Genomic DNA, 62,138 nt, shown 5'->3' on the forward strand with positions numbered 1-62,138 from the left:
TTCCAGTGTGGGGTATTAAAACTGCCAAATGCAAGAGATTGTAGAGTACTGTAGGTGAATACACCAGCTCAAATGCTCCATCTAGGCTGTCAATGGTACTGCAACTACAGTTGAAGAAACCATTGTTGAACAATTGTTTTCACTCTTGTTTCCAAATCAAAGTGATTTCTGTTTGTATCGGGTATTGTGCAACTACATAAAACAAGTTATTGGTATAACAGGAAAAACTGTGATGGCAAAGTTTTAACTAAAAAGTAAGGATCATAGAAAAAACTAAAAAACTACAGGCTGTTGCTGTTATTTTCCTATGAGCATTCTTTGTTATTATTGCTTTCCTATAAATTGTTAAAGTGCATTTCACACGGATTGTTATTGGTCACCCCCATTGGATATTGATTTTGTACTGCATGTGGTTATTGGTGATTTAATGTTTTACCAAATCTGAAAAAAAGGTCTATACATAAAATAAGACATTATTTAATATGGCAGAAATCGTACTAAAAAGTGATTTCTTTCTTGTCTTCATACAGTAAATGTAAGTATATGTACAGTGAAAAAAAGGTTCCCTTGCGATATACTGTGTGGAGTACAATGCAGAGGTGACCTCATATTAATCCCACATGCTTGTCTGTATCCCTGATTTGAGTCTTTCTTCCCTGCTATACCAGTGCGTTTCACCAGTACAGGGTATCTACCCCCGATGCTTGCAGTAATAAAAGTCTCTTTCCACAAGAATACAGGCCTCCCCTTTACAATTCTCTCTGTCAGCCCCAACATCAATGTTGTCACCCTTTATAGGACAAAACAGCATATTTTATTTGGTGATACTTTACAATAAATGGCTATGGATTAGAGGTGTAACTATACACAAGAAATATCAATGCCATTTGATGTGTTAACTTGATGTGATCTTATTCAATTTAGTCAACATTGCAGAAACTATTTTTGATTTAATTTGTTGTCATGTTATTATTATTTTTTTTTATGTTTTTTTTTTGTTTTGTTTTTTTTACAAATTCTTCAATGTATTCTATTAATTATTACTTTTTTTTTTAAAACCTGGTCGTTAAATATTAACTAATGAGCCCAGCCTCTGTCTGCTTGCATTGTGTAAAATACTGTGTTTACCAACTGCCCTTTCCCTTCCAACCCACGTGACTATACAAGACAGGATTGGGAAAGAACCTGTGAGAACGAGAGAGAGAGAGAGCAAGCAAATGAGAAAGGGATTCCATTGAATATTACACTTTTTGTGCTTATGATATTTTAAAAGTACAGCCTTCTGAATGTATATTTAAGGCAACTTTATACAATTTTACTTCAGCCTAATATTAGTATGTAGTCCTATCATATCTTAATCAATTTGTAGTCTTTTACTTCAGATGAGTGTTCACTGTATGCTGTTGTGTCCCTCTCCTTACCTTCTCCCCTGTCCTGCATGCTCACTGCGTGCTTCTGATGTTTCATGTACTTCTATGTATTCCCTGCTGTGTTCAAATACATATATACAGTATATAATTACCAGTAATGTATTTTGAAGCCTAATTAAGTAAATGACCAGTTCCTATGAGGGTAGGAAATCACCAGACCTTCAGTGTTCTGGCTGAATGATTTAATATAGCAAGCTAATATTCACCCGGTTACGTATGTATTAGATTGTATTATTATAGGTAGATGCACACATACTGTACATAAATACGTGCTTATATAGTCATTATGTACATATACACACATTATAAAAGCATTAATGGAAATATCACATGTAGATAACATAATGTTGCTTACGAGGCATGAGTTTCTGATGTACTTATAAACTAAGGTTCGGACTGTTAATAAAGATTATCTTCCTAGTTTTTTTTTTGTTTATGCCTTCTGAAGAATGCACTTAGTCTGGTGGAATTCCATGGGACTGGGAACTTATTTAGTCAGGCTCTATCTATAAATATATTAGTAAATAACTGCATATTTTGTGAATGAATTAAGAACTGAAGTCAAATTTGAATAAAAAATAGCACCTGTCTTAACCTTGTGCGTTCTTTCTTTTGTGAAGCTTTGGGAAGTTTCCATGATTTAGCATTGGTAGGGCTTGGGTTCCCATCACTATTAGATTGGTAGCTAAGCCACCCTTCCCCCGTTGAACCAGACTTACTGCAAGGTGGTGGATGAGGAGGAGGAGGAGGAGGTTGATTGACCAAAGTGACAAGAGTAAAGGGAAAAAAAGGGAGTAGAAGATGCTCTAATTGAGGGATCAGAACCTACATCAGCCTTAGCTTCTTATGCTTTTTTAGATTTCAGAGTATCTATCCTGCACTTCTATAAGTATTTATACAGCTCCTGGACATATTTTGTTAACGTTGATTGTTTAACAGTGCGTAGCTTTTTTGCAATTTTTTGTGATCCAAAGTGTCAGATGGGGCTGGTTTCTCTATAAAGACACTGCCGATCTAGCCTATGCTACTTATATCTAGGGCAGACAGAAGAGCAAACAAGTAATGAAGTAATTGCAAAGAATCAATCATAATGACTGCAAACATCTTAAACAAATAGGGGGACTTAAAAAAAAAAAAGAAAATGACAATTAAATGAAGGTACTTCCCCTTTAAAAGTAATTGTATCTAACATAAACCTTCTGTTTTGCACTTTATTATTTATTAGTTAGTCATTTAGCAGACACTTTTATCCAAAGCGACTTACAGAGACTAGTTGGTTAACTATGCATTACAACTGCTGATGCAGAGTCACTTACAATAGGACCTCGGTTTTATGTCTCATTAACTAAATAGGTCTTGTGTAGTTTAGAAAGAAACACATTATAGCACATATGTATTTTAATTAAAAAAATAATTTTATCTGGTACTACTTTAGGTTAAGAAAGATCTCAGTTTCTATGCTTTGTTCTCAGCTTATCTGCACTTCTTAAGAGTCATTTCACCTCAGCAATGTCTTCTGGGTCAAAGCATTGATGGTTAAAAAAATAAATAAAAAAAACAAAAAAAATGACAGTGGGGAGTAATGCCTGAAGGTTAAAATGTTAGCTTATTATCATAACCCTGGTTCCCTGAAATAGAAAATTAACCATTATCAAATGGGTATTTACCTCTTAAAGACCCAAAACCTGAATAAGATATATCAAAGCTGCTCAACAAGCCTGTGACTCAGTCATGGCCCACCCCCGAGAACATAAAAACACTATGGTCACCGACCTCGACTTTATTTTTCCATCAAGCCTGCTGCAATCATGGATGCAGTGACCTTGAAGGTTAATGGTTACGATTCTACACTGAACAAAAATATAAACGCAACATGCAACAATTTCAAAGATTTTACTGAGTTACAGTTCATATAAGGAAATCAGATAGTTGAAATAAATTCATTAGGCCCTAATCTATGGATTTCACATGACTGGGAATACAGATATGCATCTGTTGGTCACAGATAGCTTAAAAAAAAAAAAAAAAAAGGTAGGGGCGTGGATCAGAAAACCAGTCAGTATCTGGTGTGACCACCATTTGCCTCATGCAGCGCGACACATCTCCTTCACATAGAGTTGATCAGGCTGTTGATTGTGGCCTGTGGAATGTTGTCCCATTCCTCTTCAATGGCTGTGTGAAGTTGCTGGATATTGGAACACGCTGTTGTACACATCAATCCAGAGCATCCCAAACATGCTCAATGGGTGACATGTCTGGTGAGTATGCAGTCCATGGAAGAACTGGGACATTTCCAGCTTACAGGAATTGTGTACAGATCCTTGCGACATGGGGCTGTGCATTATCATGCTGAACATGAGGTGATGGCGGCGGATGAATGGCATGACAATGGGTCTCAGGATCTCATCACAGTATCTCTGTGCATTCAAACTGCCATCGATAAAATGCAATTGTGTTCGTTGTCCGTAGCTTATGCCTGCCCATACCATAACCCCACCGCCACCATGGGGCACTCTGTTCACAACGTTGACATCAGCAAACCGCTCGACCACACGACGCCATACACACTGTCTGCCATCTGCCCGGTACAGTTGAAACCGGGATTCATCCGTGAAGAGCACACTTCTCCAGCGTACCAGTGGCCATCAAAGGTGCGCATTTGCCCACTGAAGTCGGTTACGATGCCGAACTGCAGTCAGATCAAGACCCTGGTGAGGACGACAAGCACGCAGATGAGCTTCCCTGAGACGGTTTCTGAATAGTTTGTGCAGAAATTCTTCCGTTGTGCAAACCCACAGTTTCATCAGTGTCTGATTGGCTGGTCTCAGATGATACTGCAGGTGAAGAAGCCGGATGTGGAGGTCCTGGGCTGGCGTGGTTACACGTAATCTGTGGTTGTGAGGCTGGTTGGATGTACTGCCAAATTCTCTAAATGGTAGAGAAATGAACATTCAATTCTCTGGCAACAGCTCTGGTGGACATTCCTGCAGTCAGCATGCCAATTGCATGTATCTGAAAAAATAAGCAACATGAGTCCCAATCACAAAGCTTTTAATTCAGGAGTTACTCAAATGTTTGTTTTTATTTTTTGACAAAAAAAAATATTTATAATAATATATAACACTGTTCACCACACATTTCTGGGGTGTTGGTTGAATTTTTTCAACAGTTAATGTAAAAATAAATGTAAACATGCAACACATCATAGATTTTCTCTCTATGGAAAATGAGTGAAAATCTACAATGTGTTGCCAAGTAAGAGCTTTGAAACATCGGGGTAATTACATGAAATCTGTAAATCTTAGAATAGTATCTGGTGTTGAGGGCTAGCTCTGATTCAAATGGTTGTGCACAAACTACATGTGAGAATTTCCATGAATGTATCTGATATGTTTTCAATAAATAATAAGAAAGGATTGTTGAGGAAATTAACAGCACCGTGAGTGAAAAGCATGGAAGAGCTAAGAAATCTCCAAATGGTAAAAAAATAAAATAAAATAACATTACTTGTCTACACTTTATAGAAAGTTTTTGTCACATGCGCACTTTCCAAATCAGACCATGATTCTTTCTGTGGTTTTCTGAATTGAAGTACAGTTCATATGAAATGCATTCAGACCACTGGAACTCATTGCACTATTTCCAAGCTTTATGCTCTGGACGCGCCACTGTGTTAAAGTCATTGTAGCGAACACAAGAATTCCATACATCCTACCACTTCCATACATTAAATTGTTTGGTTTTAAGAGAGGCATCTAGTTTTTATATATATATATATATATATATATATATATATATATATATATATATATATATATATATATATAGACACACACACACACACACAGGCTCCCTTGAGAAAGATATGTACAACATATCAAAACATTGGGCAGCTGGCTCTTTGAGCTAATATATATATATATATATATATATATATATATATATATATATATATATATATATATATATATATATATATAGTACACTTAGTTTAAGAAATCTGTTTGCAAGTCATGCTTTCAGATAGTGTTGCACTTGCTTAGTCATTTCACCTTCAATGGTTTCTTTTCTGTCATTATCAAATCAGCTGCTAATCTATTCACTCACATGCTTTCAGCGAGTAAAATGCTTCGACCCCAAAGACACTGTCAGTGCAAAATGGTAATTATTTTGATAGCTACAATTACTTTAACATAAGTGTCAAACTTTTGCTGCCAATTTAGTAAGACCTTCATTTAAAACATATGTACTGTTGTGCACAGCATCTCAGGAGTTTGACTGAATATTGCCATTGAACAGGAAAATCCCCCTATGGGACTAATATAGCTTCAAATCTCACGAGCAACAACAATTCTCAGTTTCTTGTAATCTCCTTTTAAATCTCACAACCTTGTTACAATCCTCCAATAGAAATGTAGGAATTTGCTGCAGTAGTTGGGGTTGGTTTAAAGTATTCAGAACGAATCATTGCAAGATACAAGTCAGGAAGGTGGGACATTGCCAAACTGCACTGGGAATTATTATTTTGTGTGTGTATGTGTGTGTGTATGTATTTTACTTATTTTTTTCATGGGGAAAGGTGTCAAGTCAATATGTATTGAGTAATCATTTCCAACGTATGTATCGGGGCTGTTTTATCAGTTCTTATTAGTTAAAATCGAAAATCAGAAGCCCTACCTCTAATATACACTGAGGATGGATTAAAATCCATTTTATACATGAGGGGACCTTTCATGCCCTCAGCACCCCTTGAACACAGTAATACATTTTAATCTTATCATCGGTTTAAGTACATACACACACGATTGCTCACATGAACATTTTGAGATTTTATTTCACATACCAAAACAAAATCCTGGGACTCCCTTGCAATGCTGGCTCAGAATATGCATCTCTATACAATACTAGTTACATTATAATGAGAAGGCGATCAATATGCAGCGTTTTATGCAGTGTTAACATTTTAAATAATCATTCCTGTTTTGGGGAGAAGTCACAGCTTGATTTTTTATAGCATGTTATTGTACCAAGGAATCTATGTGGATTGCATCAACCCTTTATTTTAATCACAATGAATAATCACAAATAAGTGGATTACAGTGCTATAAAATGCTCCAAAAAATCAAGCGGTGGCATATCCCAAAGATGACCCCCCCCTCCCCAAAAAAAAAAGGTCAATTATTTCTGCACTTTTCCATGCTTATACAACGCACTTACTGTAGTTTACTCTGGTATGACATGTTGTATTTTTATATACTTTACCACACCTCTTTATAATGCTTTTACAAGGTTGGAGGTGAGCAGCTGACAGAGATGTTTTAGGAGCTCTGTGTTGCAATGTACAGATCTTTTGTTTGCTTATTACTAGTGATAAAAACATGTCAATGAACTGGGTGAAACAAAAACTTGGACAACAACCCAGAGGATCATGTAATCTTTGTCAGTCACTTAATTTACTGTAAGCTTCGCTCCCAACAACCGGCAACAGAAGTAAATGATAGATGATCCTTCATGAATGAATGTCAAACAGTCTAAAGTGCAGAATAGAATCCACCATCTTTATTTGTTTAATAAAAATCAGAGTAGCGAGGAAAACTTGAAACAACTGCACTAAATAATTAAACTCCTAAGCAGGAGAACATTGTTAATAAATAACAGCAATATATTTAAATCTATCCTTTCTAATATTTCAACTACTGCAAGAGATGTTCAGTATCAACAACAGCAGAGTTCAAATGAGCTACTTGTACAATAATAACATAATCTATTTTTAAATAGCGCCTTTCATAGTGGACCACGATCACAAAGCACTTTACAGAGGTAGGCTGTGAACTGTATATTACATGCAGAGTCACTTACAATAGGACAGACAAGATCTTAAAACACACAGTCATTGCGAGTCAGGCAATACATAATAAATGCATCAGCTGCAGCTCCTGTCTGCTTTTGGCCCCTTTCTCGGTTCACGATGATTTCTGGATTTCACCGCTCATTAAAGGGGAGCATGGTTGCCGTACGATATGATGAACCAAAGAAGCCAGTACAGTACTTTCTTGCTTTAGGTATATCAAATTGTACCCCAGATCAACATGGATAGTGGTTACTTAATGAAAGACATTTGTGGAAATTGTGGGGAATGAGATTTAAAGCCTGATATTCGCAGCAACTGGTCATGTTAATGTCAAAACATTTAACTCATGTAACTTCACAGTAAAAAAAAAAATTGACAATCTGGGAATTAAATGTCACCCAAACTCATCAGACCACTGAGAAACATTCCCACTTATTTTCACACAGTCTCTGTGAGCATTATAATGTTATCTTATCCCTAGTCAAAAGAAAAAATGCAAAGTGCAAATGTGTAATGGAGTTCATCTGAAAGGAGGGCACTGTCCAAAACAGTAGAACAAACCACATTGTTAAAATTTCTTATAGGCATGCATGGGCCCGTGTGTGTATCTGCGTGACTGTAAATTAAGTCTGAAAACGTGCATGTGCTGGAGTCAAAAAGAAAGCAAAAGAGTTGTTCATCTACAAGGCTGTGTTGCGTCAGGCAGTATAAGACAGCCGGAGCTCCTGGTTCCTTGCAGGTTTCATCGGTGATGGATGGGTCCTGTATTAAAAACTGAAATTAAGCCAGTTCGATGCAGGAGGTCAAACTAGGTTTTGTTACTGGGGCTGGGTAACTGTTTATGGAGGACAGAAATCTGCGAAGTACGGGTGCTGCAAGGCGTCCTCTGCTGAGATCCGCTGGACTGGGTTACACTTCAGTAGATTCTGCAAAACAGATAGTTGAGTAATAAGAACAAAAGAACATACAACCGAGAAGAGGTCACTTGGACCATGCTCGTCCAGTTCCTGCAGCTGATTGATCCCAAAACACAACTACAGAGCCAACAAGACTCAACATCAACAATGTGGCTTCATAACCCATCCCACACCCTCACCACTCTGCTACCACTCTGAGCTGTTTGTTGCAAATTACTTTTCAATAAATTCGAGCCCTGTGAAATTATTTTTATTTTTTATAATTTTTCATTTTATTTTTCACAAATGTAGTTTTATTTCATTTTATCTATTAAAAATGTTGTTTTATTACAGATACACCTTAAATAACTCAAATAGATGTACATAAAATAAAAACAAAGTATACATCATGTTTTAACTATATACATTTTTGTATTTAATAATTTCTCATTAGCTGCGGTAATGGTAACGTACGTGAAGTACCCCACTCTTTAAAAGAACTGCCTATTTACAGTAAATACTGACAATGCCATCTATAAAAATACGGTAAGATAAAATTAAAAAAATCTACATATTTATACTGCTCTACTATTGTGGGGCTGTCTTAATAATTGCACATACAGCAATCTACCCATTAAAAAAAACAATAGGAATTGTATTTCAATCCCATTGCACTGAAGCAAGGCTCCAGTAAAGAACAAGCTTGGGGTTTCTCAGTATTTAAACACTAAGCAAAGCAGATTCATTCATTCAAATCCATTCAAAACCAAAACAGCATCTGCTCCAATGCAAAGTTTACATCACTTGAAATAAAACAAAGAATTACCGTACTAATACAAAACACAAGCAAACAAGCCACATTTTCCCCAAAAGGAATACACAGCTAATACTGAATGACGGTATCTTTCGACTCTCATTCCTGCCGACAGTTGCAAAACCTGCACATCATTATTTTGTCACCGTCAGCTGCACACATCCCCTCATGTTCAAATTGGTTGGAGCGTTGTTTAATTGTTACGCACGGTTTAGGCATTTTAGAAACAAATGTCTCTTCTCTTCCATCACAATTTGAATTCCCAAACGACTCGTTCCAAATTATCCATCTGCGCAAATGCAAGTCAGAGCTTCCGTTTCCCTTCAGACCGTGTCTATGGTAACGGCTGAGCTTTGACAACTACAACTGCAAGTATTTCTTTAAAGTATTTTTTGTAAAACCTCCCAATTTAAAAATGTCATTCTATGTTTGCGTTATAATGATTTTTCATTTTATTTTGTTTTATATGTTGCATTTCGTATTTGCGAAAAAACACGTGGCTCTACTAATAATGTTGCAGTCAGAGCTGTTCAAACAGAACATTTTCAAATATACAGCACTGCACATTTTACATTTATGGTCCCCCCTTCATCAACCCCACAGCAATAAAAGAAAACACAAGAAAACATAAAACACCTTCACCATCCCACCCCAACCCCCAGGGCAAAGGTATCATTATAGCTATCTCTTAAATATGCCAGTAGGGAGTCCTGAACTTGAACTGGTTGGAGTGGTACAAGAAAATAAGAACCTTGTAATCTAACATATACAGCTTGGAAGTTCTGTTTGTAGTTTCTGTACCCTGTGTACCCTGACTAAAAAGGGATTCCACACCTCTTCAAACACCTGCATTCTGTTTTGTATATCAGTCTTTCATAGGATGCTGTCTCAGCTATGGTATTGTAACACTCCTCATATGGGATTAGGGTTTGAGCTTTCCAGTGACACAGAATAACTCTTTTAGCTGTTGCAACTGCCAGCATAATCATGTCTCAGAACCGCTTGTAATATTCACTAGGCAGACTGTCTTCCCCCAGCGCCTTCTCTGTTGACATTGATTTTATTGCCTTGTACTCTCTCCTTCTGTTATTTTTTTGTTAAAAAAAGTCTCTTTGTTATACATTAAGTTTTGATAATTCAATCTATTTGTTGTATTATTTAAATGTATGTTTTGTTGTTTACATTTATTTATTTTTGTTGTTTAAATTTATTTATTTTTGTTAATTATTTTACAGCATGGGTGGGGTTAAAATTCCCCATCCATGCTAAACTCGTGGAGAATGTGACCGTCTTCAGATTGATTAATTTATTGCTAATTTGGAGACAATCACATGTATAAAAACCTGCAGCTCTAGCTGAACGAGAGATATGAGTCATGAGATAAAGAAAGTAAGAATAAAAACAATTGCTACTCCTGCTGGCTATAAACCAGCACGTTACTTATTTTGTTTGTTTGTTTTAGCCACTGTGCCTTTTCGTTTATGAAGTGTTTTGTTTAAACATTTTATTTAATAAATAAATACAAGCGCACTAGCGATTCACCCCCACAGTCACCACCAAGCCTATCTGTGACAAGTGCACATTCTGCTTTTTTTTATTAGAAATTGAATCAATCTCAAATTTAGCTTTTGTCATTTTATGAAGTTTTTCTGCAGAAGGATTGCTTCCATAAGCTGTCTCTAATTCCTTGATTACTCTTTCAAGTTTGCTTACCTTTTCTAAATCTTTTATTTTATTCGTGGATTTCATTTTAATCAATTCACCTCATATATGCTTTAAAAGCTTCCCATACCACTGAGCTGTACTGTGTTGAACATTAAATAATTCAATTTCCTTCTGAAGTATGGCTGTTTGAGCCAAGACCTGTAATATACTAGTATTTAATTGCCATTTCTGTGATTTTTCTGGCTTTCTCCCCACATTCATAATAAGAACCACATTTGCATGGGCAGCTATTACAATAACTCCTGTATCACATTTATTGACACCAATAACTAGAGTTTTGGAGGTTAAAAAATAGGCAATTGTAGATGACTTTGCGCACTGAGGAATAGAATGTATAAACCCTTTCCATGGGATGTATTAATCGCCACTTATAAAATGGCTTGGCTAAATTAAGTGCTGTGATTGGCTTAACAAGATCACATGACCATGCGGTAAGCACTGTCTTACCACAAAGCTATGACATCATAGCCCAACTTACTAAACTGATATTCTAATATTACTACACCTTAACAGTAACACTTATCTAGACAGTGTTTCTGCAGGTTAAAATGTCAACATACAACTGAAACAAATTTAAATCACGCAACAAACTATTTTTCTCCTTTGTCACTAAGAATTACAGAAAAAATAGCAAATATATTGTAGAATTTAGTCAGAGAACAGAACAAAGAAAACTCTAAGGCAAGCAGGAGCAGAAACACTTCAAAAAGCCATCCGAGAAATCAAGCAAGTCTCACTCAGCATGTAACATATATTAAATCTCAACATCTCAACACTACCCTCCAATTTCAGAAACATATTTAAAACAAAATTAAAATCTCTGCTGCTCTCAGCTGTCATAACCGTTGGCTTTTAAATAAGGTCGGGTTCAGCATAGAATTCTCTTGTGCTCGCCGCAGACGGGAAGGACTGCGGCACTGCGCGAACTGACACGGAAGTCGTTTAGTCCACATATCATCTAATGCTGGTTTACAATCTAGGGAAATTATGCCGGTTACCAGCTATCGATGTGAAAACAGCCTCTGAAATTATTGGTCAGCTTCTCTTGAAGACTGCAAAACCTGAGTTTGCAGGAAATCAGTCTGCTTTCAATTCCCAAATGCCATTTTATCTCGAAAATGTTATTAGAAATGGGAATGTTCAGTGTAATGTTTATGGCAAATAAAGTACAAAATATATGTATTATGGGACTCATTATATTTTTATTCAGTGGAAGGATACATAATACATTTCAAATTTTTTCCTTAAAAAAAGCTAGTTTGTGTAATTTAAAAAGAAAATAATAATAAATTGCTATTTTAAAAACAAAATACCCCACTTTTCTTACTGCACCTCTTGCTGCCTCATGCCCCCCAACGCACCCAGGGCGTGCACTAAGAATCAGGCTGAGCTCTCTGCTTAGTTCTGTTAGAGCTTTACAGTTACTGGGTTTCTTAGAATTCCCTGGTGTTGACTTATTGAGAAACAAATCCTGGGTCTGGTTACAATTTCCCCCTATAACTATAGGCATGTCTCCCAACTCCAAAATAAGTTTATCTACATTTGGATTGCTACATTTAATGACTTTGCAAAAAGTATTGATACTCCATGTTTGTTAAGACTCTCATGTATTCTGATAGGAGGACCCCATCGGCTGTCTGAGCCTGTGTACATCTTGTTTCAACAAATGTGTTTCCTATAAAAATGTAATTTCTGCTTTTTTATGTTCAAGGTAGTTTTTTTCCTGTTAAAATATGTATTAAGACTGTTAACATTTCATGTTACTATTTTAATGTTATTATCTAACCTTTGTTAAGCAGGTATTCCATCTTAAATGTAATAGGTTGTATCTAGGAAGTTCCCCACACTGGTATCTCTCACTCATTGCTGTTGCATAAAGTATTAGACCTTGTTTGTGTTTCCAATTCAAAATGATATGCTGCAGTTGTTGCCCCACATCTATATAAATGTATACCATTATTCTCCAACCATTCCAAACATCGCCCTTTACCTAACCCATATACCACATCGCTTGTCATGTTATGTTTGAGTGTACTTTTGAATAACATTTTCTATGGCCACCACTTTGTCTTTGATACCTGACATGCAGTCCTCCGCCATTACCATTCTTGAACACAGGTCAGTAATTTTATTTTACAGTTTCTACGCTAGTTTTTAAGACAGTGATGTCTTCAGCCACATCATAGCCTGCAAAGAAGCCTGCACCTTCTTTAATTCTTTAACTATTGCCGAGTCTGTCTCCGCTCTGCTTTCTGTCAAGAAGTCGGCCATGTTTTCCCTTTCCTCCTTGTTGCTGGAGAAGGAGCTGAATATTTCATGCTTTCTGGAATCTGTGTGCTAGTTGGAGTTTTCTGCATTTGCTAAAACACTTAACTATGTTGGGTTTGAAAGTTTTATGCTGTAAATGCTCAGATTACATTGAATTGTTCATGGGTTACAGCTTTCCCAACTCACGTCTGTTCACATCATGTGACTGCTTCAGCGCTGTGTGATTTAAATTCTACAGGATGGTCCATACGTATTCAAGGATTGATTTATTTACTTGTTTATTTATTTTAATGACACCAACCTGTAGCAGATCCCGTCCTGTCGCACTCAGTTTCGGAACAACATTCACCAGTGAGGTTGTTGCTGGATACATGGGGTAGGGCTGCAAAAAATGCACTTGGTGAGTAAAAGCCCTTCATCAACAAGGCAACACCCAGCTACTGCATGGACAGATGCAGGCAATTACAAAAGTAGACATAGCCCTTTACAAAAACAGGAGGCAATTGAAAAAGATTAACAATTGCCTTCCCAAAAAATCATGATTTCATTTATCTATCTATCTTCAAGGTTTCCCCTTTTTAATTTCTTTAGACTAATGTTCACTGGAAGACAGACTGAAACCACCACTCATTTCACTTTTAACATGACCCAACAACCAAAAGCCAAATCTACACCTATCCCTCTCATCTACTTTGTATTGCACTGTATCTTGAGGTGTTATAATTACTGCACTTTTGTGATCATTAGAATAGTGTCCTACCTAAATAAATATCTATAAACTTGGACAAACACAGAGGATCGTACAATCCTCAGAGCTACCGTTTACCTTGTAGTCTGGAAGTTTGGTCATGGTGGGCCACTGCTCCTCAGTTGGTGTCCCCAACAATGTAGCAGCATTAAGGAAACAGTAATGTGTTTGCCATTAACGCTTTCTTTTCTGGCGCAGAGTACTGTACAAAGCGACAAAACCCATTTATTATACTGTCTTGCACCAGCAGGTGGCGGTCTTAGAAATATTCTTACATTGCCCTAATTTAGAGATGGGTATATTAAACTGTATTAATCCCCAAATACTGGAATGTATTGTGTCAATGGCTGCTATGTACTTTTAGTATGTGGTGTGCTGGCAAAAAGGCATTGCTTATTTATTATAACTGCACTTCACTGTTTAAGGATATCTGAAAATCCTCTTCAACTGATCGTCCACATCATTTCCTGGAAACAACGGCCTTCCAGCATTAGCTAACTCTGAAAACACAAAGAGGAGAAAAATACAGAACCATTTCTTATATGTTGAAACATCAGTCTGCCTGTGTATCTTATAGGACATTGAATAAAGACTGCGCACATCCTTTTTAGTAACTCAAATATGTAATTGTTTCCTGTGTAATATCACGAATAGGGATTGTGATTATTTCTCAAACTATATTTATACAGGGTTCACATAGTGTAGATTACCTGCAAATATACACCCTGCTGACCACATATCAATCGAGGTGGAATACAGCTTGGCACCAAACAGCACATCTGGAGGCCTGTACCATAACGTGACAACCTAGAAAAGTGGCAACCACAGATTAAAATCATACATGCTGGGTTTATGGTTTCACAAAGTATATAAAACACCATAATGAATACAGAACATCGAGGCTTAACGTTAAATTATTAAGCTTCTTTATATTACTACTATATTATATCTGGTGGTATAATTGTAAATCACGGGTTTAACTTCAAAGCAATAACAAAATTAACAGAAAGCCATTTCCCACACAGGCACCTTATCATTTTCCACAATGTAACTCTTTTGATCCTTCATTAAAAACAGTGGCAGTCCCTATAGATCAGGAAAGCAGAACAAACCATAATGTCAGATTTTCACAGTCCGAGAACAAGCCCTCAGACCTCTTTCTATTATATTGCAATGGTGCTCAGTCGTTATTTCTGTGTATATATGAGCTGCCCTGGTGACATGAAAATAATTTAAGGAGCATATACATAAAAATGTGGGTGCTTTAACACACCTCAGCTGAGTAACATCGGACAGGTATTCCAAACGCACGAGCCAATCCAAAATCAGCTAGTTTGAGCTCGCCATTCTGAAAAAGACACAAACCAGTTTCAGTTTGATAAAACAAACAGCGTTAAATTAGCTAGAGCTGTTTATGTTTTTATAGTGTACTGTACAATAAAAGTCAATGAAAAACGATGGTCATGGACCAGATTAACCCCATCCCTGCCAAACTTTCCTACACACACTATTTACAAAAGCACTGCTATGAATCCATGTATTTTCCTTTATTATTCTATATTGTACATTTTCTCATTGTATTTCTTCTAAAACTATAAATTAATTTGTTTTTTATATATATATATATATATATATATATATATATATATATATATATATATATATACACACACACACACATCTTACCCTGTTAATAAGAAGATTCTGAGGCTTGAGGTCTCTATGCAGCACATTCCGGCTATGACAAAAAGCCAAACCTTTTAGCAACTGGTACATGAAGGACTAAAGGAAATACAGAAATGTTATTTTAAGTATTTTGTCTTCAACCTCTGCTGCAAGAATCTTTCAACTTATTTACTTGAATGTATTCATAACATTTGTTCACATCATAAGACCAGAATTTTGTTTGCCACAACAAAATGGTACAACTGATAAGCTTACTGCAAGATACTCCATAAGTTATAATTGATAACAGTAATAAGTACTTCAATAAAAAAAAATAAAACACACAACATGAAACAATTATCTAGTTGAATTTGTGGACTTCCTGTATACTCTTCCAGACCTACGCAGGGCTAAATTCACCTACTCTTGTAAAGTTACTGTACAGGTCCATGAAGAAAATGCATGGTAGCATTTAGTAACTACTTTATTATAAACAGGGGTTTTGTTTTACGGTTTCTATTAATTTAATTTTTCAGTGCTTATTTTTAGCTATTTGAGTTTTATAAAATTGTTTTGTTTCGGGTCTTTTGCTTCTATATACTGTATGATGACTACTGATTTCTGTTACTTTCGATTTCTTTCTGTCATAACATGTATAGTAACTTGACAGTACTTTCACACTTCAATTGTACTTTCTTTCCTTTACTGTCTTCCACAATGCAAACCTTATGGTCACAAGCACATTCTTCTGGGTTTTTTTGGTATGTTTAGGCATTTTATTTTTTTACTTTCGCCACAACTTGCAATTCTGTTTTAAATTCCACAAGCGTGTAAATATTCCCTATCTGAAACATAGTCAAATCTCGCAAGCAAGAACAATTCTCACATTCTTGTAATCTCGTTTTAAATCTCGCAACCGTGTTACAATCCTCCAACAGAAATGTAGGAATTTTCTGCCACTCAGTAGGTGGGGCAGGTTTAAAGTATTCACAACGAATCAATGTGAATTACAAGTCAACTACACTGTGAAATGTATTATTTTCTTGTAGAGTAGGTTATTTTATTCTTTTTTTTTTCACAGGGAAAGGGGTCAAGTCAACATGAATTGAGTAATCATTTCCAGTGTTTGTTGGATATACACCGTTTTCATTTTTTTTTTTTTATGTTAAAATAAAAAACCAGAAGCCCAAATTATAACGTTGCATACTGCATTATAAATAACATAAAAACATAAAAGGCCATGTGTACCCTTAACAGACTAGTAACTAGTAGTAAAGTAGTTACTAGCTAACTAGTAGTAAACCATGCATAAACACACTTCAGCACACCAATATAAAAACATGATTACATGGAAACCACTTTACGCCACCCTGTGGCCATGTCTGCACATTCAAACAAATAATTTGGTGAAAACATTTCCCAACAAGACATTTCCAAGCTCACCTTTACTATTTCAGGGTCTAGGTCCCCATTGCAGCTATCAAAATATTTCTTCAAATCCTGTAAAAGGTGGAGACAATTGCAGCTGTGATAAACAAGAGTACATTCAAATAACTCAAAAATTTACACTGGTGGAAATGTTATATATTTTGTAACACAGCCTCCCGGCTCAGGTTCGTTTTCCCCTTTAAAGTCAGCACACCCACAGACAGAACGATATATTTTTTAAAGCACTTGCATGGACTTTTATTCTTTACAGAAATAAAAATAAACAAACAAAAACCTAACTCCCACATGGAGTGCCAAACTAAACTTTTTTTAAATCCATAAACTATAAAAACGGACGGCTAAGCCGTTTACCGGTTGCCAAAACACTATTTCTCACAGTTTTACAAATTCAATAATACAAAGGTTCACACCCTTTCCTTTGACCACACAGGTCTTTGGTCCATACACACAGACCTCAGCTTCACACAGACAGCCTCAAACAAACCTTTTGGCTTGTTCAAATAGGTGCTTGCTAATCACAGGCAGGTGTCTCATTAAAATTAGTCAGGTAAACATCATCCTGGCTCACTCTCATGGCCTTCTGGGGAATATAGTCCGGTAGGATCCTCCAACATCCACTTAACAATGGTCAAATTTCCCAGCCCACCTCCCCCCATGGGATGAAAAATCACCAGTGGCAGGAACAGTAGAGGTGGTCCTCAGTATGTATGTACATATGTAACACTTAACATTTATCTTATAAAAATGGTGACTTAAACAATATTTATGATATCTGCAATTTTTTCCTTAATTCAATTATTCGTATTACATACTGTTGATATGTGTGGCCACGACATAAAAGGGTTGGTAAATCGCCTTCTCACGATAAAAAGCAGCACAAATTTGCAAGCAAACATGTCCCACAGCCGTACCTTATGTTCATGAGACTTAAGCAGTGATGATCCCATTTGTGACGTAACCTCTCGCAACTTTCTACTATAACTAAAGGTTGTACAAAGCAATTCTTTATTAACAACAGAGATGTGATGGAAGTAGCCCTTGCAAGCTTCCTTGTCCAAATAGGAAAAAATAAGCATACAGTATGAGGGGTTTAGAGGCTTCAATTTTTTTTTTGTTTAATGCAACACCATGTATTCAATGTTTCAAATTATTGCCATTTGACTTGCCAAGATATGTCAGATACACAGCAGTGCCATGAAGACCAGCAGCATCCACCTAGTGGACACACTTCAAATGTCAAAAATTTTGAACGGGGCTTACCTGATCACAGTATTCAAACACTAAGGTTAACTTCTTTTCACTGTGGAGTACATCATGCAATCTAGACAGGGAAAATGTTAGGTTTGTGTCACTATAAAATCAGAAAGACAGTTTGATCATACCAAAGGCAGCTTCTTTTAGGTACAAACATCTCTGCTTAGTTTATTACTAACGGTTTAGACTCTATAAACGATAGACAAACACTGAGCTGCTGAGTGATGCTATATACACTTTTAGAAAATCAAAAAACAAAATACAGCTTTAATCATACAACTCCAACAGAACACAGGTTTTATTAAATAAACAAATACAACACATAAACTGAACAAACAAATAAATACATACATGAATAAATAAACACCTACCTAACTATATTTTTATGTTTTAGTTCTTTCAAAAGACAGATTTCTCGCAGTGCAGAGCTTGGTACTCCCTAGAAAACAAGAAAGTCTTGATTACCTCTCTTTCAGAGAACTGAATACACACTGTACCAGACTAAATGATTGTTTAGGTTCAATAAACTGCATTGTGCCTGCTGCTTCAGAAGTCATTGTGTGATTCCTGAAAGAATATCAGACAACCCTTTTAACTGAACAATTCTTAAAATGAGTCATAATGCTATAATCTCACTTGCTGTAACTGTGTTCATTTCATTTTTCCTTTTGCTCATAGCTTGAACTTCATATTACATGACCTTTGAACTAGGATTTCTACCTTCATTTAAGAGATATTTTGAACACAGTTTCATACAGGGAAGGCTGAAAGGACAACAAAACCAAAAACTTGGTAAATAAGGTAAAAGTAAATGTCAATGGACAGCATTTTATAATGTATCCAGCCAACAACATTGTGCAAAACATCCGTCAGGGTTCGGCTATCCTGTTTCAACCTGGTATTGTATAAATTAAGTACAGATGATCCAAATAAGATAACACAACAATCCTTTAATGTAAATTCCATTTTCAATATGGATATCCCTTTATTGAAACACACCTATAGTAATATATATGTGCAGTAGTGTTAGGATAAGAGATGCATCTCCAGCCACACATTTCTCAAATTATAAGGTACACCTAAACCGGCCTGGTAAGGCAAACACCTTTATATGCTCAGTAGGTACGTACAGTATGTATTTAGGTAAGCATGAGAGTACCCACTGACAGATTAGCAGACATAAACTGCCTAATACAACAAATATTCAGTACAGCTTATGGTGACGCAATTAAAATAATCCACAATTTGTATGCAAAACCATTTATCCGATCATGCCTCCATTACAAACATTTATCTACTTCAGTTTCTTTTTTATCATGTACGGTACCTCATAAATCATTTAGTTATGAATGAACTAAAATTCTACAGTAACGTTTGGTGTGTAAACCATTTATCCAACAAGTAAATCTTTAGACAGGTCTGTGTAGATTGCTCGGTTTACCCTGTTTCATTGAATTTAGAATATCACATCAGCTTCAGTGGTCTAGTCTAAACCACATAAGTACCATACAGCACTCTATGTAAGAACATCAAAAGACAACAGTAGCTGATACCTCATCGTCATCGTCTAGACGTACTCTTTTGAGGGCTACAATTTCATGGGTTTCTCTGTTTTTGGCTTTGAAGACTGTTCCGTAGGTACCTGTTGACAGAAAGTCAAACAGCTGGTTAACTAAAGGCTAAACAATCAGAAATATATTATGTTACAGTAAAATGAAGAAAAAAGAAACACCAGGGCACCAGCAGCATATCCTCCTAATTTAAACTTGTGGAAATATGGAGACCCATATGATTTTTGCTATTCAAAATGAAGGCTTACTTATTTATTATGAATCTTTAAATGTTTAACTTATTAATATTTGTTAAAGTGGAAACAACTATTCAAGAACACATCTCAGTATGGTAACATTGGTAGCGCTTTACATACCAACACACTTCAGCCCCTTAACTTGAGAATACTCTAGTGTTGTGAGCAGGCCCGTCGAGAGAAATTTGGGTCCTCGGTACATGATTCACGTTGGCTGGGGGCCAATACCATAATACACACCCACCCCCCCACCGTCGCCATCGCCCAGTGGTTATATTGATTATATTAAAATAACATCACAATTCAAATAAAAAACTGAACGTATGCTTGAATGCTTATGTTAAAGTTAATTGACTTGTAATAAGTGCAACACTACAAATATTATATAATTTTTACTAATATGTATTTGGAGGTTATGGAGACACAAGAGCTCAGTTGCTACTTTTTTTCCTCCTCGATTTTGTGTAAATAAAATTAGACATAACAAAATAGTTTATGCATATTTAACTGAAGTCTATATATTTAATATTATTTATTCTAAGATTAAAAAAATAATAATTATAAAACGAGTCAAATATGAAATGTTGACCTGTTTGACATCTTGCCGTTTACTTAATACTTATTTAAATGTTATTATTATTATAATTTATATAGCTTTGATTAATGTGTGGTTGTTTATCCCTACTTATGCTCTACAACATTTAAAAAACTAAACCGCTATGGTACTTTCAGAATTGTTTGGTACACTGGGCCCCCACTGTCTCTGCTGCTTCTGATACACTGGCTGCAGAGGCAGAGCAGCAAGTCCGCGGCGCTGAGACAAACTTGAATGCATCTCACTTATTCCCACCCTATACATCAGAAGCCATTCATGACAGGTTAACAATTCAAATAGCATTAACCAAGCATCAGCTTTTTGAGCGATTGACAGGTGGTTATAGCTTCGAAATACAGCCTTTTTTCATGTTCTGTTTGACAGATTTCCTGTCAATCAGGTCTATAGAAATTTTGCAATTATTATTTTACTCACCAAACTATCATGTACATTTTATTAAAAATGTTCATGTAATTTTTTTTGAGCTTCAGGCCCAAGGAGAGCTGTCCCCACTTTCCCCTTGCTGGTCATGTGCCCTGGACCATTCTTACTTAAATCTCTCTAAGAATGGTTTACTGGTTTTGGAATCATTTTTATTTATTTTTTATGATCATTTTTATTAAATGCAATAAAAATCGTATTCATTTATGTGATTTAAAGCAATACAATGTTTGCTGTCGGTTTGGTTATGGATCTCTTCCTTCAATTCAAGGACAAAATTGGAACTATTCCATGAGGCAAATAAAGAAACAGGGGGTTAACCCATGTTCTGGGAAAGTCTGGCTTTGAAAAGAGACACCAGTCTTTAACAGTGAAATGCAAACCCATCTGGGATGCTGCACATGATACGTGTAACAGGTGGAGGCTGGGGTGCTGTCTCACCAAACCTCTAGTAACATTTCAAACAAGTGACATGACATGCGTGCAGTAAATTGTGTATAATATTGTGGCCTAATAATATTCTAGTTTGGTTGACTGGTTATGAACTTACAGAATGAAACAGCCAATATATACTGATGCACAATGAAAACGCAACAGTCTAAATCTTAAATCGATAGCTCATTGGGCACACACATAATGTTACTTACATTTTAAATAAATAGTGAGAAGATAGTTTTGTTGATTGTTAAGACTGTTAAAATTGCCAAAATGAGCTGACTAAGAATCTGTATAACTAGCCATTCGAAAGAGACATGATTTAAATTAACACAAGAATAGCAAAAGATACGACCATGCCCCACAGATCATCTGGTTACGATCGGCATGATTGAAGGCAGCTTGTCTGAGAAAAGTTGCCCGGAGAATGAGATGTTCTGCTTCAACAATCAGCAGACTAGTCCAGAGAAACCAGGAAACAGGCTCTGTGAGGGACAGGCCACGTCCTGGAATGCAGAGGGTCACCACACTGGCCCAGGGCCGTCACATCTGGCTGATCCATCTGCGTAATTGTTTTCAGACTGCAGTGGCTACAGCACAAGAAATTCCAGGAAGAAATAACCCGCGCATCAGCAGAATGACTGTAGCTTGCGTCTGCATGAAAATGATTTGCATGCTCGGAGGCTGTTCAGGGGTAACATGTTGACAGCTGAGAGACGAAACCGCCATCCAGAGAACATCTGAGGTGGTGGCAGAGAGAGTAGTAGAGTGTTTTATTCCCGATGAATGCTGTTTTGCCTTTGACAGACCTGACGGAAGACAACGTGTGTGGGAACCTCGTGGTGAGCGTTATGCTGACTGTTGCATTGTTCAAGCCAACCAGTGGGGCAGTGGAAGTGTGATGATGTAGGGAGGAATCTCCTTTAACACAAGAACGCCTTTGGTGCAGATTGAGGGCAACCTTACTGCTCAGCGATACATTGACGAAGTTCTTGAGGCAACAGTCTTTCCATTCCTGCAAGCCAATCCGGAAGTGTCGATTTTCCAGCAGGACAATGCAAGACCACACAGTGCTAGGATTACAATTGCACGACTTCTAGAAAACAATGTCAAGGTCTTGCCATGGCCAGTTTTTTCTCCTCACTTGTGTCCAACAGAACATTGGTGGGACCAAATCTCCAGTGCCATCCACAGCAGACAACCACGACCAGCCAACCTTCGCCATCTGGCTGCAGCTGCATAGGAAGTGGCAGAACATCCCACAGAAGTCCTGCGTCAACACAGCCAGGATTGTGTTAATGCTCTGGGAGGTCATACACGATACTAACTTTGTAATGTTTTCATTTTGACAGTGTGTCACGTTTCATACTGAAAACTTATCATGATTCTTTGATTTGTATTTTTGTTCACATTTTCTGTGATTTTGTTTGACATCCATTTTTAAAATATTTGATTAAATCCATCGGATTCGAGTGTTGCGTTTCTTTTGTGCATCCGTATATATACAAACATTATACATCACCCCCCCCATTATATATAATTCTTAATAGAAAACAATGCACTGGAAAACTATACAAAACACACTGTATACATACTGTATGTTACTGGTCTGTACATACAATGGATGTCTCATTCTTATGATTTCCTTTAAAAAGAATTTTCACAAATGACAGTGACAGCGTTGGTGTGTGTACATCAGAAACATTTATCATAAGATAATTTAGGTGAATTTAAATACAGTGGTGAGTAGTTTGTTTTTTTTGTTTCTAAATGATTAATGCTTTAGCATTTCACAAAAATGGTACATTAATATGACTGACAAGCCCAAGATGGTTATGTCGTTTGGATTATAACAGTAATTTAGTTTAAAAAAAAAAAAAAACAGTTTTTAAGCCTTGACACATACAGACAACAACATGGTATTGATAGCCTACAACAATTTGAACAGAAATTAAGATAGATAACATAAGCATAACAGTGTGGATCAAATAAACTACCACATTTATCATGAACTGTATCCTTAACAATCGACGAAAAGGTACCTCTTGTCAATACAGCGACAAACGTAACCCAGCCTTTGTTTTCCCATACAGAGATCACTGAGACATACTGATTTATTACCGCATGAAGACATGCACAAATAAATAACACCTGGAAGAGTTAAGCTATTTTAAATGACAGTTTTAACTCGAGGAAACTCAGATTTAGTTTTTTCTTAAAAGGCACACACAAAAACTGCACGCTCATGCAAAGCGTAGAATATAGGCTAATTCAATTCGAACCGCTGATCACACAAATACATACAAAAAATAAAGTGCATACTCAATAACACTTCATGCAAGTGAACGATAGAGAACAGTCACAGTTAAACCCATTCGTGGCGTCGTGGTATTTACTAACATCCGTACTGCCACATAATATAACAACCAATTAATTAATTCACATAAATAAATAAGCTTCATAGCACCATGCTCCGCCCAACAGACGAGCCTACAGAGTTTGCAAGCCGGAACACGCAGTAACTCGAGAACCGAGGCTACATGGGAAGGGTAGGCCGCGGCAGCATAAAGTGGAAATATAGGTAAACCAGAGAATGAAATAAATCCAATGTTGTGATACAGTTAGGACAGACATAAAAAAAGGTAACCAGTCAAATAATTTATTGCATTTACCTTCACCGATCTTCTCCAGTTTCTCATATTTCTGCATTTTTTTTTTTTATTGAAAATAATATATTTACCTAAGGTTTTCTCTCTGGATTAATTTTAAGAGAGGTTCTGCAACAAATTCTGAACACCACTGTATCACAGATTGAGACATCTAATGGCAGAAAAACGAACTGCAGTATGTCACCACCCTCGGGTAAATCTCACTTCATCTTTAGTGTATGAATGATGATGTGATGGGAATATAGGTAGATGCTACTACCAATAGGATTTTACAAGCACTAAGGTATCCAATTTTGCTGCTGCCAGAAGCTGCAAAAATCTAACTATGAATTAAACTACCCATTTCCATTTCTGTAAACTTAAGTCTAATAAATATAAATATGTATCTTTCTTCTGTGCTGGTGTTAATATTGGCAGCAGAGTCTTTGGAGTTTATTACTGGCAGTAGAATTTGTACTGGTCCACTGCTGTCCTATAAAGGTGAATATATTTATATTAAATTTGAAGCTTCTATTAACCGTTTTAAACAGTGTCACTAAGATTTGCTCTTTTATAGTTGATGGCAAATAGACACGTAGAGTGGTAAGAAGACTTCAGGGAGACATGTTGTACCTGCAACTGAAAGTACCTTTTGGTTCTGAAAGCTTGGTATCTGAGGAAACAGAGTGCAGTACTGTCAAGAATATACCGCTTTCTTTTATTGTAAAATTGAACATGATTGTGGGACACAGCAATCCTAAGTTTTTTTTTTTTTTTTATCACTTTGGAGTGAAACATTCTTAGCTGCACGATTAACTCACATTATTTCCAATTCACACTACCTAACAATGTGTTATCATCAAAAAACATTTGAGTTAAAATGTAATGTGGATAGGTCTTTGGTATATTTACATATTCAGGTTATACTTATTAAGGGGCCTGATTGCTCAAATTCTGGCACCTGTTCATTTCAATTACAAACCTGAACAAGGGGAGCAGTGAAACTTAGGACTGGGTGCATGACTAGCATGAGTTTCAAATACTGAACATCCAGCGCACAAACACCATAGTGTTTTAGGATTGCTTGCTGTGTGGCACATTATCAGGCATTGGCAACAGGGATTTGTAAAAGATAACTCATATCAGGCAAATGTGTTAAATATAACCATTTTAATGTTATATTTAAAGTATTTTAATATAGACAACTTCTAATAAAACACACCCAAGTGTTCCAAAATTAATTGCATGAGATATACAGTACTTATCAACATCTGCAATAGATAGAACTGCCACTGATACAACTGTTTTAAATGACTGTTAAATACGTCGAATATAAACCAGTTAATGGAGCTGAATTCTCCCAGAACTCAAGTTTAGGATTTCCGAGTTATCCCAGTTATCACGTGAGATGGGCAGGAAATACTACTGATTTTTCAGTAAGGCAGGGAGGGAGTTACATTTCTCGGACTGAAAACTGAAGTTCAGATTTCAAAAGTGAATAGAAGCTAAAGAAGCTACGTGACCTTTGCACAGTCTGTGAGGCCACAAGGAATTACATCAGCTCTCCGGCTGACAGCTGCTCACCAGCTACTAAGTACCCGCTTGCAAAGATAGTGCCCATGACAATGCCTGAAGAAAAAGAAACAGGACAGAATAGAAGCTGTTAGCTTTTGAGGTTTTTTTGAAGCATGAGAATTGACCAACAATAATATTTATTTTTATATAGCACCTTTCATAGTGGACCACCATCACAAAGTGCTTTGCAAGATACAAGACTACAGTGTGTGAACTATGCATCAGTTGCAGAGTCACTTACAACACTGTCTCACCTGAAAGATGGAGCACAAGGAGGTTAAGTGACTTGCTCAGGGTCACATAATGAGTGAGTGGCTGAACTGGGGATCTCCTGGTTACAAGGTGGTTTCTTTAACCACTGGACCACACAACCTCCAATGTTGCTTATAAAAGGAACAACTATAGGTGCTGGTTAGCACCAGGGATCCCCAGTACAGGCATTGTGTGACACGAGCCAACAGACCTGTCTCAAACTGGCACAATAGTATGAGATTGTTTCTCCCTCCCCTTTTCATGCTTTGGTGAGGGATCAAGCAAATGAATGCACACCTTGACACTGGCGCACCACTCCTCTCTCTCTCTGTTTTGATCTGCATTAAGCTGGTTGCAGGTAACCCAGGTGCCAGAGTCCAATTTTAATGTTGGATTTAATGTCATAATAATGCCATACTGACTGTTGCATTCTAACACAACAAAATTCACCCAGGGAGCATGCCACCTCCTACCCTATCTCGCCAAATGGCTGCTGGGTTGGTGCAGATCCCAGGTGGCCCATGCAGCCAGTCAGGGCGGCCTAATGTATCTTTGATGTTAAAAATCATTCAATAAACATGTTCTACTTCAAAATTGTTGTCCTGGTCTGTTTGAATATATAGTTGTTTATGTCAAGTTTAGTGCAAGGTTTGACTGCCCCTGTAAAATGGCACTACCGACCCCTAGAGCTTCATTTATATTGCTGAACTTTTCAATAACAATCAGCCTTCTCTGCCAGTGTACAGACTAGAAATAAAAAGGCGTAGATGTGTGCTTCGTTTCTTTGACAAAACAAGAAAATCTTTTTTTTCAGCATTTGGATATAGTCTGTGGCTGATAAAAGACAAGCATTATATTGTGCAATGTAGTAGTGTTCTGTATACTATTCTCACATGCTAAGATGAGTGTAAATAAGGCCCTTTTGGCACATGGCATAATGTTTTGTCTGTTAGGACAGGAAAAGATGTCAGAAAAAAGAAAAAATCTGTATTATTTATGTCTTCAAAACGTATGCTGTTTCTCCTTACCAATGTAAAGGCAGCTTGCCTTGCCAAGTTTGCTACAGAAAAGAGAACTGTAGACAGACATAACAATATTATTTTCTATAAAAGGTATATTTCTAACCATCAATTTACAAAAATAAAAAAAATAGTTAAGTCAGATATAGGTTATACTTTAATTATATCAAATAAATCAAGTTTGGTATAATTTGTTCAGCATGTAGGAGTAGATTTTCAACAAAACATGGGGAAAAGCTGACCTGGCATTTTGCTAAATAATAATACAGTGGAATCTCTGTGCTACGACTATCAAGGAAACAGATTTTTTTTTCAAACTTACAGCCATAGCTGCTAAGAGGGAGAGCAGTTGAGGTTTGACAAACTTCCAAAACTGTCCAATTGAACTCAGGCTCGTACTTCTTTTTTTCCGTTCAGCAAAGAAGGCTGACTGTTACTGAAGTCCACCTGACATTGACCCACATTGCCAAAGAGCTTGACTGCAACAGTGACTAGAGCTGGGCCAATCACAAACACCAGTCCCTGATGAGTCCTGGAAAATCTTGGTTTCTGCCTGGTTCCAGATCCACAAAATGGAACCAGAGTTGTTGGGACATCCTGCTAGGTTAACAGTGTTTGAAATGTGGGTCCAGTTAGCTACATATTTGAAATTAAAAAGGAATGGAAATGGTCAAAACTGTGGGAAAATTTATATGATTTATATATATATATATATATATATATACACACACACACACACACACACACAGTACCAGTCAAAAGTTTGAGTACACCTGTGTGTGTGTGTGTGTGTGTATATATATATATATATATATATATATATATATATATATATATATATAGCATGTTACCTAATTAACCTTTTGTCACCAATTATTGTTAACAGGTGAGGGTCCATGATTACTGTAAATATAGGTAGCATAGGCACAAGCTTGTCATTCCTGAATGTAAGGGAGCAGAAAATGTCAACATACGCTCAGTTAAGCAAAGAAAAAAGACAGTCTGTAATTACTTTAAGAAATGAAGGTCAATCTTTAAGACAAATCGCAAGAACTTTGCAAGTGTCTGTAACTTCTGTGGCCAAGACCATCAAACGATTTGAAGAAACTGGCACTCATGAGGACCAAACAAGGTCAGGCAGGCCAAAGGTGACCTCAGAATCAGAGAACAAGTTCATTCAAGTCACAAGTCTGCGAAACTGGGGATTACCTGCCCCTGAAATACAAGCTCAGCTAAATGCTATTAGAAGTACAGATGTTTCAACATCAACTGTTCAGAGGAGATTGCTTAAAGTTGGCCTAACTGGAAGAATTGCTGCAAAGAAACCATTGTTAAGAGTGCAGAATAAGAGGAAGAGACTTGCCTGGGCCAAAAAACACAGAAACTGGACGTTTGAGGTGTGGAAGTCGGTCTTATGGACCGAAGGGTCAAAATTTGAAATATTTGCATCCAACCGCCGAGTATTTGTAAGACGCAGAGAGGGTGAGCGCATGAGTTCTGCATGTGTGGTTCCCACTGTCAAGCATGGAGGAGGCAGTGTCATGGTCTTGGGTTGCTTTTCTGGTGACAGAGTTGGTGATCTTTACCAAGGCCATGGCAAGCTCAACCAGCATGGGTATCATAGCATACTTCAGAGGCATGCCATTCCATCAGGATTACGGCTAGTTGGGCAGTCCTTCATTCTTCAGCAAGATAATGACCCGAAACACACCTCAAAGTTGTGCAAGAACTATCTGGTGAAGAAGGAAAGAGAAGGACAACTCAATCTAATGACCTGGCCTGCCCAGTCTCCAGACCTCAATCCCATAGAACTTGTATGGGACAAACTGGACAGAATAGTCAACACAAAGCTATCCACAAGTGCCCTACATCTCTGGGAATTGCTGCAGAAGAGCTGGGACGACATGTCAGGTGATTTCCTGCTGAAACTTGTTAACAGAATGCCTCGTGTTTGTGAGGCTGTTATTAAGGCAAAGGGTGGCTATTTTGAGGAATCCAATATTTAGAGACAATTTTCAATTTTCTTGAACATTGCTTTGATACTCCTTATGTTTTGTTTTGTATATTGTAACATGTGTTTTCATTTTCAAGTATTTACAGAAACGTATACGATGTAAAACATTGTCAATTATGAAAAAAAAAAAACCTAGTTTCCAGCAAGTGTACTCAAACTTTTGACTGGTACTGTGTGTGTGTGTGTGTGTGTGTGTGTGTGTGTGTGTATATATATATATATATATATATATATATATATATATATATATATAAGCTAGCATACCATGAATGGACACCCATTCCCTAAACAGGTCTCAAATATGTATTTTTAAAAGAAATCTATGTTTTATCACACATGTGTTTTCATTTTAAAGTTTGTTATTTAGAACTACAGTAGGTTTCCGAAAGATCTGATTCCAGGCCTTGCCTTCAGATAGTCTTGCACTTTAATGGAAATTTCACAGGAGGGTGAAATTGTCCCCATTCCTTCAAGGTGTCTTTCCTTTTTCTAACCAACCAGAAGCTTACCCTAATGACAAGTAAATTGCTTGACCCTGAAGACACTGTGAGGTGAAAATTACATAAGTGCATGTATAACATATTTTGTGTGAAAAAAGGCTGAGAAAACAGAGACTTCCTAACCTAAAGTAGTAACAGATAGCACAGCTGAGAAATATGCCAACAAGAGCAGGGACACCTTAGTGGTATGTAGGGACGGAAACTTGGAATGCAAGAAGATTTACATAAAGCACAATTCAGAAAGATGAGCTTCTATTGTATGTATACTTTGTTTGTACTGATAGATATGTAATCTGTGTTGTACATAACTACTTATAAAATATAAAAATACTTAAAACTTGTTTCCCTTCCCTCTGTAAATTTAAAATATTTAAAAAAAGTTAAGCATTGAAAAATGTGGTTGTGATTTTAATTCGGGGGGGCTTTATTACGAAATAAGATTATACAAGTTTAAAAACAATGTAAAATATGCTGTATTCAATAATTACTCAGTAGTTCTGTTGTCATCTTAACGATAAATAAACAATATATATTAGTTCATTTCGATGTTATTGCCACCTCGACACTGGAAAAACATGCAAACTACGTCTTGAATTTGCTTTTGTATAATTATTTATATGTATTTCTTCAAATACAAAATGCAATCTAGAAATATATTTCTAAACTTAAACAAGGTGATTATTAACAATTCTTGTCTTGTCTAGAAGCGAAGTGGGAGTGTAAGTTTTTTCAATCAACAATTTTCATTCAACGACAATCGCAGGTAATAAAAACTCAAACTCCCAGAATGCACTATTATCCTACCTGTTGCAATTCCAATAACCTCGAGTTTTATTATATCAAGAATATATTGCATGCAAAATGCACAATATTCTAGCTTTTAAGTGACTGCTTAACTACTAATAAAACACATTTAAATTAATTAATTCGTTTACATTGTAAATAAAATACAAAACTTATCTGTCTCATAAAACTATTCCAAACAGCAAAGACGTGGCCATTTTGTTTTTGACTCACAATCCCAATTTCCGGAGATGGATTATTATTGTAATTAATATTTTAATTCCAATTTTATTATTGATATAATAACATTTTAAAATGTTCATAGTAAAATTTAAAATTAGTTTTGCTTAGAATTCACCATAAACACATTATTTGACAACAACCTATATTGTGGAGGTCTATAGTAAACTATACTATATATATATAATATATATATATATATATATAGATATCTTATAATAGATATAATATATATATATATTATATATATATATATAATATATATTATAAAAAGAACCACTAAAAAAAAAATCTTTAAAAATATAAGATGCAGACAAAGTCGGTTCAAAGTTAGTCTGGTGACGTTTTGTGACGTCGGTCAGTGTGTTGTTGACACTTGTGTTGCTGCAGAAAGTGATAGACGGTAATCTAGCAGCTGTGTGTGTAAAGATAAAATAGTAGAGCCCCACTCATCGCAAGGATTGCACTTTAGTATATCCATCGGGTAATAACACTTCACAACACATTCTGTACGAATGGAATGAGAAAGAAATAAAACAAGACCGATAAACACGGGAGGACAAATCTGGAGAAGAGGTAATAACCAACGCTTGCTATATTAATTATTATGTTTATCTACAGTGCAGCAAGACATGTAGGTGTATTTACATTATTGAGACAAAGTATGTTTACCACAGCTGTTTCACAACTGTACTATCAATATAACATCTTAAATGCATTAGACTGACAGAAGATAACCCGTGATTACAAACCAGATCAATTTTTACAGTACTACAGGTACTGCTGGCATCATTTATTTTGATCATGTATTATGAAAAAAAAAAAAAAAAAAAAAAAAAAAATCGCTATACATACCTAAACTACAACAGATCCTAAACTAGGACAGCAAAGAGAAAAAGCGTGTGGTGTACAGACACTAGGCTTTCTTTGTGAAATTGTGGAAAGAAACGGGTACAACATAGACAGCAACGGAAAAATGAAATGACAATCGACAGGGAAAAGAAGCAACAGTGGGACTCTAATAATAATAATAATAATAATAATAATAATAATAATAATAATAATAATAATAATAATAACACATTTATTCGTTTTTTTAATCTAATATTACAATGCGAGCAATATTAAGACACGATGGGATGATAAAGGAAAGATAGTTAGTGTTAGTACGGAGCTGAGTGAAAAGAGTGAATTCTTGGTAAAAACAAAAGCAGCCGGCACATTGCGTACTGCAAACACAAAGAGGGCAAGATACACTGTCAGCGAGTATTCACGTGACAAAATTAACACGTTAACCCACCATAGGACAAGGGATCGTAACTAATTAACCCGAGTCGTATGAGGACGTGTTTTTCTGTGCTTCTTTACATGATGTTCTTAAAATAATACCCTATATGGTTCTACAGTACTGCAAGTTCAATGTTTTAATTACTGTGACAAATGTGCTTATCCTATATGCTCATACTAAGGCATGGAAGCCAAATAATAACATGATACTTTATAAACATAGTGTTCAATGTTGCATCACACATTTCGGAACGTACAAACATCTCCTGACTGGTCGGTAACCACATCTGCTGGATTTAGTGTCAGAGTCATTCTGACACCAGAACCCCACAATATGTAACAAATGACATGATGTTGCCTGTGTCAATGGGCTAAGGTGCCGCCTTCTTTAGCCCCAAACACCACACAGTGAGTAGGTTAGACTTATAAGCGGTTGCACCTGGATCAGCTCCATCATTCTGGTTTAGAGTCATTGAAAACTCTGTTAGCAATTCTGTGTTTAACATGGCTGTAGATTTGCTATAATAAATGTACTAATACAGTGGGATCCATGTGACTACCAAGGGAATGGAACAAAATGGTCTTAACAGTAGAAATGTGGTCCTAATGAGAGAGAATTGATAGCGTATTGTTAATGAACCCACTTAAATGACCTTGTTTCAGTTCTGCTACAGTGGCATTCAGAAAATGATTGTGGATTACTGTGTTCTAACAATGAACCCGCTTGCTTGTGACTTGGATTTTAGTTGTTTATGTTGTCATTTGTTTATTATAAACCTGTTTCTGCTGTGCAACTGCTTCCCTGGAGCAGGTCTGAAAGCTAGGTCTCAGGGGATACAGTAGGAAAAACATAGTCATTGCATCAGAGAAGATACTCCTCAAACATTTAGGCAGTACACTCTTAATTGAGAAAAGCAAGTGGCTGAACAAGACCCCAAAGCCACCATCAAAGTGTACTATGTTTATTTGCACTCCTGAATAGCCGTGGAGTGTTCTTGTTATACCATAGGTTTGTATTTTTTACTTGTTTGGTTTCAAATTAATTTTCCATAACATTTTTGCTGTTGACAGTTGAGACTTATTGTTTGAGGTGTAGTAATATGCTGTGATGTCACAGTGAAGCGCCTCACTGAATTATTCGCAGTTATTGAAGATCTTGAGTTACTTAGCCACATGTATGGTGTAAAAATGAAGTGTGCACCCATCTGCATTGCACACCAAACCTGTTTCTTTATCCAGAGTCAACATACAATGAATATTATCCTGATTCATGAGATTTGGGACAGACTATTTACCAAATTTCACCCTCGCTATCAGGAACAGAACTTGGAACCCATGTACTGTATAGTACTGTACTCCAAAACGACTTACTCCGATTGGATAGAAGAGTCCTTGAAGACAAATTGCAAGACAAACTCTCCAACTGTACATTACACTTGTCGCTAGATCTATTTATACTAAACATTTAGCTTTAAGGTACGTTATTAAAAAAATATATTGCCCTATGGCAGGGGTGGGAAACTCAAGTAGTCAGGTAGCATGTTTCACCTTGAAAAAATCTCACAATAGGCAAAAGTTCAATATATTGTAAAATTATATTTATTGCCTCTGCCTTAGACCTAAATAATAATAATAATAATAATAATAATAATAATAATAATAATACTAATACTAATAATAATACATTATATTCCATAAGCATACCAAGTTGCTCTTTAAGATTATGGCCAGTGCTGAAGAATTTTGGAGTGCGTGTCTCAGAAGCTCACATTAATCATTGGCACAAGGTTCCTGCTATATTACTGTTTAATGAATCAAGATATTAAAATGGTGCTGCTGAAATTTGTATCAATATACGGTACTGACCTCTGTGACTAAATTATTTAGTGTGTCGGACTAGACTGAGCCTAAAACTGTAGTCGTTCTAGACCTCTCATTTCCATATTTCTACAGTAAGTCTGTGTAATGTTTGTACTATCCACAATGGAGATGGTTGTAGGAGAACTTTTTTTCTGTACTGTTTTTAGATATCGGCACACAAATGTGATAATAAAGAATCAATACAGAATGGCATGTTAAAAAAAAAAGAAAAAAAAAAAAAACACTAGGTAGGGAACACATGAAGCAACAACATAGACAGCTTGTATTTGGTGCCCATTTATGAAATACTGAGTCTGGTACTTTCAGGTGAAAGAATGCATGAGTGTATGTTAGTATAACTGTATTCTGTTCACTGACTAGAAGACACCCTATCAATAGTTTTTACTTTTTATAGAAAATACACTGAACAAAAATTTATAGTGTTGGTCCCATGTTTCATGAGCTGAAATAAAAGATCCCAGAAATTTTCCATAGGCACAAAAAGTTTATTTCTCTCAAATTTTGTGCACAAATTTGTTTACGTCCCTGTATGTGAGCATTTCTCCTTTGGAAAGATAATCCATCCCCCTGACAGGTGTGGCATATCAAGAAGCTGATTAAACAGCATTATCATTACACAGGTGCACCTTGCGCTGATTTTGTCACACAACACAATGCGTCAGATGTCTCAAGGTTTGAGGGAGCATGCAATTGGCATTCTGACTGCAGGAATGTCCACCAGAGCTGTTGCCAAAGAATTGAATGTTCATTTCTCTACCATAAGCCGCCTCCAACGTCATTTTAGATAATTTGGCAGTACGTCCAACCTGCCTCCCGACCGCAGACCACGTGTAACCACGCCAGCCGAGGACCTCCACATCCGGCTTCTTCACCTGCGGGATCATCTGAGATCGCCACTCAGACACTGGTGAAACTGTGGGTTTGCACAACCGAAGAATTTCTACGCACAAGCTGTCAGAAACCATCTCAGGGAAGCTCATCTGCGTGCTCGTCGTCCTCACCATTGTCTTGACCTGACTGCAGTTCGGCGTCGTAACCGATTTCTGTGGGCAAATGCTCACCTTCGATGGCCACTGGTACGCTGGAGAAGTGTGCTCTTCACGGATGAATCCCGGTTTCAACTGTACTGGGCAGATGACAGACAGCGTGTATGGCATCATGTGGTCGAGCAGTTTGCTGATGTCAATGTTGTGAACAGAGTGCCCCATGGTGGCGGTTGTGTTATGGTATGGGCAGGCATAAGCTACGGTCAACAAACACAATTGCATTTTATCAATGGCAATTTGAACGCACAGAGATACCGTGACGAGATCCTGAGACCCATTGTCGTGCCGTTCATCCGCCGCCATCACCTCATGTTTCAGCATCATAATGCATGGCCCCATGTCGCAAGGACCTGTACACAATTCCTGGAAGCTGAAAATGTCCCAGTTCTTCCATGTGACCAACAGATGCATATCTGTATTCCCAGTCATGTGAAATCCATAGATTAGGGCCTACTGAATTTATTTCAATTAACTGATTTCCTTATATGAACTGTAACTCAGTAAAATCTTTGAATTTGTTGCATGTTGTGTTTATATTTTTGTTCAGTGTAACTTGGTTCTTTTTAGTTTTTAATACATGCTTTACTGTATTTTCTTATCAATATAGCCTAATCAATCCCAGTCTGTTTTAACAGACAAATTAGTGGTGCCCATGATGGCAGCACTGCAGTTAACCTGTGACAACGTCCATTGACTGTTATCTTCCTCTTACAGTATGTTACTTTTTGCTTTTCTTTAGTAGTCTGGGAGGGAGTACTGGAGAGAATGTGAAGCACAATGACAGATTTTGAAGCATATCGGGAGTACCAGCGGATAGAGGACTTTGAGGAAGATTCTCCCCCTGGAGAAGAGGACCTACTAGTGCATGTCCCTGAAGGCTTGAAAGGTGAGCTGCGTTTATCGCTGTAGCTTCCAAAGATATGGGTGTAGAGCACAACCCTTTCAAGGGGTGATTTTAAAATCTATTATTTTTACCTATTATTGGGCCTAAATTAGGACTGTTTTGTTAGACAGTTTTTTTAATTTTTTTATTTAAAAGTCATTTTAAACCAAGCTTTAATTTGCTTATGAGAGGAAGCATTTTTGAAAGCATTGTTCAACGATATACTACTAATTCTATGAAAAACTCACTTGAAGCTTTGTTAATAGGCCCCATTAGCTCCACTATAACAATATTCTTACCCAGGGTTCTAAAAAAGAAAAAAAAAGGGCAAGGACAAAATGGCCTTTAGCTCAATACATTTGTAGAGGGCTAAGGTCACTAAACTTGTCAAGGCCAAAGTGTAGAATGTTGTGTAATTTTGCTTAGGGTTCATATATAAAGATAATTCTTAGCAACAGAAAGAAGCAACACAGTTTAACTTAATATTTTGCTGACAGCTGCAAGAAAACTGGGTTAGAGTTCATGTAGGTTGTGACTTACAGTATGATACACTTGATTAGCTGCAGTCGCGTCTGCCGCAGACCTTGTATACATAATGTAATTACTGTGTGCAGCATGCTGCAAAGAGTCTAACATTTGTATAAGGGTGCAGGTTATTTTCTTAAATATTATGGCAATACACCAGCTGGAATTCATGTAGTGGTTTTGCAGGTGTAAATCTGAATTTCAGAATTATTTATTGGGTTCAGCCTTAGAAAATAATCTTGATCAAATACAGTCTTCAACACACTAAACCACTACTGCAAACTGTTGGAGTACAAAGCAATGTTGCAAGCTGATGTTGTCAGAACCTGAGCCACAATTGGAAAATGATGATTTGAATACCGTAAAACTTCAAATAATCGCCTGTCTCTAATACGGTCCGGGTCTGCTGGCAAATAACAAATATTGTAAATAAACGCTGGGTCTCTGCCATTGCCATTGAAACTGAGCAAGATGAGGTGCTTGAGTGTATTGAGTGGCTATAAATCCGATGACAGCAATGAAAAGGGACTCAGGATTTATAAATAATAATCATAGAAAATGTAATTTAAGGTAGGCCTACATGTAATACTTATTTGTTTAATGCAGTTATTACATCATTAAAACTTCTGATAATTTTAAGCGATAATTTTAATTTTTGTTGTATTAACAATGTACAAGTTTGAGATTAAACAATACATTCTTTTTGATAATTATACTTATTGCTTTTATTGTTCATTTAAAAAAAAAATTAAAAAGTTTGTATTATTATTATTGTTGTTGTTGTTGTTGTTATTATTATTATGCTGTAAGCATAGCCTACATGCCTTTGTTTTGATATCTACAGGACTGCCTTTTAGTGGACTTTACTGTTGTTGTTGTTGTTATTATTATTATTATTATTATTATTATTATTATTATTATTATTATTATTATTATTGTCAATGGTAGATCTAATTCCATTTTTTAAATACAAATTTGTACTTCTGCTTGTTCATTTTCCAACATTTTGCATACCAACATCTTATTAACCAGTCTATATAAAAAGACCGTAATAATACTTTCGCTTTATACAATATACAATACAATAGGTGTACAATAAAATGTAATTTTGTTCTAAAATAAAACTGTTACTTAGTTTCCACTGACACACAACATTTTAACAAAGTTGCTGGAATGTAGCGGCTTCTCAATGATTACATGAAGCATGTGAAGCTAGTGATCTAATATAATCACCGGATTCCAACACGGGCCGGATCTGCTGGCAAATATTGTAAATAAATGGCAGTGACTTTTAATTGAAGTTTTATAGAAATTTTATTCAGATATTCTTTTTTGTACAATAAAACAGTCCAATAAAAGAAGATTTAACATCAAACTGAGGCTGCAACTGCATACTCCTCTTGAAATAGTCTGATTAGCATTTACTTGCTACATAAGACTTTTCTTGTATTTTTTTTTTTTTCTTTTGGTGCCGGCTTGTATATGCCTTTTTACGGTTTTTGCTGGTTCCCCCTTTCTCCATTAAAGCAGTTCCAACAGACTAGTCACAGTTTAAACTGGTTTGATCTTGTTCAGTAGAATCTAACAGGACTTTGTTAAATAAAAACAAGGCAAGTTTGTTATTATTCATATTCATATTCATATTCACACTGCCCTGTGAGTATATATACCTCAGTCCTGCTCTAGAGATACTCAGTTACCATTCCCATCCTATATTCTGATATTGAGACAGAATGCAATGGCTCCTAGCCCTCAATCTTTCTTTGATTGTAATTACACAGACTGTTTGTGAGCATTAATACAATGCTGACGTATGTTTTTTTTTTTTTTTGTGTTCATTTACCTCTAATTTACAAAATGGACAAAAAGAGAATAAAGATTAACTAAATAAAATATAGGCCCAATGTTAAATAAAAGTACTTACTCAGTTTCTAATTTACACTGGTGTCTATTCATTTGATCTTAGCCTTGGTGTAAATCATTAAAAACCAATATACAGTACAGTAAAATAGTGTTTGTAAGTCTGTTTAGAGTATTTTAGTCTTTAAAGGTAATAACAGTGCTAGGATAAGTACATTTTTGATATGTATACAGTAGCACCATTAAGATTTAACACGTTTTAGATCAATTGAATAGACCCCAGGACTATATGTGTTAGCAGACATTAGCCACTAGAGCGGCTTAATTTCGTTCTAAAATTGAAATAATGGGGTAGCAGCAGTCCGTATATTAAAACAACTAAAAATGATAAACACAGATACATTAAATGGATGTAGTGTTTCAGTTTTTACAGCGCAGGAGCCAAGAATGATTACTTATAAAGTAAACTCAAACATTGTTATGTTTTTTTCACAGATTCATGGCATCATATCAAGAACCTGGATAATTTCTTCACAAGAATATCCTTTCACTTCAAATCAAATCGCACATGCACTGTTTGGGTTCTTTTTGGCAGTACATACTGTATTTCAAAGTGACTTTTTCTGGGTAGGGGAAGGCTTGCCTTAGCCATACCTATTAAGGTTTTCCAGATCAGCAGTGCCGCCTAAAAATTATAAAAATCTAGTAGTCAAGGAAAGTTGAGTTTTAAATGTGCTGTGTGCTTTCATGTGACTGCTGCATAGGGGGAGTGTGTCATTGCAGTTACTGTATGACATTCAGCAGTAGGTTTTGAAAAGAAAAAAGGCTTTTTTGATTAATTAATAATCACAGTTGTTTTATTCTTGTGCCAGTCTTGTCTCATAACTGACGTATCAGGACACTACTGTCTGTTTTTAAATTGAATTAAGAATCAGAGCGTCAGGCGGATACTCTACCGTTGATGTCAAATAAGCTCTTTTATCTTAGTAAGAAGCAAATATACCCTGGGGAGGGAAGGGGGAGGGAGGTGGGGTCGAGAGTTGTCTAGAGTTTTAATTAGACAGTTTTAATGGAAGGGGTTATTTAATCAACTAAAGCTGGATTTGTAGAGCATTTTACAGAACTTGGGAATCACAGATGACTGCATCACCCACCTACTTGTAGTTATTCTATGATTACCCCTTACATGAGTGGTGCAATCCAGGTGAATTTCCTGATACTGTTACAAATTCTTGTTAAAAATCAGCTTTGGTATATCCTGGCAGGGTTTGGTTGATCAAATCAACCCTATGTACCAATAACAACACATTAACCACGTGCTTGTATCGACAGTGCGCTATCAGAATGGTGCAGTGTTCCGTGACACTAACAATAATTGAGCTTTCTTTAACCTTCCTCTCCACATTTATCATTTTCATCAGAAGAATGGCTTTGCCTGCATGATGCTGTCAGAGTTCTTCGAACTGGTGTAAGTATTTTTGAAAATGTAAGAATTGACATGATCTAGATAGCCGAAAGGTTTAACTAACAAGGGTAAGTAATGTGAGTTTAGATATCAGGCGTCTGAAGTCAAAAGTCTCGATCACAAAAAGATCAGCAACAAGCAATGTTACCGCGCGTTATGCTTCATACAATTCTATATCTCAAATGATAATTTTGTGCTTATAGTCTAATTTTGTTTGTCTTGTAAACCATAAACAAAATATTTGTAGTGCTCATAAAGATGCAAAACTGACAGTGCCTCTAATTAGTTAGGGTATGCTGTGGGAACTGTAGCTGTGCATCATGTCCAATCCACATCTCAAAATAGATGCCGTATAGTGTTAGTAGTGATGGGGTTTGTGATAGCTACCCACATGGAACAGAGCCATCTGAACTAATTTCACTTAGATCTTTTCCTTTGATCAAACTTCATCTTAATCAGCTTTATCAGCGTTTGTGATGTTATTGCCAAATCACAGTAAGTTAGTAAAAATATAAAAATGTTAATGTCATCCTTTCTTTGATTACATTGAATTGCCCCTCATTGTTTAGTTCCACTTTTCATTTCTATTGTCTTTTGAACTGTCTCCTCTCATGTTGGTCTGCATGTATTAGAATACCTCAACATAGAGCATACAGACAATATATAACTGTCATCAAAGTACATTTCAGTTAGGGATGTTATGATATTAACTTTTTCATTATCACAATATTAGTCCAGAAATGATCATGATTATATTGAGTATCGCAGCATTACAGGTCCGATTTTTGTTTCTGAAAGGAAAAAACACCACTAATATTATGAGGTCATCAAGAAACAAATTTGTTGCAGGTTGGAGCAATTACATTATTCCTTTGAGCTGTTTCTTACTAGTTTTACAATCTTAAAATGGTTTTATTCTTTTCAGAAAAATGAGGGCAAACTTTGCACTCGCTTCAAAATGGGGCCCTTAACATTTTTAATAAATTATTATCTATATAAAAACAAACACTTTTTATGGAATCAAAATAAAAAATAAAAGCAAACAGTTCTAATGATATTAGGCATACAAAAATAAGAAACAGAATCATCAATTTGGGTCTGTTTAATTGTTTAAAAAATATACCCACAATTTTATTTTTATGTTTATGCTACTAAAATACCCAAACTAATGTCTTATTCAGTTGTTCACACTCAAGCATCATACTTACAGTAGTTACATAGGGCTTAATACCCTTGAAATAAGTGTTATGCTCCTATTTCGTTGGCCAAAAATCATTATGCCTGGGAAGTCTATTTTAAATTTCTGTTTAAAAAAACAAATATATTCAGGTGTTCTGTGCTTCGGCGTGAACGCAAAAGATGTTAGAAAGAGCCCACTAGTGCTAAAAATGTGCTCTCAGAGTACACTGTTAGCTGTGTAATGCTCAAATATTTGCTAGCTAAATTGATTTTAGATTTTATTTATTTTGCTTTTTCGGGTATACTTTTTCATGTGCATCGTGTTTCATATCTACGCTATGCAGGCACGCATGCTTTCCCATTATTCCACTTGTTGAGTCTAGCAACTGAATTAGGGGCTAATTTTACAGCTTTTTTATTTATTTTTAGATCTAGTTTAGACTATTCCATGTATATTTTACTTGCTTTTAATGACACATTTTGTCTGAAGCAGTGGTTTTGTGTGTAAATCCATAATACAAGTTAAATTGGAACACTGCTTGAATTATAAAATTCAACAGCGTAATACATACTGTATCTGGTGTGAAGACACTGCAGACTACTTTAAATCATTACTGATGCCAGCCAAAGCCACAGAGCGAACCTCGATTATTACAAAAAAAAATTTATTTAATTTATTTAAACAGTTGTAATTTTTGTAATAATGTGTATCAGTGAAGTTAAAGCTATTGTTTCTTACCCTTATTACTAGTGAAGCCATCTAGCAATGCAATACATGTTAATTCTGTGTTAAACTCTGCCTTCCAACTGACTTATTTACAATACCCTGATCCTACAGTTATCATGTTAATATCTTTTGCTACAGTATTAATAACTTGCGGTATACCGATATACTGTGACATCCCTAATTTCAGTGCAGCTGCCTGGACCAACATGGAGGGGCTGCTCTATGATATTACACCTTCAAAGTACCCTGAAAGTGAGGAAAATGGGCATGCATTTTGAAAGGAGTATATACGCTGAAGAAAACCGCATTTGAAAGGAGCATATAAGTTACTTTCAAATTCTCTTCACCAGAGACTGCTTTGTTCAGGTGGTGCCATCACCCGCTGTATTCTTTTTTAACATTGCAGGCAATTCCTGTTCGTTGTCACCTTTACCACTTTCCTTTTCAATTGTGTGGAGTATGATGTTCTATTCGCCAACAAGGCAGTGAATCACACCACCCACAGTGGATCCTCCCTAGAGAGGAACAAGGTCACCCTGACTGACGCCATCCTGCCCAGCCAGAAATGCACTGAGAGGTGAGTCCAGAGACAAGGCATCAGAGAGAATAGTATCCTCAAAATATCAAGTGAAGTCAGGCAGTGTTTATTATTCACCAGTACTTCATGTGTCAGTAATAAAGCAATTTAGTCATTCCTATAGAAAAGCCATTTTAACACTTGTAGTGTTTATCATGCAGAGCTCACGGTAGTATAACATATCAAGAAAGGTGCTGTGATGCCAAAGAAGGAATTGAATACGAATTTAGTGTAAAGCACTATGTACTAAATATTGAGTGGGCAGATGTATACTGTATTTATTTGTGGAAGTTTAACAAAACAGAGCTTTAATATTCACCGTTTTGCTTTTCATTAGTGCAACCGTCATCAGCAAAATGTAAACAAAAGATTTGTAATATTATACTTTTATTTCCATTGTTGTGATGTAATTTTTTTAGCCATCTATTAGAGATTGTTATGAGTAGGCTAGAAACAGTCAGAGGATTTTATTGTAGGGTAGCATGTAAAAACCCATGAATCACAGAGATCATTGCCATACACATAAACCTTGTGGAACGGTACAGTCTGCTGTGAGGTGCTTGAATAAATGTGTAGGGTAATCAAGTTTCTGTCTGTTTGAATGAGTGGTTTATACTTGTACATGTACTATACTATATATATATATTAGCACAATTATATATATATATATATATAATATATATATTATATATATATAATTATATAAATATATATATTTTATATATCAAGTTCTTTTTTTAATCGGCTGTATATAAATTGTTTTAGAAATCAAGAAAAAAGAAGGTAGCCGACATGCTTAGTAACCTCAGCTACTATAGACTTTATAGTTAACTTTTGCCAGTGTACAGTATCACAACACAGAAGTGCGTGCAGTAGACTGCTGAGAGGCTGGCAGGGAGATTGACTAGCCAACTTGCCATAGTCATTACTTGTGCTCTGTGCAGAATCCCAGTATAAAGGTAAACTACTAAACTTGAATAATGAACTGTTCCTATATTTATGTAAGCAAAGGAAAATATTTGCAGAAATACATTGCATCACAAACGTCATAATATTATTGAAAAATGCTGAATTTTATAAAATACAAAGCATGTGCTTTCACTTCAATTATAGTACACTTTAAAATCTGACAAGGGGACTGAGTTCTGTAGACATTGAACTTAATTACACAGACACTACTGGAACAGAAACTGATACTGAAACATGAAATAAGAATCTGTCTCTTGCTGACAGTGGAAAGTTACTGAGGGCTAAAATGTTCATGATTGCTGTCCAAACCTCGTAAATTCACTTGCACCAGACTGCACTTGTTTTTATCACACTCTGTCTAAATCCTCTCTGTCTTTAAGTAGCCGGGATTGTGAAATCATTTCTCAGTGGCTGTTGGCAGCTGCTTCTTGAGACATGTCAGAACATTGTGGATAGGGAACGAAGAACCTGGGCAAGGGTCCCAGCTCTGCTACTGGATTATTGTTCAACCCTCATGGGATAGGGTGCATTATATATCTGTCCCATGTTTCGTGATCTGGTCAAACTGTGTACAAGACAAAACAAGATGCTGCTTAGTGAGGATCGATTTCTTGGTGTTACAGCAGGCTAAAATTGTATCACAAATAAGTAGATACCCACTAACCAGCTGGGAGGTTCAAAGGGATTTCAGACACAACATCATCTGTAACCATTTCAGTGTTCAGCCTTCTGGTTAGGTCTTAAGTACATTAAAAGGTCTGTTTTTACTTCTATAAAGACACTGACTGATTTAACCTGCTATATCTATGGCAGGCAACTGAGTCCAAGAGCAGCGATTGAACTCAAGTGAGCACGTTAACACAGACATTAAAAAAAAACAGAATTTAAGGAATTGCAATAATGATCATAAAAATGTAAGAAGGCATTAAAAAAAAAAAAAAAGAAATAATTAAATTTGAGCTACTTTTTTAGGATCTAAACAACTGCAGGTCTTCTTACCACCACCCTAAACCTAGAAAGCCTCTTGGTATGGTCATCATCCCATTGTGTTTTTTTAACAGAATTAAAAAAGTTTAGAAATGCTATAAAACTAGCAAGAATCAACATTGGCTAAGGCATATGATGCTAAGTTCATGTTGTGTTTCTTGCTGGTTTTGTAACATTTCTGATGTTCTATTAATCCTGTCTAGTGCATTTTGCATGAATGCTGCACTGTAGGAAAGGCCCAACACTAGATAGAGGTTTGACATTTCTGTGTTAGGGTCTTCTGAGAACTACCCATTATAAACACAGCAACCCTGAGTGACTTCTGAGGAGTACAGGGTCTGAGTTTTTTCATGTACCGGTATTACATCAGCATATGTTATGCTGAGCACAGTGCCCTGGTTCCTATGATTTGAAACCCAATAGTGAGTGACTCTTGTTTATGTAGAAGTCTGACTGAACATCCAGTCAAGTATCAGGCTGTATGGGTGCTTAAAGTGCAGATGGACGGCCATTATTTATACTGATACCTGCACTATATAGAGGCACTGTGGAAGGGGTGTGGGTAATTCACTGACTAGGAGACAGACAGGTGTACTTGAAAACACCACACAGGTGCCCAGTTTTATTTTCAAACAGTTCTTGCTTTTTCCGGCAGAGGGCACTGTTGACCGTGGGCTGCCTATCAACGATGCAGGTGCTCAAAGAAATAATAATGAAAACAGAAGGCGAAAAGAACAATGGAAAATAAAACAGTAATAAAACTACAAATAAAAGGTGCTGCACTCGGCAGCGTTATCCCGGTCGTCGCTACCCGCACGACCCGGATCACCGTCCTACTCTGTCGGCTAACTAGCCTGTTCTGTCACAATACGCCGGGGTCTGCCCAAGGGTTCCCTGCTCTCTCTGTCTCGCTATGAAACTCTCTTTGTTTCGCCTGATTCCTGGTCCTGGATCAGAGCTTCCGCACTCTCGGTGCGTCTAAGTGGGCAGACCTGAGGAAACAACGGAGCGTTAATTTATAGGGCTAACAATCTCCCAAGACGCGCCTCTCAGCCATTCAGAGAGGGGGAAAGTCTACACACCCACTTTCCCACCTCCCCCACTGCCATGACTCACAGGCGGTTGTTGGACGACTGCCGCCCTCTTCCTGCAGCCCGTGAACACGCCAGCAGAGTCAGCACAGATCTCTCCCTGTTACAGGCACATAGGCAGGTGGACAGCAGGCCTTACTATAGCACAAAAGTTCTTATATTTACCTAGCATAATCTGTCCTGCATACTTTTGACACTGGTCAAATATTGAGACTAAATTGATAATCTTTTTTAAACATGGGTAGAGTTTCAACTTTTTAACTACTAGAAGCATTTTCTTGTTTATAAAAAGCTTGTTGATCATGTGTATGATTAGTGAACTTAATTAAACAATGAATATAAGACCCAAATGATGCCATTTAGTCTGGATTAACATATTTAAATATGGGTTACAAGACTGGTCTCTGCTTCCATATGGTACCTAATGCAGCTATGGTAGGTTAATTAATAATACTATACTAAATAACACTAAAGGTATTGGAGAGAGTGGCTTGACATGCTGTTGTATTTGATATGACCATATGGCTCCGTTCACTGGAAAAATCTGGTACTTTTAGCATTGCATTTCTTAAAGGAAAATAAGAGCAATGCACTGGCATGGGAATTAAAAAACTGAGCTGTCCTAGACTGTTCTTGTGAAATTGGAAGCAAGTTATTCTCATGGGCTCCCTTGAATACCACACTGCTTCAGAATCTAGGTAAGTTTGTTCTTGACGTCTAGGATGCAAATTAAAACTTGAGGCACCGGCTTCAGGGATTTTACAAATGTATTTTTTCAAACTTAGTACGGGGCCGAGAGGATTTCCAGGGATGGAGTAAATGAAACTTCTGAGTTTTTGTTTTATTTGGTTCATTATAATTCTTGTGATTCTTGGTTTGTTCACTGAATTTTAAAGTGAAATATTCCTGTCTGTTTTCATCATGGCAAAGCACAAACGAGTCTGCTTGTAAATCATGGACACCTTCTTTGCCACGTCTGGCCATATTTAGTTGCACATCAAACCAAACTTTTCTCATTGGATTTTGAATTACTCGGTCACTTACTCGCGGTTTATGGCTGGACTGTTTAAAAAATGGTTAAGGCTCGTAGGGTGATTTGGCTTGAGATTGAGTACTCCCATCCCGCTGAGCTATGGACATTCATAAATATTGACACATGCTTTTAAAGCGAGAGGCAGCATTTTTGTGTTGCATTCTCCAATACGCCTAACCCTGAAAAAACTTTACAATTATTTATTTTTTTTGTTGCATTTGCAACCATTTTAGTCCCAGTCTGGAGCCCTGCAAATTCAATCCTTACACATTGTACACACAGTGTGACTCTTATAGAACATGAGGCGAGTCCACACTGAATTTTAAACAGTCCAGAGCAGGTCGAATATTTGGGATTATCAACCTGCCTCTGCCCAGCTTCCGTTTCACTCAGCTGCCGGCAAACTTGACAACAAAACCCTTAACACAGTGAATGGTAGGTGAGGCTGCTTGAGTAATGACAAATAATAATATTCTCTAATTATCAGTGTAGATACAAATGAATGCATGCTCATGTTTATGTTAGCAGACAAAAATATCACGGTTCACTGCGTGAATCGATGAATCGGCATTCTTTTAAGTAGGCCTATTTTCAGAATGTCTGAATTGGTTTGCCTTGTGATCTTGATCTTTTTTGTGGTGGTTTAGGTAAATGTTGAGCTTTTTTGATAAGCGCACATTTTCTTTCAAGAGATGACTCGTTATGTGGACATTTAAACATCTGAAAAATCCAGAATATACAGGTTCTGGATTCTAGAGGGTGTCACACCATTCATTTCAATAAGGATTTGGTGGGACCCAAAAATGTGCCAAATTGTATGGAATGCAGGTTTGCAGAGGGTCTGGATTAGACAGGTTTTACTGTATTACTGAGTACATGTCTTGGATTTTATTTCCATAACCAGTCATATGAGGGGCCGTTGATATACACTTTTTTATGCAATACAATATTATTTATTTATTTCAGAATCCAAGGAAATGGTTGGATCATCTTCCTTCTTATTATGGCTGCTATATTCTGGGTCTATCGACTGATCAAAGTGTTCTGCAATATCCTGAGCTACTGGGAGATTCGCCAGTTTTATATCAAAGCACTGAAAATAACCATGGTAAGGTCATTGCATCCACCATCTACTACTAGACATCTTGAACTTACTGAAACACATGTATAGATCAACCATCTGTCTATAGTGGGCACTATGATATATATATATCTGGCAAGTTTAACGGTAATGTCTAATGGGGAATGGTTGCATCCTGTCCATTTTACTAATTTGTTGTGCTTTGGATTAATTAGCGTAAATATGTTTAGATGTACCATCATGGTGAAATAACAAAAAGTCAAAAGCAAGACTTGGCAACAGTACTGCACCACACTGTCACTCTACTAAGTATATTCTGCTGTTGTGATGGACAAAACTGGCACCAATAAACAAATTGTTCCTCTTATAACTGATTGAGCAATCCTAATTGCAAACCTACAGATTCCGATTCAACCTAAGTGTATTTCCGATCAAATTTAGCAGGAGCTCGGTCTTCAAATTCCTGGAACCTGTTCATTTAAATATTATATATAAACAAGCAGATTAGAGGCTGGAGTTTTTAACCCTGTGTAATATTTCATGCTTCTTTCCAGGACGAGCTTTGCAACTACACTTGGCAGGAGGTCCAGGGCCGGCTGACCAACCTGCAGCGGGAGCAGCAGATGTGTATCCACAAGAAGGAGCTGACTGAGCTGGACATCTACCACCGCATCCTGCGCTTCAAGAACTACATGGTGGCCATGGTCAACAAGTCTCTGCTGCCCATCCAGCTGCACCTGCCCCTGCTGGGCGATGTGGTCTTCCTTACGCAGGGCCTCAAGTACAACTTTGAGCTCATCTTCTTTTGGGGGCCTGGCTCCCTCTTCCAGAACAAGTGGAACCTCCACCCCAAGTACAAAAGGGCCAGCAATCGTCTAGAGTTGGCCACCCAGCTGAACCGTGTCATTCTGCTGGCTGGCCTGGCCAACCTGCTTCTGTGCCCCTTTATCCTGGTCTGGCAGGTGCTCTACGCTTTCTTCAGCTACACAGAGACCATCAAGCGGGAGCCCGGAAGCCTTGGTGCTCGTCGCTGGTCACTGTACGGCCGTCTCTACCTGCGGCATTTCAACGAGCTGAATCACGAGCTGCACGGGCGACTGGGACGCGGATACAAGCCCGTCTCCAAGTACATGAACTCCTTCACCTCACCGCTGTTCACGGTCATCGCCAAGAACGTGGCCTTCTTCTCAGGCTCCATTCTGGCTGTGCTGATTGCGCTAACCGTCTACGATGAGGATGTGCTCACCGTCCAGCACATCTTGACCGCAATCACCATGCTGGGCGTGGTCGTAACCGTCACAAGGTCAGAGGGTGAAATTTTGGGTGTCTCTGTGTCTGTTAATCCATCCATCTATATGTTACACTGTGTTAATCTGTGGAATTGTTTATCAAACTATGATTTAAACATTTAATTGCTAATTATTACTCAAATATTCTGTACATACTGTTGAGACAAATCCTAGTCATCAAGTTTTTCATCATACTGATAGCTCTAGTTCTGAATTTACAGCTACAGTGTGGCGAGGATGTACTATATGCTACTGACATACTTGTTTGGAACATGAAAGTCTGTGCTTGTGTCTATTAGCATGGCCTCTAGCAGGACACTCAACATCACACTTATTTTTTGTCAAATGTGTACAAAGAGCAACTTGTCATGCGTGCTGGTGAGAATATACATGAGGTAATATTAAATAAGGAAGTGGGAGGTCTGTGAGTGATGGCTAAATCCATACATAGAAAAAAGAAATGCTTTTGAAAAGTAAAGGCCTTGCTTTATCTTGCTTCAGATCTGAAAGCCGTTCCCTGTGTATGTACTAGGCTACCATCTAATGGTGTGTACTGAACATAAAGTGAAAGCATAGGCACTGTAATACCCTTCCAGATTATTTTTATTTATTTTTTAATGCATTTTTTTAAGTTTTTGTTGAAAATATAATGCTTCCTGAGGTATACAAGAACTTGAAGAAATAGTTTATTTTATAACTCCTTCCTGCTGTATATTTCAGCTAAGTTGGGATATATGTATTCTGATAGAGTAGTGCACAGAAAATGTAACCATAAAGGTGCTAAACGGACACAATTATAATGTTATATTACTGTGTAATTGGACATGACTGTAAGTCACTGCAGCTTTAAAAAATAAGAAGAGGGGATTCTAATTCTCATTAACATTGGTGGTGACTTGTGATGTACTTGCTAGTTCTTATGTTTTCTCAGGGGGGGTGTGCCATGGCTAAAGTGCATATAAGAATCCACATCCACCACCCCCCACCCCCCTCTCTTTCAGCTGGGTGAATGACTCCTCCTTGTTCACAGGTCTTTCATCCCAGACGAGCACATGGTCTGGTGTCCAGAGCAGCTCCTGCAGTGTGTGCTGGCCCACATTCACTACATGCCCGATCACTGGAAGGGGAATGCCAACAAATCTGAGACCAGGGATGAAATGGCACAGCTCTTTCAGTACAAAGCGGTAAGTGGGCAAAAGCTGCCAATAACAAAGAAAAGCTCCAACAAACTTAAATGTAACACATAAAGCTTACTGCATACTGCTGTGCAGACTTGTCTACATTTCAGTTCAGAATGCTTTTTTTGTATTTGAAACAATGATGACATGGACAAATTAGCACTTACTGTACCTAGTAACCCAGCCTCTCCCTTGTATGTTCTCTCCCTGTACGATTTTAAAGGTTAAGCCCTGATTTTAAAGGGTTCAGTTACTGGTTATGCAATTATACACATTTTTCAGTTTTCCCATACTGGCCTCACCAATTAGTGAGGAAAATTCGTAAGCCTTACTGTATTGGTAATATAAGTGCAGGGGTTGGTGTAGGGCTATTTTATTGGTGTGGGAGCTGTTATTAGAACCATTGTGTAACTGATCTCTTCTGTAAAATCAAGCAGTCAATAACATGACTTATTTCTAACCCTTCAGGTATTTATTCTGGAGGAGCTGCTCAGCCCCATCGTCACTCCGTTTATTTTAATCTTCTTCTTGAGGCACAAGTCCCTGGAGATCATCGACTTCTTTCGCAACTTCACGGTGGAGGTGGTTGGGGTCGGGGACATCTGTTCCTTCGCCCAGATGGACATCCGCAAACACGGGAACCCACAGGTAACTAGTACTGCTGCTTTCCCATGAGGTTTAAGTGTGATGCGAAAATGAATCTTTCTCTCTCTCTCTAGAGCTACAACCTAGTATGGAAATTCTTTAGACCCAGTTATTGACATTACAAGAGAGTATTCTTGCAGTGGATGTAGGTCATTCAGATTTTTTCATGTTACCGATGGCTCTAATTTTGTGTTTACATCTGTGGCAGGGGATGAATGTAACTGACATGTTTTGTTTTGTTTTTTTTTAATAAGAAACGGCATGCTGCAAGTGGCAGATGCAGGAAGTACTAGTGTGTCAGGATAAGGGAAGGTCACTATGATGTTGATGATGCAGATACGAGAAGATAATCATATTGCAACACCATATTAGCTTTTTTTTCTGTGATAACTGATGTGTTACCTTTCATAACCACATCATGATTACTTTTTAAAAAATTATAATAAAAAAAAACAAAAACTTGTCATGTAAGGCAGCGTTTCCCAAACTGTGGTCTGCAACCCAAAGTTGGGCTGTGACACAGTCCCCCGGTGAGCCGCGGGAGCAATGACATTCTATATATTTTGTTCTATTAATAGTGAAATGCAGCTGTAACTGTAGAAAAATAAAGTTTAACAAGAAAATACTGGTGGACTGTCAATCAAAGCAGAAATTCACAAAGCAACGATAACAGATTGCCTACTTGTAGGCAGGATGTAGAGCAAGAGCTGTGATCAATAGGGCAGTATTAAAGTCATGTGGTCGCTGTCCTGGCAGATGTAAAAAGTGTGTTCAGTATTAGTAAAATTACAATTTGTCGAATCCGCTACCAAATAATATGTTTTGCAAAGTATAAAGAACAAAAAAGGCAGCTACAGGAGTCTGAATGCATTTGTACCGTGGGCTCAGCTTTGAGGTGCTGGAATAGGTTTTCATACTAACTTTTGATAACATTCATTTAAAAATTCAATTGATGCCTATGATGAGTACGTTTTTTGTGACTAATTAGCTATTAACATTTAAAATATCGGGTATTTTGATATGTTTCAATAAATGAAGTTATTAATGAAACTCATAAATCTTGTTACATACCGGTAATTGATTTATTAAAATGTGCGGATATACTGCTATTTTATTGATTACTGGTTTGTTCACAGTTGTCTTAAAATAACGCTAGAATATGTTTTGTTGAATAATAATAATAATAATAATAATAATAATAATAATAATAATAATAATAATAATAATAATAATAAAGTTTTTTGACTGCAGATGGATTTATTTTCATAAGTTTTCTTTTGGTTAAGTGGTGCAGCTGCACTCACATTTTTTATTTGTTTGTTTTTTGGGGGGGGTTGCAAGTCAACTGAATATGATTTTGTAAGTTGTATTTGGTTGTAGAGTAGTGGCGAAAAAAGTAACATCTGCAAGGCTCTCATTTCCTTCTGTATTGTTCATCTTTTTTTGTGCATGACAATTCAGCGTGAGAGGGAACGGCTGGGTGTTTTAGTTACACAGTGTTCAGAAATTAGAATTAAAGTTATGTTTTTGTGCACATTGTACTGATTTTACTCAAAGTGATACCTGTTCAGGTATTTCTGATGGGAATAATAAGAGACATGCACTTCTTTCGTGTTTGATGACCAAGAAAAATAACTGCATTTCGAAAATTTTCAGTTATGCAAAGGTGCCTAATTTAAAGATTTGATAAAAAAAAAAAAAACATCTGTTTAGTTTTTGCAATTAAAGTGTTTAATTTTTTTTTTTCATTCAGTGCATATTCTATGTGATTTCCATCTTTCACAATATTTATTCAAATGAATAAAGGGCGGTTTAGATAAGGTTTGTTTATAAAGTTACAGGTTTAAACATATTAAATGTTTTTAATTTTACATTTTCACAAGGTGTGCTAATAGTGGGCCGCAAGTGCCTAATGAAGCTGAACAGGTGGGCCTCTGGTAAAAAAAAAAAAAAAAAAAAAAAAAAAAAAAAGTTTGGGAACCCCTGATGTAAGGCACAAATCATTTTATATAAAACGTGGAGGTAGATGTTTAAATGTTTGGCTCTACCCCGTGCATTTCCTTAAAAAATATCTCAGTTGTTGCTGCAATTAAAGATTAAGTAGCTGGGAGAAGTGAACAAATGTTATTATTTCAAGCTTCTTGTGCTTTAACATAATGTTTTGATCCTGTGGTTTAATTGAACTATCTGTTGTTTTCCACAGTGGCTGTCGGAGGGACAGACTGAAGCCTCAGTGTATCAGCAGGCAGAGAACGGCAAGACAGAGCTGTCGCTGATGCACTTCACCATCAAGAACCCACGCTGGCAGCCCCCCCAGGAGAGCTCCTTCTTTATCAGTCACCTGAAGGAGAAGGTGCATCATGATGCTTCCAGCGCCCCTCCTGCCCAGCACATCCTGTCAGAGACCCCACTCTTCTCCTCACTGCTCTCCAACGAGTCCGGAACCGCGGTGAGTGCCTTGCATGGCTGCTAATGAACTGTCTGCTTGTGAATTTAGTGCTTATGACAGATGAGGAACAATTTCATTGGCTGCAGTCAGGCACAGTATTGACAGGCTTTCAGTCTCTGTGAACACACATCGGTCCTGACCCAAACACCCCCTCACTCATGTGCCTCTCTCAAGCAGAAACTGTGTAATACATTTTTTATATGGACTATTGTGCAGTTGGGGCTCCAGAGGTGAAAGGCACCTCTAGCTCCAAATGTTATTAACCCAAAATTTCAAAATATTCTGTCACAACATGTAGCTGAATAGCAGTGCATATCAGAATTGCTGAAAAAATGTTTTATTTATGATTTAAAACTACCAAGAAAGAACCTGTACGTGGAAAGTCAATGTGTGTTTCTGTTTTTTTCTGTTTCTCCAGCCCGATAACTTGCTGGCCAGCGTTATTGCCTACCCGGTCCTCACTGCCTCAGGGCTGCCAGGAAGGGACCGGCGCTTCGTCCAGCCCAGCACCACTGCTTCAGCTGCGGCCAGTGTCCTGGCATCTCTCTCCCCCTCCCAGCAACCCAACCGGACCCGTTCCCACATCCTGCTGCCTTCCACCTACCCTGAGAACCCTGTGTACCGCAGCGACAGGACCGTCATAGAGGAGAGGTACCCCATACAGTATGAGAAGTAGTTTATTACACTGTGAAAACATCAGCCACGTAGAAAATATCAGCTCCATATGTGTTTCCATTGACCTTGTATCTTATATTCCTGTTTTGAATTGGGTAACCCAGTGACTCACCTAGTAAAAGTACTACTACTTGGAGAACACAGCGAGTCATGTAACTGGGGTGCGAATCCCGCCCGCGCCAAGTTGCCGATTTATTGGCTGGTGACCCACAAAGCTCTTTTAACTTCTGCAATCCCACTGGCTTAGGAAGAAAAACTGTCTGGGGATAGTTTGCCTTGTTGCACTCCAGTGATACTGGTCAGGAGCCTGATGTGTCCAGGTTGATTGGCTTGATGATGACAACAGAGTTTGACTATTGATATTTATAATTGATAAATGCTGAGTCAACAAATTGGGTTAAACATGTCTGAGAATTAATGTGAGTTGATTAATAATTCATGACTCAGCTGGGCCGCTAGCTTACTTTGGTACTGATGTTTTTTATTTGTCAGCATGTCTGGAAGTGACTCCCGATTCCGGAGTATCAGTCGCTCTGCTCTGCTGTCAGAATTTGCATCGGCTGAAATGAGCCTCCATGCCATCTACATGCATGAGGTGAGCAATAGGGGGCAAAGCTTAGTTGTTAGTATATACAACTGGTGAACTATACTGTTGCTAAGCTGGGAAATGTACGCTTTTTGGAAGGGAATTGTTTTTTGAGGGTCAGAATTTGCACTGCATTGTTTGTTTTTTTTTAAAGCTGCGGTTCCCCCATCAGGTTGTACAAGTGTGTTTTTACCTCACAAGCACATGTCAGAAGTACATAGGAAACTTTTTGTTTCTTGTAAAATCATTTTACAAAACCACAAAAAATGTTTGAGTGATTACTGCAATCAGTAGCAGGAGGGTGGCTTAGTTCATAGTGGATAGAAAGTATCTAAGGCAGGTTTGGGTTATGTAAGGATATTGCATGTTTGTGTATTGATGCTAATGGTTTCATTGCTTTATTTTCACCAGGTTCACCAACAGAACTCTCCTGCTCAGCGGGTATTTGGACAGTGGCAGACTTCAGTCCCACTAAGAGACCTCCAAAGCAACCCAGGTTAGGGCGATACTACAGCCCTCAATATATATATATATATATATATATATATATATATATATATATATATATATATATATATATATATATATATAAACATATAAAACATACCCATGTTCTATTTCCTAATAAATCCCTGCACTTTACCCCTTTGTATTCCTCTATTACTTCAATAAATGTTTTCAGTTCCAAAGTAGCCTCTTACCTTTTCTGTTCTATAATATCAGAATCAGTATGTTTCCAGCTGACTTATCTTCAAAGCACTTCCTCCAGTCTTTTAATTAACTACAATTTTTTTTTTGTTCAAAGAAGAAAATGTTACAAAACTGAGAAACAAACAACTCAAAAGTATTTAAGAGAATTTGAATAATATGGCTTTATTGTTTGTTTCTAGTTTTTTCAAAATGAACAGATATTCCCCTTTCAAGAAATACAAATATATTAAAGACTGGACTAGTCAACACTTTTAAAACATGTCCCTAAAAGTCTTGCTACACGGTGAGAATCCTACAGTGAGCAGACTTTAACAAAACAAATCTATTATACCTTTATTACTGAAGAGTAGTAGTTCATATTGTTTAAAAAAAAATGTACAAAAAAATGAACTACAATGAAAATAGAAGATACAGTTTGCTTTTACCTTGCATTACATTTTCATAAAAAATGTCGAGAGAGAGAGAGAGAGAGAGAGAGAGAGAGAGAGAGAGAGAGAGAACATTTCCAGGTGAGTTAAAAGAAAGGGAAAATCTTTTATGCGATGAGCTAAAAATAAATAAATAAATAACTTTGCTATGGATATTTTAAAATGTTTCTTTTTTTATTATTATTAAGTTCACACTAAACAGGAAAAAGAGGAGCTTATTTGCTTTTGCTTTGACAGTGAGGTAGAGCTAAGAAGGCATTTTAATACAGAAGAGGGAAAGAAAGCCAGAATAATGTAGGTAAGTTAGATTTTTTTTAATAAGTGTTCTGGGAAGATATAGAATGCAGATGCGAGAGAAGCATTATGTTATGTTAAGCTTTTAAAAAGATAATGTTGTCAGCTCTTCTTTTTTTTTTTTTATGCACAGGGTTTTTGTCACAAACCAGCCAGCCTGAGAGCCTCTCTGGCCTCTCCCAGCTCCGTCTTGGGGGGTGGACAGAAGAGGCAGAAGAGGAGGAAATTGTCAATGAAACGCCTGCACTCTCAGGGTCTGGAGTCGGGAGTTAAAAGTGCCTTTAAACACAAGAGGTAAATCTGTTTAGAAGAATAGTCTCAGGAAAAGCAGTCACACAGTATTCTGAGGGAATCATTCAGTTGTTTTGCTTGAATTAATCTCATGACTGTCACCTGCTGGAAGTGAGACGTGTTGCCTGAATAGTTAGAAAAATCATGTAAGGTCTGGCCACTAAGCATTGGTTCTCAATTCTTAAAAGCACTGGATTTACAACAAGTAATTTGTGTGTGGCCGCTTTATTAGTTTTTAACATTAACAAGATGGTATTGCATTATTCCTGAATAGCACTTTACATTTTTGTCATGAATTCAGAAAATGTAAAGAAAAGCTAAGCAATTCATATATATTCACCATCATTGCTTATGTTTCTTGGTTTTTTTTCCTCCTCTGCAGGTTATACCACTTGGATTTTGAAGAATGGTGTGGCCTTAGATCACCTGTGTAAACACAATCAGTGTTCAGTATTTCAGCCTGCTGTGTATTGAGGGGTCAAAGGGGCTGCTCTCCTGGTCTTCCAGTTACACAAGCAGAAGCAAGATGTCTTCCAGAATTTTTTTTTTTTTAACTCATTTTTTAAAACACAGACCTTGTTACAAACTTTGGGTGTATGTCGCCCAAGCCATAGGACTTGGCAATAAGCAGCAACTTGTGTCTGACGTTGCAAGGTGTTGTATTTTACAAAATACAAAAAGTAAAAGCTAGACTTTTCTGAGGGGGGAAAAGGAGCAGCAAACTTTAAAAACTAAGAGTAAGGTAACAACATGTTTTACATTTTTAATACAATATTAAATCTGATAACATGAAGAAAAGGTGTTTACGTTAAGAAGAGCAGCGATCACAAGTCTGTACTTCTGTTTGCTTGAAGTGACGGACTAGTCACCTTAGGATCTGCCTAGTTCCCTTCTTGAACTTTTAAGCTAATATTTCTGTCAATCTTTATATCACATCTAGCAGAAAGACCTCCATGGTTCTCATCTGGGATCACTAAATCCATAGGCCTGATTTATTATTGTTTTTATTTGTTGTTTTTTTTTTTTTTTTTTTTTTTTTTTTTTTTATATTATACAACCATTTTTTGTTTAATTTTGTTTCAACCAAGTCCTACTAGTCAACCAAACGCTTTTTGTTTTATTAAAGATTTCAACAGACTCAGACAGCTGTCATGCCACCAGAGACCTGTAAATATACAACCTGCTACTTTTAACACACATTCTGTAAAAGAAAAGTATATTAATACTGGCTCTTCAATAGAAATTATAATTTTGTAGAATGTTGTTTTGTTTAATACACACAGAATAATTTTACTAGCACTGTAAAGTTATATAGGTTTATTATTTTATATATATATATATATATATATATATATAGGTCCTGGTTGGAACAAAAAGCTGTGGACTGTTACACTGTTTTCACAGTATGTTTTAATACAGTACAGAGGTTATACTTGAGCTCTCTCTATTGTTTGTCATAAATTACATGTCGATATTATCTATCCACACAGAAATGACAGTAAAGGTGTTTCCATACAAACTTCCTATAATAATCTGACCAGCAGCATTAATTCTGGTTGTTTACTGTGTTGACTGGTGAGATTGATGTATCAAGTTTTGGGAATAGTTTTCAATTCATTTTGGAACTGTACAATGAACCATGGAAATGTAACTCTTGGAGGTCTTGAGGTTGTTTTTATTTTAGATCAAGGGAGTCTGTTATGAACGAAACCCTGTAAGGACATGTGTGCGTGCGTGCGTGCGTGTGCGTGTGCGTGTGCGTGTGTGTGTGTGAAAATAAGTCACATTTGTGTGGCTTTTAAACAGTGTTTCTTCTCATTTGGAATGTTTTCAACAAGCCAAAAAAACAAAAAAAATATATATTATGTTAGTTGTTTCACACAGAACAGTACTAAATAAAACATTTAAAAAATATATTTTGACTGCTTATAAATGTCATAGAGGTAAGTTTACTGTTGCACTGTTTAGAAACCATACAAAAACCATTCAACTTTCACATTGTATAAAAATGGCTTAAATTATAAAAGTTTTTTTTTCTCGTTCTCATCTGTTCTGTCAATTTCTAGTCATCCCAGTAACGCCATTGCTTGTTGCCCCCTAGATGCAATGACCACTATAGGATTATTGGAAAAAACAAACTGCCACCGCCTAGACCCATTTGAGATTTGCATCAGTCTTACAGCACACCCATATGGTTACAGCTTCAATTAGTCGTGTAAAGCAGCTCTGATTTACTTATACAGTTAACATTTTCCCACTCTTGAATGTCACTTGAAGTCTTGTCCAGCTGGGTCTGACAGATCTATGGCTTTTCAAGTGAACAACAACTATGATTGGCGTTATTGCTTAGGTTCAACATTCTTGTCTAGTGTGTGATATTCATGAACTGTTTGGCTAAATATTAGAAAGCACACAAAAAAAAAAAAAAAAAAATGTAATACTTGGCTTGTCTTGAAATACTTTTATGAAAAAACAGTATTTATATGCATACGTATTCAAATGGTTTACCGTAACACATATGATAATAATGTACACATTATCACTGTACATTGCATATATTAAAATATAAGGACATGTACAGGTACTTTACAGCTGTGGACAAATGTTTGCATCAACGTACCACCTGGAATTTATATATATATATATATATATATATATATATATATATATATATATATATATATATATATATATATATATATATATATATATATATATAATATATAATATGAACATTTTATTTAACATCATGTAATAAAAACTTTAAAAAAACTACACATTAATATTGCAAAAGTCTACCGAAAGCCATAATAGTAGTACAGTATTTCATGTTAAATTTCGAAATGTTACATTTTTCAATTTGTCAGTGATGCAAAACATTTGGCCATAGTTGTGAATATAGCTTTTAACTGTTGACCAACCTGAGCATTTTGCACTGTACAAAGTAATTATTTAAAATAATATGCTTGGGTGGGATCTTTGATCATTTTTTGCATTGCTCTTTTGCAGACAGTAAATATATATATATATATAAACCCATGCGTATTACTGGGGAAACCTGACTCTAAAGTCAAGAATTACGTCTCTAATTCTGTGTTTATACACCAAGCTCTAGCCACTAACTAACCTCCCATCCCCAAGTGGATTACCAGCAGGAACGTACAGTATTTATAACCTGTGGTGGATTAGAAAGGAGACAGCATCCTTTGACATAGGGATCAGTGAAACGGATTGTCTTTAAAGTGGTCAGGTGTGAATCTCCTCTTGTTCTAAACTTTTGGCCAGCTGCTGCCATTTCCGTTATGTAGTGTTCAATTCAGTCTGCAAATGAGTGCTACACATAGGTTAGAGATTGCCTACGTCTGTCATGTTTTGTTTAATTTGCTATTTTTACATTAATTCACTTTACCTCCAGTGTTTCCCTGATAGTGTACCTAATTGACAGCCCTGAATTCCCTTCTAATAGTTTACCATAGTAAATGCATAGCACAGTGTAATAAAGCATGGTAAAGCAGATCGTTGTAAAGAAAAGTGAGGTGTGCTAAATGCATAGTGTGACTATGGGGAAAAAAACTTAAATCTTTTAATCCCTCAAACACTGCTGCCAAGTCACTAGTGCTGAAATGACAAATGTAGCTGGATGTCTTATTTGCCTGGTGATAACTGTTTCATGTTGATTTTACCTTCCCATAGTCATTATTCCTGCAAGCAATAAAGGCAACTGAATTGATGAACTGGTCTAGACAAAAAAATTAAACCTAACATAAAAAAGGATGCTGTCTCTGTATCACTTTGTATTATTATTATTATTTATTTTATTTTTTTTGCAAATGTCAATAATATACTACACTCACAAAGAGTACAGAAGTTGTCTTTGTAATGTATATGTACCATTAAATATTAAAAGAATAAAGGCAGCTAAACCTACAGTAGCATCAAACTATCTTTGTCACATAATACTCTGTATAGCTCTGTCCTTGGAGCAAAGCATTTGTCATCCTTGAATGCATGTTGTATTGAATGTGATTTGTAAATCATGTACTGTTTTAAGAGAGGATAAAGCACCTGAGCATGTCAGTGACTGTGCCTTGCAGAGCTATACAAGGTGAAACTCTGCATAGTGTCAATGCATTGTTTTTGCAACGTTTCCAGACAGTATTGCTTTCATTGTGTTTGATGGAAACCAATAAATGCTAAACTGCTGCATACATTTTTTTTATATATCATTTAATTTAAAGAAATTGTTATATATTGGTTTTTATTTAAGCCCCAATTTTATACATGTGTCATACATGTCTGCAGAGAAAGCAAATGTCAGTTTCAGGGCAGAGTACCCCACTGACACCTAGAGGGAGCCAAATACAATATATAATGAAATTCAGCAAGTCACCTCCTCTGACTTACACTAACTATGAATTTAGCATAGGCAATACTACACAGTCTGCCTTTTTATACTAGTATGTATGATCTTTACACATTTATTCAGTTGGGATGACTATACCTATAACTTATAACGGAGTACATGACATATCATACAGATATGTTGTTATGTCTTATTAGAAGTTGACCAATGTAGCATATTGTAGATAACCACCTTTTGCACATTTCATGAAAGGTCGATAGATACTAAAGTATATCAAGTTGATGGTACAGCTCTTAATGTAATTATGTTAGTATCCCTTTGTCACATAAAGCAGATGATTTAATGAAGGTTTTGTGTTGTTGAAAATCAAATGGAATACAATTTTTGATTACAATATACAGATGATACTATTAAACAGTAATTGTGCTAAGTGTTTTTTTTCACTGCAGTCAGTTTGATTTCAAAGCTGTGTAATCATTTGCAGTCACAGAGGTATTTGGTCAGCTGTTTGTAAAAAAAAAAAAAAAAAAAAAAAAAAAAAAAGTATAATGTGTGTTATGTTTCTTTATTTGTATGTAACCTTTTAGGTCATTTTTAAACCTGACTGTATTTCAGCTTGTAAAATCTGATTCTAACAGTAAGACAAAATTAACCCACGTCATAGGACTGAAATCTGCACACTTCCTTCTGGCTGCCTGTGATAACTGACATGTAACTTGTTTATTCTGCCTGTACTCACTCCATTACTACATGTACAAGCCAGTTGAGACCACTGGTACTGAGGGGTGCTAACAGAGTTACAGTACCATATTTCATCATTATTAGGATATGTTTGCTACAGTGATCCCTGAGTCTGCTCAATTTACACTACTTAAAGATATAATTGCTTTAGGAGTATTTTTATTTGTTTTCTGTTCTTTAAAAGATAATTCTGTTTTTGTGTGTATTAATGGATATAATGGTTTGAAAGAATGTATCTGGTTTAAAATAATAAACAAATAACTTTCTATTTGCAAGCCATTTTCAATGTTTATTATATATATATATATATAATATATATATATATATATATATATATATATATATATATATATTAATATATATAATTACATATGGCTACATGTTTACTGAAATCAAGAAATAGGCCTGAGTTAGTAACGGTTACACATTTTGTAACCCTCTCCACCTGACTCGCACAGATGATGCACTTGACCTCATGAACCACAAGCAACGAAGGGTTGCCACAAGTGAAAAGTGGAAGAATATCTCCTAGAGTAAAATCAAAATCATAGCAAATAGCAATTCATTAATTAAATCAATAGGTTTATGTAAATTGCACTTGACTTGTGATGAGCTTTATGTCTTTTCCAGAACAGTGGATTGACTTCATACACCATTAAGATAGCAGGACACAAAAAGATATTAATGCTAAAACATTGTAGTTTGGGCATCTTGGTGTAAAGGTGTCAATTATGTACTGATTTTGTTTGCTCTTAAATGACCCCAATATTATCACTCCAAGAGGCCCACATTTCTTAAATGAAGAGAGACTTGGCAGGTCTGGCCAGACAGTGCACTGTACACTAAACTGCTACATTCATTAATTTTGTAAAACAAAACTGATTATTTTAGCACCACAGGAATAATATACATTTTTATAAATCAGTATGACTATGTTTTTGTGTAACTCGGTCTATATAAACAAAAAAAAAAAACAGCGTCAGCCAAACAAGTCAATTAATCAGACTTAGGGAATTCCCAAGATACTAGCAGACATGTACCAGCAGAGAAGATAATGTACCTGGGTTATTTGCCAGAGGCCTTTATCCCATGCTTACTGACACTTCACACTCACTATGTACAGCTGTGTGTAATTGATGATTTGGGCCCTGGAACTTCACCACTTGTGCAATATCTAACAAAATATTGAAACCAAGAGCGAGACCAGAATATATGCAAACTACATAGAAAGTAATATTAAATGGCTCATAGGCTTCACAATTGCTTCAATATTTATTTTCTCATATTTTTACTTACACGCATAGGATTGTGCTACTTGATCTTTAACATCAGACTTTTAGAAATAAAAAAGCAATAAAATGCATTACTTTAAAAAATAAAAAAAATAAAAAATAAATAAATAATGATAATAATAAAATAAGCATGATATAAAATTATACATAGGCTGAAGAATTGTGCTTACTTCTTGATACCCTTTTCACAGTTGAT

The 62,138-nt window shown here is 36.5% G+C and overlaps 2 protein-coding genes across 4 annotated transcripts; one reads left to right on the forward strand and one right to left on the reverse strand.

Annotated features, from left to right (window-relative positions):
• Window positions 1-6,246: 6,246 nt before the first annotated feature.
• On the reverse strand, window positions 6,247-24,197 carry LOC121312832 (cyclin-dependent-like kinase 5). The gene is made up of 12 exons (XM_041244646.1): window positions 24,051-24,197; window positions 19,654-19,742; window positions 18,472-18,539; window positions 18,107-18,167; window positions 16,841-16,897; window positions 15,419-15,514; window positions 15,006-15,080; window positions 14,443-14,539; window positions 14,163-14,232; window positions 13,811-13,871; window positions 13,286-13,366; window positions 6,247-8,207 (listed from the first exon to the last, which is right to left on the reverse strand). The coding sequence occupies exons 1-12, from the start codon at window positions 24,085-24,087 to the stop codon at window positions 8,121-8,123; spliced, it is 879 nt and encodes a 292-aa protein (XP_041100580.1). The 5' UTR covers window positions 24,088-24,197; the 3' UTR covers window positions 6,247-8,120.
• Window positions 24,198-30,762: 6,565 nt separating this feature from the next.
• atg9b (autophagy related 9B) lies at window positions 30,763-57,991 on the forward strand. Of its 3 annotated transcripts, none has more exons than XM_041244647.1 (15): window positions 30,763-30,985; window positions 35,363-35,509; window positions 38,387-38,430; window positions 39,295-39,359; window positions 41,669-41,839; window positions 46,886-47,027; window positions 47,555-48,303; window positions 49,320-49,473; window positions 49,936-50,115; window positions 52,316-52,561; window positions 52,980-53,224; window positions 53,729-53,831; window positions 54,234-54,318; window positions 55,389-55,549; window positions 55,929-57,991. In XM_041244647.1, exons 2-14 carry the CDS (start codon window positions 35,401-35,403, stop codon window positions 55,526-55,528), a joined length of 2,433 nt encoding a protein of 810 aa, XP_041100581.1. In that variant the 5' UTR covers window positions 30,763-30,985; window positions 35,363-35,400; the 3' UTR covers window positions 55,529-55,549; window positions 55,929-57,991. The 3 variants fall into 3 exon arrangements, with proteins under 3 accessions (XP_041100581.1, XP_041100582.1, XP_041100583.1); XM_041244648.1 differs by having other exon boundaries at window positions 30,764-30,985; window positions 52,980-53,212; XM_041244649.1 differs by lacking the exon at window positions 41,669-41,839 and having other exon boundaries at window positions 30,764-30,985.
• Window positions 57,992-62,138: the final 4,147 nt, after the last annotated feature.

This window comes from Polyodon spathula, chromosome 3, assembly GCF_017654505.1.
Source record: "Polyodon spathula isolate WHYD16114869_AA chromosome 3, ASM1765450v1, whole genome shotgun sequence".
NCBI lineage: Eukaryota > Metazoa > Chordata > Actinopteri > Acipenseriformes > Polyodontidae > Polyodon > Polyodon spathula.

Excerpts from the sequence above, each read along its gene's own strand:
- LOC121312832 (XM_041244646.1), bottom strand. The coding sequence starts at position 24,087 with ATGCAGAAATATGAGAAACTGGAGAAGATCGGTGAAG. Across the intron at positions 16,898-18,106 it reads TGTTTGAATACTGTGATCAG|GATTTGAAGAAATATTTTGA; the intron begins GTAAGCCCCGTT and ends CACCTTTTACAG. Across the intron at positions 13,367-13,810 it reads CCAAACTTCCAGACTACAAG|CCCTACCCCATGTATCCAGC; the intron begins GTAAACGGTAGC and ends CATTTTTTGCAG.
- atg9b (XM_041244647.1), top strand. The coding sequence starts at position 35,401 with ATGACAGATTTTGAAGCATATCGGGAGTACCAGCGGATAGAGGACTTT. Across the intron at positions 52,562-52,979 it reads CCAACGAGTCCGGAACCGCG|CCCGATAACTTGCTGGCCAG; the intron begins GTGAGTGCCTTG and ends CTGTTTCTCCAG. Across the intron at positions 54,319-55,388 it reads AGACCTCCAAAGCAACCCAG|GGTTTTTGTCACAAACCAGC; the intron begins GTTAGGGCGATA and ends TTTTATGCACAG.